General features: G+C 36.1%; 3 protein-coding genes and 1 long non-coding RNA gene across 5 annotated transcripts; 2 read left to right on the top strand and 2 right to left on the bottom strand.

Moving 5' to 3' along the window:
• The first annotated feature begins 9,301 nt into the window (after positions 1–9,301).
• On the top strand, positions 9,302–9,910 carry LOC114261460 (uncharacterized). Its single transcript, XM_028201735.2, has one exon. It carries the CDS (start codon positions 9,302–9,304, stop codon positions 9,908–9,910), a length of 609 nt encoding a protein of 202 aa, XP_028057536.2.
• Positions 9,911–22,543: 12,633 nt separating this feature from the next.
• LOC145802412 (uncharacterized) lies at positions 22,544–23,167 on the top strand. Its single transcript, XM_082895123.1, has 2 exons — positions 22,544–22,799; positions 22,893–23,167. The coding sequence occupies exons 1-2, from the start codon at positions 22,544–22,546 to the stop codon at positions 23,165–23,167; spliced, it is 531 nt and encodes a 176-aa protein (XP_082751249.1).
• A 5,344-nt stretch (positions 23,168–28,511) lies between these two features.
• LOC145802009 (GDSL esterase/lipase At1g71691-like) lies at positions 28,512–30,786 on the bottom strand. Its single transcript, XM_082894141.1, has 5 exons — positions 30,473–30,786; positions 30,212–30,342; positions 29,437–29,661; positions 29,017–29,266; positions 28,512–28,865 (listed from the first exon to the last, which is right to left on the bottom strand). The coding sequence occupies exons 1-5, from the start codon at positions 30,741–30,743 to the stop codon at positions 28,693–28,695; spliced, it is 1,050 nt and encodes a 349-aa protein (XP_082750267.1). The 5' UTR covers positions 30,744–30,786; the 3' UTR covers positions 28,512–28,692.
• A 4,049-nt stretch (positions 30,787–34,835) lies between these two features.
• LOC145802010 (uncharacterized) lies at positions 34,836–48,188 on the bottom strand. 2 transcript variants are annotated; one of them, XR_014344104.1, is made up of 5 exons: positions 47,642–48,188; positions 38,331–38,433; positions 37,131–37,268; positions 36,218–36,338; positions 34,836–36,133 (listed from the first exon to the last, which is right to left on the bottom strand). It is a non-coding gene; the product is annotated as an uncharacterized LOC145802010 (long non-coding RNA). The 2 variants fall into 2 exon arrangements; XR_014344103.1 differs by lacking the exon at positions 38,331–38,433.
• Positions 48,189–60,765: the final 12,577 nt, after the last annotated feature.

The following is a 60,765-nucleotide window of genomic DNA, read 5'->3' as shown; positions in this document are numbered from 1 at the left end:
AAAGCAGAATGCAGAATAAAAGCAAAAATAGCAGGGCAGTGTATGGTACAGTGTATTGTGGCAGAGTGTACAATGTGTGCAGTGTACAGTCGATGTAAAGCAGAGTATATGTGTGCCGTGTGTGCAGTATATAGTCAGCGTGAAGCAAACCACAGTATGTGCAGTGTACAGAGTATAGGAAATGCAAAGGCAGAAATGTAAAACAAAGAAAGAGATGTACCTCCCAAGCTCGCCAGTAACCTCTGAGCAACTGCCCACTGTAACGGGAGGCTAAGCTCATGTACCCGTAGAGTGTGGCCAAGGCTACCCCACCCCAGTCATAGCGTAGGATCTGGGTGACATCCATAAGAGCGCTGAGTAGACAGAGAGGCACGGTATTCGCCCGGTCGGCAAAAATAGTCATCCTTAGCAGAAACATGAGGAAGTCGCGTGCGTACTGCTCCTCCCCTACCCGAGTGGTCGGCGCCTGATCCCGGAAGTGGCTCTCGAACCACGAATATCGCACATATCCTGCGCGAGCGAGTGGCGACTGAGTGCTAAGCAAGTGTATCTGGGCAGCATCCCACTCATCCATGTCGGTGTCAAAGGGGATCGGATCACCCCCTACCCCGATGTCGGTGAGCATCGAGAAGTCGTAGGGAGTCATCGTCATGTCTCCCACGACAGAGAGGTGGAATGAGTTGGTGGTGTCCCACCGCCTCTCTGCTAGAGCAACAAGAAGAGGTCTGCTCGCAGTGAGGCGCGAGAGTCTTCTGCAGAAGGCGCCAAAGCCGGCCTGATCGACAATGCGATGGACTCCGTCCAGTAACTCCATGTACCAATCCCTGGCAGCAACATTCCCATACCCGCGGACGGTATGAGAATCTCCCCGTTCAAAAGTAAACAGTTGCGAAGCAATATAAAATGTACAGTTTTGAAGAGCATCCAGAATTGGTGGCAATACAGCGTGTGTGCACGTTTTCAAGTTCAAACAAACATCGGGTGCTGGTATGCTAGCAGGGAACTACAGCATATGATGTGTCAGTGCGTTTGAGTGGTTCGGTATAGACATAGCGTGTGTGCACGCGTTTAGATTCAAACAGATATCGAGTGCCGGTGTGCTCGCAGTGAACTACAACATGTGATGTGCCAGTGTGTTTGAGTGGTTCAGGGCAAATGCAGTGTGTGTGCACGTGTTTAGATTCAAACAGATATCAAGTGCAAGTGTATTCACAGTCAACTACAGCATACAGTGTATCGGTACATCCGGGCTAAGCAGTTAAAGAACAGGATCAACTTTGGCAGTTAAATGTTCTACATTGCGAAAAATGAAACGGGTAAGAATATACCTCAGAAGTGTTGTATGATAGATGTGACTCCGGCTCATGCAGGAGAAGCTCTGGAGGTACCGCCCTGTCAAAACTCCGGAACTGGCGAAGTTTGTCTGGAGGCAGTACGTGAATCATCGGCCGGTAGGTCGCCAGGTCGAACGGGCGGACGCTCAAGGGGAGAAGCTCGGCCTCTGGATCCATCTCATGCTCAGGGGGAGTCCCGCCCAGAGGAAGATCGTCTGCCATGCCAAGAGAGTGTGGAAATGGCCGGAAATGTGGAAACCGGGCAAGAATGCGAAAAGTCAACGGAAAGTCAACCCCAGAGGGCGAAAAATGGCCGGAAAAGCCGGAATATGGAAAAGGCACGAAGGTCGAGAAGAACTCGGGGGAAACAAACCCCAAGTGGTGAAAATCGCAAAAGAGACACCGAAACGAAGTTTCAATCGGTTCAAAACGTTCGAAACGCGAAGGTATACGCGAATCGAACAACGAAACGGGGCCGAAAACACAAGAAAATGGGAGAATGAAGGAAGAAAAATACTTTAGAGAGAGAGATGAAGAATTTTTGACCAAGGAAAAGTGGGAAATATAGGGCTAGAAGCCCTATGTTTAAAGACCCGAGGCCAAAAGACCAAACTGCCCCGAATCAGGCACTTTTGGTCGGTCGGCCACACTGTTGGCCGGTCGGTCAAATATTTGGCCGATGGAACCTTTTGATGGCCGGTGGGCAGCCGGTGACCTCTTCTGATGGCCGGTGAGCCTCCTACACCTTTGTTTGGGTCAGATATGTGGTTTGGGACCTTCATTGCTCAAGACAGTGCAAGACAGTGCATTTCCGATGCTCAACCGGTCTCCGTTTTGACCTCAGACTGTGTCTCCTGTACGCATCACTTGAATATGTGCAGGGTGTATCCTTTTGTCTCTCGCGAGATTCGAAAGTTGCCCCACATGAGTTGCTTTACAATGCTTTGCCGTGAACATGCGTTGGTCATACGTCATTTCATACGCATTGTTATGCACACATCTCGCATTGTTATGCACACGACTTGCATTGTTATGCACCTCCCACCGGTCTGGCCAGACCGTAAAATACGCACGGTCTAGGAGACCCTAAATCCTCTAAAGGTAAAAAACCTTTGGTTTTTGCATGCCTACATACGTCGTAACAAGCACAACTTACATTGATGTGCACTGCTCACAGGCATTATCATGTATCTCAAGCAACATGCGTTGTCGCGCATTCGAGTCCACACGCATTGTCATGCATTTCAAGCGACACGCGTCGTCGCATATTCAAGTTCACATGCATTTCAAAAGCCGCACGTTGTTGTGCATTCCAAGATCATTTGCATTGTCATGCATCTCAAAAGCCGTGCGTTGTCGCGCGTTTCAAAATCATGCATCATCATGCATTTGCATTTCAAAACAAAAGAAAAGAAGAAAACAACAAAAACAACATGCATCATTTTGCATTTCAAAAAAACAAAAACACAAAAAAAAACATGCATTGTCATGCATTTTTCCTTTCGTGCATTTTTCATGCATCTAAAAAAAAAAAAACAAAACAAAAATATTTAGTGCATATGCCATGCATTTCATTACAAATAGTACATATGTCATGCATCACTTTAAATATTGTATCCTACCCATCTAGTGCATATCTGTATATATTGCATTGTAGCTTGCATGCATTCATTGCATCACCATTCGTCTATGGCTTGCACCTCTCCATGTTGAGCTTGGTCTGGTATGTGCCCATACTTTTCACGTCGAAGCACAGTTCTGCATGTGTACGCGCCTATTCCATGCTGGTATGTTGGTTTGAGGGTCGCGGCACCGTTTCTGTGTTAGACGCGGCTTGTATGTATCCATGCCTTTCCTAGGCAAGATACGGTTTGGGCCGCAGGCCTTATCCATTGTAAATATTCCATTCCATTGCATATCTGTATATATCGCATTGTAGCTTGCATGCATTCATTGCATCACCTTCACCTATGGCTTGCGTCTTTCCTTGTCGAACTTGGTTTGGTATGTTCCCACACTCTTCGTATCGAAGTACAGTTCTGCATGTGTACGCGCCTATTCCACGCTGGTATGTTGGTTTGAGGGTTGCGGCACCTTTTCTGTGTTAGACACGGTTGGTTTGTGTCCATGCCTTTCCTAGGAAAAATACAGTTTGGCCATGGGCCTTATCCACTGCATCCATTACATTCTCCCCAGCAGATCGCATTGTACATAGCATTCATTGTATATAATGCATTGTACATACATACACTCCACTGCATATCATATATGTTGCATTGTAGGTTGCATGCATTCATTGCATCACCTTCCATCTATGACTCGCGCCTTTCCTTGTTGAGCTTGGTCTGGTATGTGCCCATACTTTTCACGTCGAAGCACAGCTCTGCATGTGTATGCGCCTATTCCACGCTGGTATGTTGGTTTGAGGGTTGCGGCACCTTTTCTGTGTTAGACATGGCTTATTTGTGTACATGCCTTTCCTAGGCAAGATACGGTTTGGCCCGTGTGCCATATCCATTGTGTGTATTACATTGTAGTGTAATTTTTTTTTGCATCCAGCATTAGGATCATGTTTTTTTAATTAGCGGGTCATTCCCCTACCTATGTCAATCCACCCAATTATTTGTTCTTTTGTTCGTCTACATCACTCATAGTTCTGCATGTGTACGCGCTTTGAGGGTTGCGGCACTTTTTCTATGGTAGATGGACTTTGCATCTCCATCATCTCTATGACATTTGTGTGGTTTTGAACTGTTCATGATTTGATCGTGTTTCAAATGCATTGCATATCATTTGCATTGTTTCGAATACATTGCATATCATTTGCATCGTTTATACATAGTTTTGTATATATTGCATATCATTTTGCATTCATCTTGCATTGTCATGCATGTTGCTAACAATATTGTACCTATTAAGTTGCTTTCTTTTACAGGCACGATATTGTATGTACGGTTCATTTGAAGCTGGTGCAACCAGACGAACCGCACAAGTATTGTATTCTCCGAGTGAGACGTATCGAGAATTGCATAATTCTTTTACATCATTTCTGCATTGTAATGTGGTTGGGTTTGCGTTTGCTAGCTTAAAACTATTGCATTGTATGTGCTTCGTTACAGCTTTCTTTGCATGATCATAAGTTATGTTCGGCTCCTTGCATTGTCAATTGCATTTTGCACCCACCTTCGGGCGCATATCTTTGTTTGTCTTGCATGTTTGTCTAAGTCTTCGGCCTTGTCAAAAATGGGTCGTCTCTGGTCTTTGACACTCACTCCCGTCATTCTTATGACTTTCGAGTTTTGTCAAAGAGAGGCAACTATAGACACCCCATTTTTGACCGTCCTCAAGACATGGACGTCATCATTTGAACACTCAGTGATCATCCTTGTTTGTGTTTGTCTTGAGTTCCCGGAGGTCTCGGCTACACGCGCCTTGTTTCAGGATCTCTCGACTCGACTGTTTTGTGTTTGGTTTTGCACCAAACACTTGTGTTTTTGCTTTGGAGGGCAGGGAATGGCTTGCTGGCCATCCCCACAATCCACCGGCCGGGGCTTGAGGCCACCGGCCGGGGCTTGAGGCCATCGGCTGTGTTTTGTTGCCATCGGCCAAATATTTGGCTGACTGGCACTCTTTGTAGTCGATCGGCCATTTTTTTGGTCAAATTGCATTTTTGGCCGGTCGACCACTGTTCATCTGCTTTTTCAGATATTTTTGTGCCAGCTGGCACCCACTTTGCTCCTCTCCATACACGTGTATGGAAGGATCTCCCTCTTGACTAGCTTACTTGAGAAGCTTTGCAAGAGTGATCTCTATAAGAGGGAGGCTCTTCTTCCTCCATTAGGGTTACAAAAAAAAAGCCAGAGGAGCTCTGATATTAGGGTTAGGTCATAGTGTCTCTATCCTATCTCTATATTTCTCTCTCTCTCTTGCCTTGTGTGTGTTTTGTCTTACTTTTGTGCACAAACACCTAGTTCTACACCTTCTCTTGGTTGCTGAGGGGCCAGAGGGTTGTTCTTGGTGTTCTTGACTGGTTTTGAGCTTTGAGGACCAGCTGGAGCAATGTTCTTGAAGAAGGTCAACAAGGGTAAGAACTTACCCCTTTTATTCCCCATTTTTGCATAGCTTTTTCACCTATCTTCCAACTATTTTTGAGCTTAGCATATAACATATAAAAGTTTTGTTTTTTAGTGCTTCAAATAGTTGGTTGAGGGTGTTTTAAGCTTTGGGGTTGTTTGACCCCTCTTAAGCCTTGTTAGGCTCTATTTTTGTGCCATTTTGGTGAGCTCCGGGACCACATTGTTTGGCCCTCCTCACCACTGAAATCTTGAGGGATTTCAGTGGTGAGGATGGTTCCTTGAGGTCCTAAGAAGGAGGGGGCCACCCCCTCTCCTTGTTGTCCTTGAAAAGGTCCATTTTTGCCTCATGTGTGAGCACCTAGTCTAGGTTCATGTTGACCATGCCTTAACTGTTATTTGGTAGTATTTTTCCATGTATTACCTCTGTTTCATGTTGGTTTGGACACACCTTGCATGCCTTGCATACATGTCTTGTAATGCCATCATTTAGCCTTAACATGTCTTATGCTTTGAGCCCTTGTTCTAGCATTTTTTTGGCCAAGCTTTGTGAAGCTTCCATGCTTGTTTTGGTATGCTTGAAGTTTGTTTTGGGTTGCTTTGGTCGACCATGGCATGCTTTGTATAGCTACCTTACATTTTGGCTTGTTAGCCTTGAGTTCCGGACCATGTTGCATGCTTAACCTCTTGAATTGATTGTGACAGAGGTTGAGCCCCATTGTTCGTTTATGTGCATTTAATTCCACATTGAAAATGCACAACTTAGTTTCTTGGGCCATCACGCATTGAAATGCGCGATTGATGGTCCGAGAATCGAGAACCATGTCCCTTTGAGTCATGAACATGATAAGGGATGTGTTGGTGCATACATTTGCTTGAAATGCATTGCCATGCCAAGTTTTGCCCTCTGCTGCTGTCAAAAACAGGTTCTGCAGGAAGTTTTGACCGGTCGACTAAATAAAGTGCTGACCGGCCATCCATTTTTGGCCGATGGATCAATTTGTGGTCGGTGATCATTTCCCTTGGCCGGTGGCGTTCCCCCTCAACCGGTGGTGTCCCACAGCACTCAAAGAAGCAACCCTGGGACTTTGGCAGTCTTCAGAGGAGCAGAGTAGGGAAAATAGAGGCAACTTGTGCATGGTGGTGGGTTTCCAAGCGGAACTGAACGCGCATGCATTGGGCCCTCTTCTCGAGGCTGCTTTTACTGTCTTATTAGATTAGTGAATTTCCTTAACTAGTTTAATTTGTCTGTAATAATCAATTAGCTTGTAGGTTAATTAATTGTATTATTCTTTCGGACCCTCCGAGCGAGGGCAATTGTGTAACAAGTGTGCGTAAGTGTGTGTATGTCTCCCAACCCCACGTCTTTCTTCTCTTTTATTTACTAGCTTTCGATGGTTAGTCTAGGGCATATTTAATTTAGCATCCTTATGCTATGCATGCGTGCACCATTCATCAGTATTGCATGCATCGGGCTCGGCACATCATACTAACTGCATAGTATTTCAAATCAAATTTGAATACATGCTATCTGTTGCATTTCACATGTCATCCTTAGATTAGCCGAGCCTATTCTAGTGACATTTTGTATGCGATGCATTAACCATTTTAACATGAACTAGGATCACGCATGATTACTAACTAGTTTATTGTTTTGACTTGGAGTACACTGTAAGTGTTTTATGTTTTAGCATCTCGCATGAGTGTGAATGTTGATATGACAGCATGCTTACCATGAGGCTAGCTGCTTATGTGATATAACTGCTTGAGTGCCTGTGGATGGAGGTTGAATTACCTAAATTGGAATAATGCACTAAAACTGTGAGTTTTAAGCCCACTAGATAGTGGCAAAACCATCTTTTCTAAAGCCCACTTGAGGGTGGCAAAACCTGTATTTTAGCCTACTTGCGAGTAGCAAACCATTTTCAAAACAAACATGCAATGTTTTGTTCCAATTTAGGCGATTTGGTCTATACTTGTTTGCTGTGCGCATAACGTAATAAATCTAGGCTAATAACCGGAATAAGAACGCATAATGTTTTTAAAATCAGATATCATGGTTAGTAGAGGCAGGTCTTCGGACCGGGCGAGAGGGGGTGCTCATAGCTGACCTTCCCCAATCGTACCCAAGTTCCCGAGCCGAGGCAACTTTGGTGATGACGGACACATGGCCTTTGGCATCGAGTCAGGGTTTCCTAAATTCCCCCATTAAAAAAATATTTAGGTGGTGACTCTGTATCTGGCAAAGCAGTCCATGTTTGGCACTTCTTTTCTAAAAATCTATTTTTCTCAAAACGATTTGCCAGATTTGGACACTTTGGTTCAGATTAAGAACCGTGACAAAAATCGAGTCTGAATTGTAGCACGAAGGCCTCACGCGGGCGCGTCTACAGGGTTCAAAGCCATCCCTCCATACACGTGTATGGAGGATGGCTTCAGTGCCTTCTAGCTGTGCCAGCTGGATGAAAATATCTCCAAAAAGTTGATGAAAAGCTGCCGACCACTTGAAGTGGTCAGCCAGCTACTTGAAGTGGTCGGCCGACCACCACAAGTGGTCTCCCAAGAACAAAACTAGTCGGCCATGGGCAGGAGAAGTCTACACACTGAAAACAAGGTGGTGGTGTGGTGGCCGACCAGAAAAGGTGGCCCAAAGACTAAGGAGACCAGTTGGACGACCAGAAAACTGGCTGGCGAGAAGAAAAGTGGTCTCCAAGGGGAAGAACTGGTCTCCCACTCCCACCCTTGTACCACCTTCCAAACAAGGAAAACAAGGTTTGTTCCAAAAAAAAATCAAAAGGGATGCAAGACGAAAGTTCGGGAGTCAAGGCGCGCAGCCGGGAGACTCGAAAACTAGTCTACGAGCATCAAAAGTGGTCTACGATTACAAAAGTGGTCTCCCAGACTACAGTGGCCCTCTAGGCCAAGGCAACAGGGTGTGGTTCGAAAACCAAGCCAAACGGAGAACGTTAAGCGGTCCCCAGACAAGGCGCGCGACCGAAGGCTCCGAAAATCGAAAACTAATCTCCAAGCAGGAAAAGTGGTCTACGACCACAAAGGATGGTCTACAAGACCTCTCCCTCCCTCTAGGGAAGAGAAAACAAGGTTCGGTTGACAAACCGAGCCAAAGCACAAAGAGTTCAGAGGCCCGGAGGCAAGGCTCTCAGCCAAAACTCTGGAAACTCGAAACGAGCACAACATGCACTATCACCGAGCGCTCAATCTATGACATCTGAGTCTTAAAGTCGGTCAAAAATGGGGTGTCTACAACATCATTCTTAACCTCTTTACACATTTGTTATTCACTATGCTATGGCTCACAGTTTATATATATATGTAGGTGACCAAGCACTGGACCAAAGCTAAAGGCACCGACCCAAGCTTTTGTTTTGTCAAGCCACTCCTTTTTGTTCTTTGCTAATGTAATGGACGTCTAAGACTATCAATTGTACAGTTTTCTTTTTGATGTTGGGAATATGTCCCTATTATGTATTTGCACTTTTCTTTTAAGTGATATATGATTATGGCCATGTGCATGAAAGTTTTTCCGTTCAGATCTTCACAGCTCATTGGACGATGTATATTACTATTGATTGGTTTTCGCTAGCCCTTTTGTATTGTATTATTGTTAAACAGGCCTTTGGTAATCACGGATTACTGGCCAGTTACGATGCTCAACCCATAGCGGCGAGTTTGGGTCGTGACAGAATGGTATCAGAGCACGAGTTATACTGCACACACGGGTCCAAATGAGCTACAGGGTGTCCTAGAAAAGTAATAGGGCATTTCATGAGCATACATAAGTATGTACAGACATGATGTGTGCATATGAATTGACATACATGAACATGAAACCATCTTTCCTATGTTTATTATTACCATGTTTTCTATAGTGAAATGGAGAATGCAAAAAATACAGATGAACCAGAATCGTCCGAAACAAGAATTGCTAGGTTGGAGAGAATGGTTGAATTATTGATTGAGACTTTAAGACAGCAACAAAACCAACAGCCCCCACCTCCTTCTCCACAACTGGTACAACCAGAATTAAATGCCAATGATGATGTGATTGCCTTGATACAAAAGTTTAACAAAATGAAGCCACTGACATTTCATGGAGGTCTTGAGCCACTGAAGGCCGACGCATGGGTCCTAGAAACTGAAAAACTGTTTGAAGTGTTTCCATGTGCAGAGGCACATAAAGTGTTATTGGCTACTTTTACCCTACAAGAAGAGGCTAGACGATGGTGGATGCTTATTCGTGATACAAATAATGCTATGACTTGGGCACAGTTTAAAGAAGCTTTCTACGAAAAGTATTTCTCCCAGTGTGTCCAAGACCGTATGGTGACTGAATTTGAACAACTACAGCAGGGCAGCATGTCAATAGCTGAATATGAGTCTAAGTTCACCGAGCTCACCTGGTACGCACCACACATGGTGGATACCGACTACAAAAACGCTAGGAAGTTTGAGGGTGGACTTAATATGGAAATCCTGGATTGAATTGATGTCTTGAAATTACTTAAGTATGTGGATGTCCTTGACCAAGCCATTATAGCCGAGGCAAATATGGCAGCATTGAAACAGTCTAAGACACCGGCGACCGAATGGCGGGGTAAGAGACAAAGTTTTAACTTTAAAAAGGGCCGGAACAGTTCATCGAACAAAAAGCAAAACACAGGGTCAACAACCAGTTCTAGCCAAGGCAATAACTCTATACCGCCTTGTTCAGAATGCGGCAAAAGACATAAAGGGGTTTGTTATAGAATCTCTGGGGCATGTTACAAATGTGGCAAGGTGGGCCATATAGTTAAAGACTGTACTCTCGCTTCTCAGAATTTCAGTAAACTCGTAGCAAGTGCTGCAGCATCAACTGTTACACCAAAACCCAATTCCAAAGCCACCGGGAAAGAACCTTTGAGGCAAGGCCGAGTGTTCGTACTTGTACCAGGAGATGTGCAAAATACCGAGACAGTTGTGTCAGGTATACTTTTAATTTGTGCTCAAAGTGCTTATATTCTGATTGATTCAGGGTCTACACATTCGTTTGTCTTGCATGCTTTTTCACGAAAATTAAATAGACCACTGGAACCCATGAACTATTGGTTAGTTGTATCTTCACCCGGGGGATCTATGACTTGTGCTTATGTGTATCCTGCATATGAGATTGTTATTGAGGATGTACTTTGATATGTTGATTTGCTACCTTTGAATCTTGATCATTTTGATGTAATTTTGAGAATGGATTGGTTAACAAAATATCATGCCTCCATTGGCTGTGTAACGAAGCAAGTTATTTTTCGTCCACCTGGATTGCCTGAATTTGTGTTTAACGGAGTTGGTGTTGTACCTCCCCTATACTTGATTTCATCTATGAAAGCATTTAAATTGATTAAAAAGGGGTGTAAAGGGTATTTATGTTGTATATTGATTGTGCCTGCTAATGTTAAAGCTAATGTGGACAGTATTCCAATAGTCAGAGAATTCCCAGATGCCTTTCCAGATGATTTTCTAGGGGATCTGATTAATAGGGAGATTGAGTTCGCCATTGAGGTGTTGTCGGGTACACAGCCAATTTCCAAAGCTCCGAGAATGGCACCTACTGAGTTGAAAGAATTGAAAATTCGGTTGCAGGAGCTATTGGACAAGAAGTTTATTAGGCCTAGTACATCACCGTGGGGCGCTCCAATTTTATTTGTGAAAAAGAAGGATGGTTCATTAAGGCTTTGTATTGACTACCGTGAACTAAACAAGGTGATAGTGAAAAACAAGTACCCGTTGCCTCCCATTGATGACTTATTTGATCAACTGCAAGGTGCTCAAGTCTTTTCCAAAATTGACCTTAGATCTGAATACCACCAATTGAAAGTCAAAGCTGAAGACATTGAAAAGACTGTTTTCTGAACGAGGTACGGACATTATGAATTTCTTGTTATGCCTTTTGGAGTTACTAATGCACCTGCTCCATTTATGGACCTTATGAACAGAATTTTCAAACCGTTCCTCGATGAATTTGTGGTTGTTTTTATTGATGATATCTTGATTTATTCCAAGAGTAAGGAGGAATATGAACATCATCTGAGAATTGCTTTACAGACCTTGAGAGAACATAAACTATATGCAAAACTAACAAAGTGTGAATTTTGGCTTGATAGTGTTATGTTTTTGGGGCATGTGATTAGTAAAGATGGCATTTCAGTTGATTCACAAAAGATTGAAGCAGTGGTAAATTGGCCTAGATCGACTAATGTTACTGAAGTTCGGAGTTTCTTGGGTTTACCCAGGTATTACAGAAGATTTGTGAAAAATTTCTCCAAAATTGCTTTGCCGTTGACTTAGCTAACACAGAAAGGGGTACCATTTGACTGGACGGACCACAGAGAATCAGCTTTTCAAGAATTGAAGACTCGACTTGTGACTGCACTTATTCTGTCACACCCCAAACCCGCCCCTAAAAGTTTGGGCATGACCTCTTTAGAGACGGACATGTAACCTGGTAATTTAACATACGGGGCCTTATCGGAAGCACAAAAATAAATAGATAAATAATAATGAACAATTAAACTCCATTGAGCTACTCCTACATGCCAGGATCTCATTCATCACATGCATTATACCGGATAAATAAAGTCTCAACTATATCCCAGAGTATGTACATACGCATTTACAGTTCCAGCCCTAAAGTCGGGCGTATACAAAAACAAACATGAAAGGTATATACAACCACTTTAGATGGACACTCATAAGCAAACCAACATCTTGACAACTTAAGAAATTAAATGACTTAAACAGTGCCTGGACATATGGGGGTTGACAAAAAGAAAGCAACGTCTTGGCTAGGACTGACCGCCTGATTGGTGACCTACAGAAACAGACATAACAGAGGGTGAGCCGGGCTCAGTGAATAGTATGATACATAAATGCACAATTTAAACATAGTACATAACAATGCATAAATAAATGCGAAGTTCATGTAGTTAATCTGTTCCTGTTTTCATTTCATATGGCCTTAGGCCCAATCCTGCAACATAAACACAATGGCTATAAAGCCTTTGAAACATGGTGGCACGAGGCCCTTGAAACGTGTGGCACGAGGCCCTTGTAACTTGTGGCACGAGGCCCTTGTAACTTGTTGGCATTGAAGCCCTTGAAAGTGGCATAAACCCTTGAAAATGGCATGAAGCCCTTGTAAACATATTGGCATTAAAGCCCTTGAAAATGGCATAAAGCCCTTGTAAACATATTGGCATTAAAGCCCTTGAAAATACCATAAAGCCCTTGTAAACATATTGGCATTAAAACCCTTGAAAATGGCATAAAGCCCTTGTAAACATATTGGCATTAAAACCCTTGAAAATGGCATAAAGCCCTTGTAAACATATTGGCATTTAAGCCCTTGTAACATATACTTGAAACATACCTGAAACACATACTTAAATTTATAACATACGTGAACTTGTAACATGCTTATACTTGTAATATACTTGAACTTGTAACATACATACACTTGTAACTTATTTATTTAAACCACGGTATTAGTACCCCTCGGGTAAGGGCCATGTACTAAGGATATCATGAATTAATTAATTCAAACGTAACATATCATAACTAGAGCATTTCTTGATTATTTAGACTTGTTGGCCTTTAACTCTTACATGTATTGGCATTAAACTTGTTGGCATTTAGCCCAACATTATCATAGCAAACTTATTTCAGAGTCTTACAGAATTCCAGAATCATAGGAGGGTTGTTTCATTCTTTCTCTTACTTATGTACCTTCCTTGAATCATTTACATAAACATATAACATTTATCTTCCTTGAACCATTTACATACATATAACATTTATCTTCCTTGAATCATTTACATACATATAACATTTATCTTCCTTGAATCATTTACATACATATAACATTTATCTTCCTTGAATCATTTATATACATATAACATTTATCTTCCTTGAATCGTTTACATACATAAGTAACAAAATTAATAGAATACTAATGGCAAGCATTAGCGGTGGTAAAGCGTACTACTACTCACAGTGTTTAGATGCTAGGTCCGTCCCTGCAGATAACCCTACACAATTCAATTCAACAACATTTAACACAATTCAACATAACCCCACATAATTATTACTAGCCAAGATAATCCACACTATTTAACATTATTTAACTCAATACTACCAATTATAATTCCATATAATTCAAATTAATTTGCTAAGACTCAATTCAATATTCCGTAGCCAAGTTTACATCATCCACATCGTCACCAAATCCTTCCCCCCCTAATCTCCTTTCTCATTAAGACATGATTCACCGTGCTCACAACAAAGTTCATTCGCAATTTTAAACATAATTTCCAAGTATCACCAAATTCCAATTAAATTTGTATATACATGATTCAATACCTCAATTTCATTATTCTACTTTCGATTTGGGTTAAATCTTTAGTTATCATCTTTAATCAACCTAGGGTTTCAAGAAAATATGGAGATTTCAAGAAATAATCAAACTTATTAACCCAACACTTTTTATTCCAACTTTTCCATTGATTATACACCTAGGACTCATAATTCACCATTTTAACCCATTAATTAACTCCCAACATCTTCAAATGAAGAGTATTCAAACCCTTACCTCAATAATCAAGCAAAGAAGTGAGATTGAGAAGAAGCCTTCACAAATCCAAGTTCTAATCGGGTAAAATCATCGATCCTCCCTTGTTCTCTATCCTTGATGCCAAAAACCATGGTGGATCGTGAGCAAAGTAAAGGGATTCAAGGATTTGGGGCTAGGGTTTCGGACTTAGGCAAAGAGGAAGGAAGAGGGAAGAAGAAAAATATGAGAAATGATTCAAAATCCCGTTTTTAAAGCTGCTGTCCCGAAAAACCTGCTATTCCCGCTCGAGCGTCCCAATTCCCGCTCGAGCGGGCCTGCTCCCAGCACAGATTTCAAAACTTCAAACAGGTATAAATCCCCCATCCGGACTCCGTTTTAGGTCGTTCTTGTGCCCAAATTGAAGCCCCGAAAATAAGCTTTCCAATGGTTCTAACCTCACATCCAAATTCCAAGTGTGGAACAAGAAAAGGGCAAAAGAGTGACGGTTGGTCGTAAACGAATTATTCAAATTAAAGTTTTTGATCCAATCTTACTTTACCATCATATTATCATCTCAATCAATACTCCAAAATAAGATAAGGATGTTCTAAATACACTAATAAAAATGTCCAAAAACAAACCTACGTGCCTCAGAAATTTAAACTTAACCAGGAGACCCGCTCGAGCGCCCAACCTTGCGCTCGAGCGCGCAGACCAACAAGGTAGTCCGCTCGAGCGTCTAATCCCTCGCTCGAGCGGGAAATCACAACTCGCAGAATCTCAGGCCGCCTGCAAAATTTGCTGGGAACCCCAAAATTACGCTTGAGCGCCAACTATTCTGCTCGAGCGGAGGGAAAATTCTCAGGTTATTTGGTAAAGGTCACCAATCTAGTTTCAAAGGCATAATCCAACGGATAATTCTTCAATTCCAATGGCAAGCACATTAACCCCTAATTAAATAAGGATAACTTTCTATAAACACTTTGGGGGCATTACAGATTCTCACCTTACCCTCAGGTACAGATGGATTTACTATTTTTAGTGATGCTTCTTATAAGGGTTTGGGATGTGTGTTAATGCAGAATGGTAAAGTTATTGCATATGCTTCCCAACAACTGAGGCCACATGAAAAGAATTATCCAACTCATGACTTGGAACTTGCCGCAGTAGTATTTGCACTGAAAATTTGGCGCCACTACTTATATGGGGCAACATGTGAGGTGTACACAGATCACAAGAGTTTAAAATATTTCTTTACACAGAAAGAGTTGAATATGAGACTGAGGAGATGGCTAGAATTAATAAAAGACTATGACTTACAAATCTTGTATCATCCGGGGAAAGCTAACACGGTTGCTGATGCACTCAGTAGGAAATCAATTGGGAATTTGGCATGCTTACTTACCGGGCAAAGAGAATTGCTACATGATCTTGAGAAATTTGAGGTTGAAATTGTTGTGCGAGAACAAGGTGAGACATTGGCTGCTATTTCTGCCCAGCCGGCACTTATTGAGGAAATTAAGAGAAACAACAACAAGATGACTTTTTGAAGAAGATTATTGATGAACGGGAATCTAAACCGAGGCCGGGATTTGTTTTTGAACATAATGTGCTGAAATTTCAGGGTAGATTGTGCGTACCAAATGATGTTAAGGTAAACAAGCGAGTTTTGCAAGAAGCTCACAGTTCAAAACTTTCTATTCATCCGAGGAATACAAAAATGTACCAAGATCTGAAGCTAAATTTCTGGTGGCCGAGAATGAAGAAGAAATTGCTGAATTTGTGTCAAAATGCTTACAATGCCAACAAGTCAAAGCCGAACATCAACGACCTGCGGGTTTGCTTCAACCCTTGCCAATACCGAAGTGGAAGTGGGAGCATATCACTATGGATTTGATTGTTGGATTGCCTTACTCCAGTAGAGGTATGGATTCAATTTGGGTTATTGTTGATCGATTGACTAAGTCTGCTCATTTCTTACCTGTCAAAACAATTTATAATGCGGATAAGTTGGCTACAATTTATATTAATGAGATTGTTAGATTACATGGAGTGCTTGTGTCCATTGTTTCTGATAGGGACTCAAAGTTCACATCAAGATTTTGGCAGAGTCTGCAAATGGCATTGGGTACCGAATTGAGATTGAGTAGTGCATACCATCCTCAGACAGATGGCCAATCAGAAAGAACAATCCAAACTCTGGAGGACTTACTACATATGTGTGTACTTGATTTCCAAGGGAATTGGGAAAGTCATTTGCCTTTAGCTGAATTTGCCAACAACAACAGTTTTCATTCGAGTATTGGTATGGCGCCTTTCGAGGCTTTATATGGCAGAAAATGTCAGTCTCCTATTTGTTGGGCAGAAGTTGGAGACGGGCCTTTACTTGGGCCTGAAATTGTGCATGAAACCACAGAAAAAGTGAAATTAATTCAACAAAGATTGAAAACTGCACAGAGTCAACAGAAAAGCTATGCAGATGTACGAAGACGAGACAAGGAATATGAAGTGGGCGATCATGTTTTTATTAAAGTAACACTAATGAAAGGACAGACTCGCTTTGGAACCAAAGGTAAGCTAGCACCGAGGTATGTTGGGCCGTCAGAAATTATTGAAAAGATCAATCCAGTGACGTGTCAAGTAGCACTCCCTCCCGAAATGGAACACATGCATGATGTTTTTCATGTCTCGATGTTGCGGGACTATCTACGGGATCCTTTTCATGTTATTGAACCTACCCATGTGGTGTTGAGTGATGACTACACTTATGAAGAACAACCTATTCAGATTGTAAATCAACGAATCAGGAAGGTAAGAAATAAAGAAATCTCGTTAGTGAAAATGGATTGGCAAAACCATGGTGGCGTTTACACGACTTGGGAAAGGGAAGACGACATGATGAAAAGATATCCTGAGATATTTCCTCTGAATCCGGTGTTCTTCCAAAATGAAGGTAATTTGAGTTTGGAGGACCAAACTCTTTTAAAAGAAGGAAGACCGTGACAACCCCGATTCATGGTTAACGCTAATTCATGATTAAGAATACTAAGTAAATGATTAAGATGAAATCCTAGATTAATTATGTGAGTGTGTTACTTTAAATGCATTCTTATCTGTTAGATATGGAAAGATCTGTTCATGTTTTGATTTTAATTTGCAAATTGAAAGCCTTATCAGCAACCAATTCAGAAATTGACTTGTATTATATGCTAATTAGGAATTACAGAAATTTGTGGTAGGTTTAATTGAAGTTCAATTTAGAGTAATTAAATTAGAAAATGCTAATTAATTTAGCTTAAGTTATTTACATGTTTGCCATTAAGTGGGTTTTTACAAGACCATTTCTTTTTTTCACCTTATACATGTTTGACACCATCCATTTTCCACCTTCTTGCACAAAAACGTGAGAGAGAGAGAGAGAGAGAGAGAGTAGGAAGGAAATTGAACTCAACTAGGCAATTGCTTGAAATTTAGAGGAAATTGAAGAGGACTTGGAAGATTAGGCTTCCACACTTGGGAATTCAAGACTTAAGGTAGGAATTTGCCCTTTTAATTGTGAATTAAAGTTTTTTAATGCATGGGTTCATGGAAATTAGAGGCTAAAATCAAGAAATAGCCTAAAGAGTAGATTTGAGAATCAATTCATGCATGCATGTCCATATCATGGAGTTTTGAAGTTGTGTTCATGAGATTTTCTCATGCATGTCCTAGATTGAGCTTAATTATAGGAGATCATCATGTTTTCTATCAATTTGCCAAGTTTGATTATGTTTCGAAGTAATGAAGTTCAAGAGAATTCTTGCATGTTATGTTCTTGCAATGTTCATAAAGTTTAAGTTGGGTTTTTGCACAATTGGCATACTTTAGGGCTTGGATTTTGATGATTTGATTTTTTAAACCATGATATTTATAACTTTCTAAGTGTTTTCCAGAATTTTGGCCCAAAAGGATGTGTTTGGAGGTGTTAAACCCATGGTTTGAACTTTGGGAGCAAATCTGGAAAACCCAGAATTTTGCTTCCACACTCGAGCGAAGCATTGCACGCTCGAGCGACCACCTTCATTTTCATACTTTCGCTCGAGCGACAAAAGGTTAGCTCGAGCATAAATTGCATGCTCTTAGGTGTTGGTGCGTCTAGAAGCACGCTTGAGCGATGGGAGTTGCGCTCGAGCGAAGAATTGTGTCTTACGCTTGAGCGAGCGTCGGGCGAAGATTTCATGCAACTAGAACTTTTCACATTTTTTGCAGACCGCTCGAGCGAAGGAGTCTACGCTCGAGTGACCACTCACATTCGGTATGCTTGCTTGAGCGAAGGAAGCTACGCTTGAGCGAGACCCCTGTTTCCAGCAAATTTTGAATAGCATTGGCAAGTGCATTTTTGCATCCTCATTTCATCCTAGGAATTCCTGGGCCATGTTTAAGACATCATAATGAGGTTAATGAATTAAAACCACACCAACACAAGTAGACAGAACAAGTTACCAATTCCCGATGTGTAATCTAGTATACGTTCGTTCTGTAACTGTGTAGGGTACGCGCCTCAAGGAAGCTGAATAGCCTGTTTACAGCCCCGTTATCTGTGAGTAATAATGTTGTAAAGATATGTTCAAAGTGTATTATCTTCTGAATGATAGATTATATTGTTTCTGAACGACTACTTTTATCGATCGAATGATGATCCTCTTTTGAATTGTATTCCTGGCATCCGCAGCATATTGTTATTGTTATTGTTATTGACATCGCTATTGTTATAGAGATCTCTGTCAGTTCCAAATCTTGGAACTATTGTTATTGTATGATGGCCATCAATTGATTGTTCGGTCTTTAAGACCTAGTGTATTGTTGCTATTGGATGTACCACGTATGACCTAAAAGAATATGATGGATCACATTGATTGAATCGAATGATTGGTTGACAAAAGATATTGATCGAAAACGTTCTAATACTAATTGATCGTTTTAAAGCTTGAAGGACATCATTCTTAACCGCTTTACACATTTGTTATTCACTGGGCTATGGCTCACAGTTTATATATCTATATAGGTGGCCAAGCACCGGACCAAAGCTAAAGGCGCCGGCCCAAGCTTTTGTTTTGTCAAGTCAGCCTTTGTGCCTCACATCGAGGTCCGAACCTGCACAAGTTAAGGCTGTTTTTGGGGTGATTCAAATTTATCCTTTTTGGTCTTTGCTAATGTAATGGACGTCTAAGACTATCAATTGTACAGTTTTCTTTTTGATGCTGGGAATATGTCCCTATTATATATTTGCACTTTTCTTTTAAGTGACATATGATTATGGCCATGTGCATGAAAGTTTTTCCGTTCAGATCTTCACAGCTCATTGGACGATGTATATTACTATTGATTGGCTTCCGCCAGCCCCTTTGTATTGTATTATTGTTAAACAGGCCTTTGGTAATCACGAATTACTTGCCGGTTACGATGCTAAACCCATAGGGGCGGGTTTGGGTCGTGACAAATATTTACTATGTGTATCATCACCGTTAGGGAGATCTATGCTATGTTCAACTGTTTACCCTGCGTGTGAAATCTTGCTTGAGAAGGCCACATTATATGTTGATTTGTTGCCCTTAGATATGACTCATTTTGACATTATCTTGGGTATGAACAGGTTATCTAAATATTATGCAACCATTGATTTTACATCTAAACATATGATATTCCGACTTTCAGGACAGAATGAAATTTATCTTAAGGGGAGAGGTGTAGTTCCCCCACCATACTTAGTTTCATAAAAGCACGTAAATTGATTAACAATGGTAGTCAAGGGTATTTTTGATATTCCAATTGTGAAAGACTTTTCTGATGTGTTTCTGGCAGAGTTGCCAGGACAATTAGTTGATAGATAAATTGAATTTGTGATTGATGTGATGCTTATTACTCAACCCATATCCAAAACTCGGTATCGAATGTCAACTATTGAAATGAAAGAACTAAAAGTGCAGTTGCAAGCATTACTTGATAAAGGGTTCATTTGACCAAGCATATCACCGTTGGTTGCACCTGTGTTGTTTGTGAAGAAGAAAGATGGGACACTTCATTTGTGTATTGATTATCGACAACTAAACAAGGTAATTATTAAATATAAATATCCTTTGCCTCGATTGATGATTTGCTTGATCAGTTACAGGGGGCTCAGGTATTTTCAAAGATTGACTTGAGATTGGGGATGCCACAAATTGAAAGTTAAGGCTAAAGACATAGAAAACTATCTTCCGAACCATATATGGACACTATGAATTTTCAGTTATGCCATTCGGAGTTACCAATGCACATGCAGCTTTTATGGATTTGATGAACCGAATCTTTAAACCATTTACGGATGAGTTTGCTGTAGTTTTTATTGATAACATTTTGATTTATTCAAAGAATGGGAAGAACATGAACAACACCTTAGAATAATTCTAACAAACCTTAGAATAATTCTTCAAACACTAAGGGTAAACAACTACTTGAGAAACAATTGCTTGAATTAGGTTACATTTTTGGGCATGTTATTAATAGAGAAGGGATATCTGTTGATCCACAAAAAATTGAGGCAATTGTTAACTGGCCTACTCCGACTAATGTAACAAAAATCGTAGTTTTATGGGTTTGGCAGGTTACTACCGGAGATTTGTTAGAGACTTCTCTAAAATTGATGTGCCATTGACACAATTGACCTAAAAGGGAGAACCATTTGTGTGGACTGATCAGAGGGAATCTGCATTTCAAGAACTGAAGACGAGGTTAACTACAGCTCCAATTCTTACCTTACCATTCGGTACTAAAGGGTTTGTAATTTTTAGTGATGCATCTCATAGAAATTTGTGTTGTGTTTTAATGTAGAATGGCAAAGTAATTGCTTATGCATCCCGACAACTAAAACCACATGAAAAGAACTATCCAACACATGATTTAGAACTTGCTGCCGTTATATTTGCATTGAAAATTTGCTACCACTATTTGTATGGGGCTAATGTGAAGTGTATATAGACCATAGAAGTTTGAAGTATTTCTTAACACAGAAAGAACTAAATATGCGACAAAGGTTTTGGCTTGAACTGATTAAAGATTTTGACCTGTAGATTCACTACCATCCGGGTAAAGATAATACCATAGTTGATGCATTGAGCAGAAAGAGTACGGGACCCTCGACTTGTCTGTTTACTGATTGAAAAGAGCTTTTGCAAGATCTAGAAAGACTTGAGATAGAAGTTGTGTATTATGGGCAGGACAGTATTTCGGCCACAGTGTTCACACAGCCAGCCGTTATTAAGGAAATTAAACAAAAACAAAGGAAAGATCAGTTCCTGAAGAAAGTGTGCGATGATTTTGAAACTAAGCCTAAACTGAGATTCTTCATCAAAGAACAACTATTGAAATTCCAAGGAAGACTTTGTATTCCTAATGATATAGAATTGAAAAGAATAATTTTAGAAGAGGCTCACCAGTCAATGTTTGCTATGCATCTGGAGAATACCAAATGTACCAAGAATTGAAACAAGTGTACTAGTGGCCAAACATGAAAAAAGAAATTGCCGACTATAATTCCCTCCAATGGCAACAAGTGAAAGCTGAACATTAGAAACCAACAGGTTTGTTTCAGTCTCTTCTTATTCCCGAATGGAAGTGGGAACCTATAACCATGAACTTAATTGTCGGTCCACCTCGAACACCTAGAGGTAAGAGTGTTATTTGCGTTATTGTTGATAGATTAACGAAATCTACTTAGAGATCTCTGGTGTTGACCTAGGTGATGCCTTCGCTTGACTTATATGGTCCCTTTATTAGACCTATATGGTCCATTTGTTATGCCTTCGAGCCCTTCGTCACACATTTGGATGTACCACATATAAATATGATTTGTGAACTTTGATACAACAAGTGCTCACTTATGTTTTGCTTTGAATTCTTGTGATATGATTTTGTACAATGATAGAAATCATTCATTTAACCTCTTTATACTAGTATTACTCAGTGGGCTTTAGCTCTCCCCCGTCCCTTGTATATATATATATATATATATGTTTGTGTAGGTCAGCAAATGGAGTGTCAAGTGTAAAGCAACCTCATGAGTCCACCATTCAGTCAAGCCATTTTGGAAGTGCCTCCGTGATGGGGCGATCTTGGACTCATTGGAGGCAAGTTATGTCAACCACGTGGATCAAGTTACTTCGTTTTGTTTTCTTTTATTTTTGGAACTTGTTGTGTATGGATAATTTTGTACAAGTGTGCTAAGATGTTTTGACGTTCTATGTGTCTATATCTATGAGAAGGTTGAAGTTTAAATTTAATACGGACTTTCATGTATGCACTGCTCGATGTACATGTTTATATTTGTATATTGCTTCTGCAACGTCCCAATATCATCATTATTATCAGTTTGTCTTTGAGGCCGAAAGTAATCTTGGATTACTATCCGGTCATGGCCTAAGCCTCTTGGGGTGGGTTCGAGTCGTGACAAGGGGAGTTAGGAAACCTGCTTACTGTTGGTAGCGTTTACTTACAACAACAATTTTCATTATAGCGTCGATATGGCACCGTATAAAGCCTTGTACGGTAGGAAATGTAGATCTCCAATCTGTTGGATAGAAGTTGGAGATAGAGTTTTGCTTGGTCCCGAGATTGTGCAAACGACCACCAAAAAGATTAAAGTCATTCAACAAAGGCTTAAAACTGCACAAAGTCAACAAAAGAGTTATGTAGATCATAGAAGAAGGGCTCTTGAGTATGAAGCCAGTGATCATATGTTCATTCGTGTGATTCCAATGAGTGGCTTGTCAAGATTCAGTAATAAGGGCAAGTTGTCACCCTGATATATTGGGCCATTTCAGATTTTGGAAAGGCTAGGTCCAGTTGCATTTGGAATTGCTCTACTGCTAGGGATGGGACTAGTGCATAATGTGTTCCACGTATCGATGTTGAGGGGTTACCTCCGAGATTCGTTCCATGTTATTGATTATCATCGGATAGCTCTCGACGATAATATGGAATATGAAGAAAGGCCAATACAAATCATCGATCGACAAGTGAAACAACTGAGAACTAAAGTGGTTTCCATGGTTAAGATAGAATGGAAGAAACATTATGGTACGGAAGCAACTTGGGAGAAAGAAGATGAAATGGGGCAAAAGTATCCGGAGTTATTTTTGACATAAGGTAACGCAAGTTTGGAGGACCAAACTTCTTGAAGGGGAAAGACTGTGACAACCCCGTTACATATTATGCTTTTAATCATTGATTTTGAATGTTATTCAAGTGCTTAGTGAGAATTTGAATGCTAATTATGTGCTTAATATAATTTTTGAATTTATATCTGTTAGCCGTAGGAAAATTTGTTATGATTTCTATTATAATCTGAAAAGGTCTTACTGGTGTCAAAAATCAAAATTGATTAGTTTAATATGAATGGCATAATTTTTAGAGTCTAATAAGAAGTTTAATTAAAATTTTGATTTGAATTAAATTAATTAGATTAAATCAATCTAATTAAGCCTCAGATTAATTAATCTAAGCTTTAATTACTTAGCTTAATCCTTAGTTAGTTAATTAAGTTAATCTAGTCTATAAATATGAAGGAAGTGTTGATTTAGCTCATTATTCACTCAACAATTCTAAAATTTCATCTTAGAGAGAGAAAGAGCAAGTTCGAGAGAGAGAAACAAGAAAACTTGGAACATTGGTTAGGAGATTGTGGAATTGTGAAGGAGAGCTCAAAAATTGGCTAGAGAAAGCTTGATTCAAGAGCTTAGGTGAGCTTTTGAACCTTAATTCATGAGTTTAAGTTAACAAATGTGTATTCAAGAATTTATAAGATTAATCACAAGAGAATGGTCTAAAAATGAAGAATTTGGGGCTAGATCATATATGCATGAATAATTTTGTTGACTTTAATCATTTTGAGCATAATATTGTTATCCATGTTTGAATTGAGGATCATATCATACATTCACTCAAGAATTAAGTTGTTTTGAAGCTAATCTCTATGTTTTGTAAGCTTTGGAAAGGAATTTGGAGTTAGATGTTACATGCATAATCATTTGAGTTTGAATTCATGAAGTTTGACCTTGAGTTTTGAGAGTTGGTTTTGTATCCATGTTTATAGAAGAGTTTTTAAGTGTTTGGGAGGTTGTGTATAAGCCATGCAAGCTTTTGATTTGAAAATACATGTTTTGAAGTTCAACTATGTTCTGGAAAACTCAGAATTCGACCGCATCGCTTGAGCGACTGGAAAACCCAAAATTCGATCAAATCACTTGAGTGAACAAACTATCGCTCGAGCGCACATCTTTTACATCTAGTATTTTTGCAGACATTTGTAGTTGGCTCGAACAACTAAGTTACCGCTCAAGTGATCGCCTTTTTATTTTGCACCTTGGCTTGATCGATCGTCAAGCCTAGATTCGGACAGTCCAGTACTTTTGCAAACCATGTGGTTCGCTTGAGCGACTAATCTTGCGCTCGAGCGAAGTGTTCTATTTTAGCATGTTTTGAAAAGACATATTTCTGATCACTTATGTATTCTCATTCCTTTCTGAACATTATTAAGCATGAATTGAGCATCCTAAATGAATTAAAGTGTTAGAATGAAGTCTATGAGAATTGAATAAGTTAGAGAATGATTCAAATGAACAATGTGATTCAATGTGTATATGTTTATGAATTGTGTAGGATCATCCACATGGACATGTCAGCAACCGAATCACTGTGAGTAATATCTTAAAAAAGATATTTTATTATTTACTCTATTTTCTAAATGTCCTAATATGGTTAGTTTTTCCGAATCTATGATTTTACAAGTATGAATGAGTTTCCATCTACCTGATTAACATGATATCTGCAAATGTGTTTGATGAAATACAAATGTATATGATGAACCTAAGGTTGTTTTGTATATCTGAAATGGATCCAAGGTTATTCTGTAAATTTGACAAGATGGACCCAAAGTTGTTCTGAATATCTAATAAGTTTGAATATTTGTTATGTGTTGACCCAATGGTGCTTATACAACTATAATTGATTTGACCTGAGGTCATTGTACCCGTGGTCATTCCAACAAGTATGATCTATTCTGCTCTGTATCTCTGTATATGTTAGATCCAATGTCGTTCTGTCATGTATTGGACCTGAGCTGGTTCCGTTGTGATATGAAATTAATATGATGGGAATGATTTTACTTTTACATTAGATCTCATTCATATAACCTCTTTACTCTGATGTTATTCACTGGGCTTTCGCTTACTCTGTATTTATATGTATATGGGTGAGTAGCGGGATGTCTAGTCCCAGTGAACCTGTGAAGTTTACTGAGTTTCGTGGAGTCAGCCAAGGATTGCCTTACGAATGAGGCTTTTGTCTTTTGATTTCTTGTTCTCTTTTGTTGGTCATGTTTGACCATGTCTCTATATAAGTTTTTGTTTTGAATGTTAATGACATATGTATGATTTTGGACATGTGAAATCTCTTATATATGTATGGGTGACTTATTAATATATAAAAAGTTATTGTTTATGCCATTTGTGCACAACCAAATTGGATAATTCTATTTCCGCCTCTGACTCCATATAATTGAATATGATTTAATTACTATCTGGGATCGTATATAATCTCATGATTACTGGCCGATTATGATCTAAATCTCTGAGGATAGATTCGGATCATAACAGAGTCCAAATTTAAATCCATAAAAATAAAAAGAATAAGAGATGAATATAAAGAGAAGCATCGAGAGAAGTTTATTCCTAACAAAAATGGCCCCATGGTTCATTGGGATGATATTCCCACTTGTAAGAGATCTGCAACTGTGTCAGTCCATTTATGAGTAATGTATACAAAAAGGATTTGTTCTCCCCATTATTGAACCTGTAAAACTTAGTATAACGGAAATGACGTCTATCATAACAATTATATCTTGCAAACGACATATAATGAATTTTTGAATTCTTTATATGTTTAAAAGTTTCCAATGCCAGTTTGGAATTGAGTTTATAAAACAATTTTTGAATTTTTGAGTTTTATTTTTATTTTTAAATGTATAATTTAAATATATTTAAAAAATAAAATCTTTATAATTTTTTTTTTAAAAATTCAATAAACATAAAAAAAATACAAAAATGTACAACAAAAATATGTATTTAGTGAAATTTTTTAAAAAATTTCACAAATTTTCTAGTTTTTCAGTGTATATTGAGATTAAGTGGACAAAAAAAAATGATTAATTTATTTAAAAACAATTCACTAAAAATCAAAAAATATGAATTAAAAACTCTTAAATTATTTTTGAAAACTGTAAAATCAAAATATTTAATGTTTTTCGAAATAATTGTTAAGGTACGATAATGAAATCGAATTTTTCTCTCTCATATATAAGAAAATAGTGTAATTTTTTTTTTTATTTTTAAGTATGTGTAGCATACTAGCATTATTGAATTATTTAGAGGTGAATTGAAGACTTAACTCCTTTACACCAACGACTCACATTCAAGTCCAGAAGATATCAACATCAAGACACGAGGTTAAGTCCAAAATTTTATTTTATTTTTTTGAAATTTTTTAATTTTTAATCATGTGGGATTGTTGAAGATGTTTCAAACTTAATTGTTCCTTGTGTTCCTTGTCATGCATTGATTTCTTATCAATTCCTTTGAGACTTTATATTCTAACATTTCCTTACAATTGTTACCAATTGATACACATACATATACCATGTGTCAAATTTGGCACAAGGTCTAGTTATAGTGAAATATGTCAGGTCAACAAAGTTGCCATGAAACATTGTACATCTCTCAACGAAATTTTCAAAAATAAAAAAAAATTAAGAAATACCACAATTAACTCTACAAAAAAAAAAAAAAGCACAAAAAAATATAAATTTTATGACTTCGAATGGACCATGAAAAAAAGAAAAAGAAAATATAGGAAACAAATTTTCTTTTCTTTGTTTTTTTGTTTTTGTTTGTTTGTTTGTTTTTTTTTTTTTTTTTTTTTTTTGTGTGTGTGGCAGTGTTGGAAGAGTAATGGTTGAAAAATAGTGGTTGAAAGAATGATAATTAATCTAAGCAAAACTAGTTGAGCCAAAGAATAGCAACCTGATCATTGGAAAAACATTGTTAAATTATTCCTCAAAAAAAAAAAAAAAAAAAAAGAAAAAAGAAAAAAATTGTTAAATTATAAATTTTTTACATGATTCATTGCTAAATATAACTTTAGCTATTGAATTTAGCTAGTGACCATTGGAGAAACTCTAACACTAAAACTGATCCATGATAGCTAAGTTGATATGAATGTAGTTTTCTCTTTTTGTTTCACCTTCTTTTTTTTTCTCTCTTTTAAAGACTACTTGTCGCCTAGAAACATCATCTACATAAAATATAAAATTGTTGCCAAAAACAAAACAAAAAAGAAAAAAAAAGGAAAAATATAGTTAGTGCTCGTTTGGCTAAGATTTTGGGACTAAAAAATCACAAAAAGATAAAATAAGTTATATAAACCAATAAGACAAAATACCACTTTTTACCCATAATCATTACTTTTTTTCTTTTACAAAAGTCAAAAAAACCCCAAAACAAAAATCAAACGAGGTTAAAAAAGTCTCAGGCTTAAAAAGTTGGCTATATTAGCCAATGTGCCATTGCCAACCCCAGCCTTTGGAAAATTACACTACTAGCTCTATATTCATAAGTATTTGTAAAATATATCATTGGATTGTCTCTTAGTTTTTTCAAAATCTTTCTATTAATTTTATATTTCATTAATGTTTCACAATGTATAATGAGATGATTTCTAACTAATTCGTATGCTGCTTAGCATCAATAAGATTTACTTAATTTTATTTATAGAATAGATGTATGTCATTTCTTTTTATTTTTATTTCAAAAATAAAAAGTACACTTACATTTTATTTACTAGATATTGTCAACCAACAAAATAGCTTTACTAATATTTCACAACTTTAGAAAAGAATTAAAAAGAAAAAAAAGAGAAGAAACTTATTAGATTTATTTGTTTGTTTTTTTTTCTCATAAAGTTATTTTTTCACAAACCTCATGTGAGAAATTACTCTCTATCAGTAATGTACCATTTCTTTTTTCCTTTTTCTTTTTTCACACAATCACATTGGTCTCCCTAGACATAATTTCTCTTCTAGGAAAATGTTTAAAACCTATAAAAAATTTCTCACAATGTGACCTACAATGATGTGACATGATACATATAAACTTTTAGTTTGTCATTCCACAATTGTGTAGAGTCTATATCTCTTGTTACATCATTGTGGATTGAATTAATAATTCAAATTGTAAGTCTCTAATACTAGTATTCTGTTTCCGCCCATGGATATAGTGTCCATTCCTTGATTCTATGCTTCTAAAACTCACCGCTGACATTTAAACTTTGAAAATTTTCTTAGATACTTGTAAGATATCACGTGACATTATTCCCCCACATCACGCAAACTTATAGAATCTAAATAAAAAACAAATAAATAAAATAATGGCAGGATGCTAAGAAAAATGAAGTGTAGATTAAGTGTCCAAGAATGAAGTTTAGATTAAGGGTAGATTATTTAATTGCATCATTTAAGTGTCCATAATAACTTCAGCAGAGACAAGAGCTTGTTTTCATGCCATACTCTTACTACCACACCACTCATAATTAAAATTAAACTAGCAAACTTGTTGAACCCTCAATCCTTAATAAGCATGTCTCGAACAAAGATACAATTTGCAAATTCACTGGTGTGGCTGTCATCAAAGAAGAGATATTGACATCTGTTGTCACATGGTGTAGAGTTTGGGATGCAAGCTAGTTTCCCATTTACATAGCCTCTGCAACACGGATCTTTTACATCTGTAAACCCTACACAACACAACACACATGCAAGAGACGAAAATAGCTACTTTACGGCGAAATGATGTTAAAAAAAAGAAAAAGAAAAAGAAAAAAAATAATAATGACCAGAAATCAATTATTTGTCAATTGAAAAAATAATGAAAAGAAAAACAGTTACCATATTTTTCAGTGTCTGCCAATACATCTTGAAGAAGATCATGGCTGTTGGCCAGAGTGAGGGTAGCATCAGGATGATCATCCTGGATATTTTTTAGTGTCTTAGGAAGTTGCGAGTTGTATGGCATGATGTTTCGATTCATCCGCTCATCGCACTGCCCATTTCCTGTCGTGTTTATCACCGACGGCAAGCATCCCAGAGGACCTATGTTGTTCACCACTAGATTTCTGGCTCCAATGTTATATAGTGTCTTGCAATAATGAAAACATTAAAGGATGGTTACGTTAGACTCTAATCCAATCCATAGCCATGGAAGCTATCATCTTTCACACTTAAATTACAGTTGATCATCGATTAATAGCAATAATATCGTGTTAAAAATCAACAATCTGATTTGAATGCAATTAGTTAAAAGTTTACCTGCAAATAGCATTGAAACTGGATTAAGAGAGAATTTGCAAAATATTCAGGGTCGCTGTGGTTGTTAAAGTTTAAGAGGTAGTCATTGGCCCCCATGGAGATGAAAAATATGGAATTTGCAAGATACTCAGCGAGCTCTTGTGGATCTTCAATCATACATGGCAGATCTTCCTGGACAGTCCTGTTAAATGCCTCAATCTGTGTTTGCAAACTCCAGCAATCTTTCTGAGAAACCAAGAGGAATTAAACTAGGGAGAGGCTTCTCTCCGGTCCACAGTGGACTGGAGCATGCTGTTGGACCCGTGGGACTCACTATGGATCCCGTTTCGATTATCCGAACCGTTGAATATGTAGAATTCGTCGAGTACTTCATGTGTGCAAAATATCATATCGATCGGATATCGGTAGTCCTTTGATCGGAATATATTTTTGTCAATGGTAATATGATTTTAAAAATAAAATTATTAACAAAAATGTATTCCGATCAAGAGGCTACCTATATCTGATTAATGTATTTTTTGTACGTATGAAGTACTCGAAAAACTCTATGTAATGAACAATTCAGATTATCGAAACGAAACCGGTGGTGAACCTCACGAATCCTACAACACACTCCAATCCACTATGTGGATTGCAGAAGAACCTCTCCCATAAAGTAACGTTAACAATGGTTGGGTAAATTGTAAATATATACATATATTAAAAACAAAAAGTCCGAAAAAAAATACAGATTTAGAGGATTCACAAGAAGCAAGAAAAGTTGAAAATATTTCACCTCGGTTGGTTTGGTGTTGGGGGAGATACCACATCCAGCAGAAGCATAATTGATGCCGCCCATGGTGGTCTTCCTTTGTGCTTCCATCAAGCTCAAATACGGAGGGGGTAGTGAAAGATTATATAATATCGCTTCACGAATCACATCACAACACAGAAAATTGAATTTAAAACATTTACTACTTATAATGAGAATAAAACATAACAAAACCAAACCAAACCAAAGGGAGAGTACAGTTTACGGTAGTTAGTAATATAATACCAATGAAATCGGCAATAGTTTTTCCGTTGGTAAAACGGCCAGTGGGGGTGTTGTTGAAATCAATGCCATAAGGCAAAAAATTAGCCCTTGCGGCATTGTCGATGTAATTGTTGTTGCCGGCATCAACGGTCGAGTCCCCAAACACGTAGAGAGCAGCAACCGAGTTGGAAATCGGAATGGCTGAAAAGCACGATGAATCCAACTTAGAACTTTCATCAGAATTGGCAGAGAGAAAGAGAAAAAAGAGAAACACAGGGGTAAGTGCAGCCATGCCAATCTATGGTGGGGAAAAAGAGAAGAGAATGTGAAGAAAATGGAACAAGATGGGTCTGGTATTTATAGACTGCCAGATAGTCTATAAACCCAAAAACAGATATGGGAAATTGAATTTTAGAATATTATAAGAAATTACACTTTTTGCCAACTAAAATTTTTGAATTTTTTAGTTTTACTTTTATTTTTAAATGTATAATTTAAATATACTTAAAAAATAAAATCTTTATAAATTTTTTTTAAAAAGAATTCAATAAATATTAAAAAAAATACGAAAATGCATTAGGAAAAAAAAATGTATTTAGTGAAAATTTTTAAAAAATTTCAAAAATTTTCTACTTTTTCAGTATATATTGAGATTAAGTGGATAAAAAAATGATTAATTTATTTAAAAACAATTCACCAAAACTCAAAAAAATATGAATTAAAAACTCTTAAATTATTTTTGAAAACTGTAAAATCAAAATACTTAATGTTTTTCGAAATAATTGTTAAGGTAGGATAATGAAATCCTATTTTTCTCTCCCATATATAAGAAAATATATATATATTTTTTCTCTTTAAATTATGTGTAGCATACTAGCATTATTGAATTATTTAGAGGTGAACTCAAGACTTACACCAACGACTCACATTCAAGTCCAGAAAACATCAATCAACATCAAGACACGTGGTTAAGTCCAAAATTTTATTTTATTTTTTTGAAATTTTTTAATTTTTAATCATGTGGGATTGTTGAAGATGTTTAAAACTTAATTGTTCCTTGTGTTCCTCTGCCATGCATTGATTTCTTATCAATTCCTTTGAGACTTCATATTCTAACATTTCCTTACAATTGTTACAGAAGAAGCACAAAAAAAATATAAATTTTATGACTTCGAATGGGCCACGAAAAAAAATTAATAGAAAATATAAGAAACAAATTTTCTTTTCTTTGTTTTTTTTTTTTTTTGGCAGCGTTGGAAGCGTAATGGTTGAAAAATAGTGGTTGAAAGAATAATAATTAATCTGAGCAAAGCTAGTTGAGCCAAAGAATAGCAACCTGATCATTGGAAAAACATTGTTAAATTATTCCTCAAAAAAAAAAAAAAAATTTGAATTGTAAATTTTTTACATGGTTCATTGCTAAAATATAACTTTAGCTATTGAATTTAGCTAACCATTGGAGAAACTCTTAACACTAAAACTGATTCATGATAGCTAAGTTAAAATGAATGTAGTTTTCTCTTTTTGTTTCACCTTCTTTTTTTCTCTTTTAAAGACTACTTGTCGCCCAGAAACATCATCTACATAAATATAAAATTGTTGCCAAAAACAAAAAACAAAAAAACAAAAAAAAAAGAAGAAAAATATAGTTAATTGCGGACCCACAGTGGGACTGGGGTGCCATCGCCAACCCCAGCCTTTGGAAAATTACACTACTAGCTCTATATTCATAAGTATTTGTAAAATGTATCATTGGATTGTCTCTTAATTTTTTCAAAATCTTTCTATTAATTTTATATTTCATTAATGTTTCGCAATGTATAATGAGATGATTTCTAACTAATTGGTATGCTACTTAGCATCAATAAGATTTACTTAATTTTATTTATAGAATAGGTCATTTCTTTCTATTTTTATTTCAAAAATAAAAAGTACGCTTACATTTTATTTCCTAGATATTGTCAACCAACAAAATAGCTTTACTAATATTTCACAAATTTAGAAAAGAATTAAAAAGAAAAAAGAAATTATTAGATTTATTTGTTTGTTTTTTTTCTCATAGAGCAATTTTTTCACAAACCTCATGTGAGAAATTACTCTCTATCGGTAATGTACCAATTATTTTTTCCTTTTTCTTTTTTCACACAATCACATTGGTCTCCCTAGACATAATTTCTCATTTAGGAAAATGTTTAAAACCCATAAAAAATCTCTCACAATGTGACCTACAATGATGTGGCATTATACATATAAACTTTTAGTTTGTCATTTCTCAGTTGTGTAGAGTCTATCTCTCTTGTCATATCATTGTAGATTGAATTAAGGATTCAAATTGTGGGTCTCTAATACTAGTCTTTTGTTTCCACCCATGAATATAGTGTCCATTCCTTGATTCTATTATTTGAGTGTCCATAATAACTTCAGCAGAGACAAGAGCTTGTTTTCATCCCATACTCTTACTACCATACCACTCATAATTAAAAATAAACTAGCAAACTTGTTGAACCCTCAATCTTTAATAAGCATGTCTCGAACAAAGAAGCAAGAAAAAAAACACAGGGGTAAGTGCACCCATGCCAATCTATGGTGGGGAAAAATAGAAGAGAATGTGAAGAAAATGGAACAAGATGGGTCTGGTATTTATGACTGCCAGATAGTCTATAAACCCAAAAACAGATCTGAGAAACTGAATTTTAGAATATAACAGGAAGTTACACTTTTTGCTGACTAAAATTTTTATTGCAAAAAAATTATTTTTAATCAACGTAAGCATTTTTGCGACAAAAAATTTTGGTCGATAACCACTACAATAAAATTGATTTTTCACGACTTGCAATGCATGCCGTAAAAACTCTTTCACGGCATGTATACAAATGCCATTATATGACATGCCGTGGAAAGTTGAGTTTTGTTTACGGCATACAGATAAAGTTATAAAAAGTAATAAATTAAACATTAATAACATACTTTGTATATCATACATAATTTTTTACAATATTTTTGTCGTGTCATAAATCATCATACTTTCCATGGCATAATGTTAAATGCTATAGAAGATTATTTTTAACATATTTATGGCATACTTTGTATGCCATATATAATATTTTACGGTATTTTCTTACATGCCATAAATCATCACGTTTCACAACATAATTTTGTAGGCCTTAAGTCATTTTTAATATATTTATGACGTACTTTGTATATCGTATATAATCTTTTACAGCATTTTCTTACATGTCATAAATCATTACACTGCTCATGACATAATTTTATATGCCTTAGAATGCTATTTTTAATATATAATATATATACAGAAATATAACATTGCCTAACATTATGCAAATAGTAGCTTATAAAATGCAATCTGTGAACAAACCAAGCAAAAAGCAACAACTATGAAGTAAACAAAAAAATCTAATATCCATACACCAAACAACCTTCATACTAACTTCCATCTTTAACTTTTATCATATCAAGCTAATAACAATCTCAAACATACAAACCAAGAAAAGTATCCAAATCATAAGATTTACTAATTTCTAAAATACGACTTTAAACATCCAAAAAGCATAACTACAAATCGTAAATCAATTATTCTAATATTTAGTCCAAAAAAATGAATTGACTAGGCCATGCAACTATACTTCCTATTACATCTTGAAGATCATCCATTGTCGTAGCAATTATAGCTTCACGCTCCTTCCTAATTCTTTTCTCGGCTTTTTTTGAATTCTGTGCAATACACAAGGAAAAATAAGAAATAATAGGGACAACAATTGGTTATAAATTCAATTTTATGTTAAATGAGAAATAAAATACCTCTCCACTCATCTTGCTAGTTGACAATTTCATGATTCAACTGTTAATAAGAAAATGGGCATTCACATTAACAATCAGATCAACAACAAGAACAATTAGATCAACAACAAAAGAGGTAAAACACACCAACTACATAAACTGTATCAACACTACAACAAAACAGGGTACTAGGAGTAGATTGAGAGTAATAAGCAAAGCTCTGGTATTTTTTGAATAAAATGAATAACATCAAATTTAACGCATGTTCTCATGCTTTAATAGCCCAAGTGTCTAAATGTAACATAGCCTAGATGAAAACACTATATCAAATTATAGCCAGAGAGAGTCTTACATCCATGCTCTTCACTACATCGGGCAGACATTCATGTCATAAATTCACTCTAATATTTTATTTGGAACTAGGTAAAAGGAATTTTTTTTCAAAACTCTCATCCCTTTAAAATAACATTTCCATATGTCCACCACTAATACACACACATAAACAGAACGAAACATAATATCACCTAGCATAGTTTAGTTAATTAATTTAGATATTTTATTGATGCAATTTCCACTTCCCAAAAAGTAACAGAAAAAAAATATCTTTTATTTTTTTAATTTATTTTATTTCCCCCTTTTCACTATGTGAGTTTTTTTTTTTTTTTTTTGACCAGCAAAAAAAGGAAAACTTTATTGATGAGGTGAGCAAATACAAGCAACAATAAACATCAATAAAGAAGGGAAGTGCAAAAAACATCATAACTAAACTCCACAATCCCAACTAGATTGGCATCAAGGAGGAAGCACAATTATATGGTAGCACTAAACCCACAGATTGACGAGAAACCAATCCAAAACAGAGAAACAAAAAGAAAAACAGTAAAAAACAGACCAACCACACCGCAAGGACAACCATCCAACTCTGCCAACTCCTTCCCTTGTAAAATCTTCCAGCAACTTCTAAACAATACACCATCAAACTCCTTGCCACAGGAAGAGGCACCAGTATTTAACACCCAAGGTAGCAACAAGCAGCACCAATAGACAGCAGCACCAACAGCACCCAAGGTAGCAAAACAACAGCTATAACAGCATGTCAACCCAGCAAACATCAGCAACAGCATTTCAACCCCGCAAACATTAGCAACTGCATGACAACCCAGCAAGCAAACAACACAGAAGCTATAACAGGACTGCTAACAAACTGATAAGTGCACCAAGTACACAGCTACAGCAGCACACTACTACTGCAAACTGTTACTACACATGACAGCAAACACCAGCAACAAGAGAACCAGCAACTATAGGACCAGCAGCAGCAGTTCATAACAGCAAAAACACCAGCAGAGGGCTTCCCATAACAAGACCACAGCAGTGGGACTACGCACCCAGCAACTGGACTACACACAGCAACAGCAGGACTTGACAGCAAAACCAGCACAAGGCGTCCCAGAACACTGCCACCACAGTGCCCCAGTAAACACCCTTCATCTCAAGCAATGTCTGACCTATGAACAAAATCATGCACTCCGTACTGCACACCTGGTAAATTGTTCTTAGCCCAAAATGCAATCCTGGTCTTCACAATGTCCTCCAAATCATCAAAATTAGGATGGCCACTGTTAGACAATATATCATTCCTTAACTACCAAATTGGCAAAATAAAACTAGCGGCACAATTTTCCACACCTTCACCTCTTTTTTCTTAACCAAAGCCCCTGCCCACCACTGAAACAAAGCCTCAATCGACCCAGGAATTACCCACCACATATCCCACCATCTTATATGTGAATGAGGAGTTGAGCCTGTAACATTACCTGATTTACACTAGTGGTGGCAAAGAACAATTACCAGTTCTTCAATTTCATAGATGTGACTTTAATTCTTCATTTACCAAAAAGAGAAGAACGATAATTCAGAATTTTAGATATAAAAGGTAAGTAAAAAAGAGAAAAGAAAACTACATACTTCACCGTTAATGAGGATGCTGTTTATGACTATCTGGGCAGGTCCCATTAAAGGCTTTGCGAACTTAGCAAGTAGCAGAATATTTATGTCAGTCCCAATTAAAACCCAAGCGCATGATTCACTGTCAAAATAAAGTTTGACAACCATGAGCTTTCTTCCATTTACAAAAACTTGAAAAAGATAAATAAAGGAGTAGCAGGCTTATGAAAAAAAACATAATGTATAATGGTCATAATAGTTAACCTCGAGGAACCACAAAAAAGTTAGGCAGCAGAACCACAAAAAAGCTCGGCAGCAGAATATTTTAGTAATTAGGTGGCATGGCCCAATGGTAAGACTTGCCAAATGAAAAGGTGTTAAGAGAAACTTTTAGCTTACTCATAAAAATAAAAATTTCAAAAGTCACGGGTTGGAGCTCACCAGTTTATCAAATAACTTCCTCATTTAGCAGCCAACTTAAATAAATAATAAATTTAAAAATAAAATAATAAATAAATAAATAAACAGCTCTAGCTCAGCTAGTGTCAAAGCAGGTCTAGAGTCTTACTGCACAGGAAGAAATTTCACCAATGGGGGTAACAAAGGTATAGTTGGACATGTCAGCATAGGAAACAAATAAGAGGATTAATTTCAAGCAGGTTGAAGTCAGTAATTTAGCACAATATAAACGCAAGGGCTTCAAAGCATTAAGCATTCTAAATTAGATATTTATTTTTTCTGATGAAATAGCATTCTTGTTTTCGTAATCTCTTCCCCAAGAATCTCATATTAGTTCATCGGGCAACCGTTTTAACCATGCATATAAGCCATATATTGCACCATCAAAATCCACTATTCTACCGCCCTCAAATAGTAAATAGCTCCATGTGACATTCATTAAACAAATACGGAAACCAAAATCCCAAATGTCTACCCTTTCCAGAACCTGAACAGTTTGAACATCGTTCAGTTTTAGGAGTTGCTAGGTGCTGATCTCCATCGTTAACAGTTGAAACTGGTTCAACTAGGACAAGCACTCCTGAGCTTGAACAGCGAGCACAAGTAAGATATCCTGCATAAACTAGATGATCAGCACATAAGCACAGCAAATATAGACTAGAACAAGCAAAAAGAATAGCTCCCTGGTTTGTAAGATAGATGGGACCAAGAAAACTAGCACGCAGCGGCTTAAACAAATGCAGAGAAAACTTCTTTTAGTGGTCAAGAAGATGGAAGTAGGATAAAAAAAAGACAAAAAAGATGAAGGATAATTGGAATTATTCAAGAGAATCTCTTGATTCTATAGTAAGATGCCAAATTAAGGAATGTAGACCATATATAAGCCTACAATAAATTGGGTCTTGAATGACGAATTTTTTGTGTCGCCAAAGAGCTAATTTCGTCACTATAGATATTTGTGAGGAAATATTTTCCTCACTGGTTTCGTCATTGAATGTTTGTCACTAAAAAGCATCGTGACGAAAAATAATTTCGTCACCAATGAAATTACTTCAGTAACGAAACTTTTTGTCACCAATAAAATAACATTTTGTCGCCAAAAATCCTCATTTTTGTCACCAAATAATTATTCAGTACCATATTATAACTTTAGTTGACAAATAAATTTCACATGTTGATCATTGATGAGAAAATAATTTCGTCACAGTAAAATGTAAATTTGACGAAATTTTTCGTTTCCAAACGTCATACATGGGTGACAAAATATATTTCGTGACAAAAATATATATCCGTGACGAAATTTTTAGTCACCAAACAACAAAATCAATGAAAACTTTCATATATAAGTTGCAATAAATTGTCACAAAAAATATTTATTAGTGACGAATAATCACTTTGTCATAATAACAAGTACAAATGACGAAAAAAATTCGTCACTAAACTTGTCCTGTATTTTATATTTTAATTTAGATTATTATTTCACAAATATCCTTGTTCATATCCCAAAAGGCTTTTAAATGTACTAAGAAATCCACTAGCTATTATACACCACTCCACAAAAAAATTCACTATACAATTTATATTATAAATCAAAATATATCCATCAAACAAATTTAATAATAATCCATTAAGTATAACAAAAAAACCATCAAAGCAAATCCCAAAATGAACTAACATGGAGTCCATAAAAAAAATCAACACTCGATCTTGATTTGTAGAAGTATCAATTTAGGGAAAAAAAAATTCAAGTATGCTTCCAAACGTCATCAAAAACCAATCTGCAAAAACAATAAACAAGAAAAACATCAACATATTATCAATTACATTGTATAGACCTCTCTATCCATGTCAATACAAATTGTGTACACAATCTGCACTCGGTAAACAAAATGTGATTAAATTCTAGAGAGGAACTTAATAATGCACTTAAGGAGCTGTGCATATAAGAAATGAACGATACCAATAGAATTGATAGCCACATGCGACAATTCCAATGAATGCCCTGAGACTAAAATTTAGTACTTATGGCCTATTACTGCAGTTCGTACTCTGTTTGATTTTCTCTTTACTCAACTATATACGAAGTCCAGAGAAGTTAAAGCAAGATATGCTAATTTAAGGGTGTAATATTCTAATTTTCATTAAATATATATCCCACTGCCAAAAAGAGTGTTTCCTCTCTTATCAAATGCAGTGATAATTATAATGTATTATTCAATAACATAAGTAGTAAATGGACAGATATAGGGTCCTGATCACCAATTCACCATAAACTCATTTCTAGGCACTAACTTTAAGTTCAGAATCAATTTTCCTATTACTTGTACAAATGAAGTCTTAAGTGCCAAATTCTGGCACTTAGTAAAACATTTAAATCTAAAGTTTGCAAGAATCCGCTGGTTCATAAAACTGCCCAAATTCAAGCAGCCAGTCAAAACTTTCCAACATAATAGATAACAAATTTATGGAGTAGGACTAGCATAATGAAGCCACATCAGCTAATAAACCTTTGCTAGAAATCTATTGACAATCCCCCCCCCTCTTTCTATCTACAACAAATAACCTATCTGTTTACTGTATTTGGCAGGAAAGAAACTCTTGAATTTTTCAATCTATTAGCTCTCCTGTTGAGGTGTTTCAGAGGAGAATTGTCAACCCTGTAAGGTTTAGAATTCTTTCTGTGAAAGAACTTTAATAAGAATGCCGCTAGTGATTGGTTTATGGACAGATGGAGGCTCCCTTCCTCTGTACTGAAACTGGGGTGCTTTCTTATGGCTATGGCACTAACGCTCTGATCTTATATGCTTGGACTTACTACTCTTGCAGGTCTCCTTAGGCTGTGGGTGCTTGTTGGTTGAAGCAGCTCCTTATTTCCTCTAATGAGCTTCTTTGCAGGTCCTGCTGGTACCTCTTGAGGGATGCTGAGGGTTGAGGTGATGTGATATTTAGGTTGAGGGTTGAGTGTTGTGAGCCCAAAATGCTTATCCATATTGCATTGTTCTCATATGTTTATCTAATTGTTTTCTCTGCAGTGTCTAGCTAGTACTGCTTGTAAGGAGAATGAGGGTTGAGATTGGTGAGGCCAGATATGTTAGGTTATTGTATTTCTTGGATATTTGAGTGATGTGAGTTCCTATATGTGGGCTGAGTGAAAGTGAGCACATATGTTTTTACTCATTGTTTTCTCTACAGGTTGTCGAGCTGGCCTTTGGGTGAGGGAATTCTTTGGTTGTGCGTTGAGTGAATTCAGGATATATCTTTGTTGAGTGCCTCTTCCTGTGTGGGTTGAGTGAAGTGAGCCCTATATGTGTTGTGGTGTGTTACCTGCAAATGAAATAGAGTATTGTTCCAAAAGTATTGAATAATTTCTCCTTCACTATCAATTTAGAGAAAAAAATTTGGGACCTATCTATCTCTCTCCCCTCCCTCATGAATCTACCTCTTTGTCGTCAATAAAGTGGCTCTCTCCTCTCTTTGGAGTGTACATCTTTGTTATTATTACATTGGGCAAGTTATAAAATAAAACAAAGAAATATACAAGATTACAAGAGGCATTCGTAAGGCAAACAACAAACCAACCCAAAACAAAGAGGCACAAGAAGCTAACCCTAGCGAAAAGAACCAGCCAAAAAAAATAACTAAGCAACCTACCCAAGGAAAACAACAAACAAAACAAAGCCTAACAAAAAGATGCAGAACTCAATGCCCCACAAAGAAGCACCAGCAAAGCACTACTAAACTAAATTTTAGGCCTATTATCTTTCCTCTTATCAAACACATCTTTGGGAATGGGCGTAATACTTTCCTTTGGCATGATAATTGGCACACTTTAGGTTCTTTGTGGTCTAAGTTTGGTGAGAGGATCATCTATGATTCTGCTATTCATAGTGATTCTAAGGTCAGTGCTGTTATTGAGAAAAACTCTTGGAAGTGGCCTGTGGTTAGCTCTTGGGAAATTAAGGAGTTAATTGATAACATTCCTCTATCCCTTACATCCCAGTCAGGATGATGATAAAGTTCTGTGGACTCCTGCCCCCAATGGTGAATTCTCTATCAAATCTACTTGGAATTCCTGGAGGAAATCTTTTGCCAAAGTTCCTTGGGCTCATGTTGTTTGGGGCTCACGTATTATCCCAAAGCTAGCTTTGTTACTTGGATGGCTATTCACTGAAGGCTTAATACAGGGGATAGGCTTTATCTACTTGGTTTATCCCAACATGTGAATTGTGTCTTTTGCCAGAACACTTATGAAGATCATAATCATCTATTTTTTCACTGTCCTATCTCTGATAGAGTGTGGAGTCAGCTGAAATCTATGATTAATGAATCTTGGCCTAGTCTTCTTTGGCCTGAGTTGGTGGAACATATCTCTAAAGCTGTTAAGGGGAATTCTATGGGCACTATTATTTCTAAGCTTGTTTTTACTTGCACAATTTACCAGCTGTGGCTTGCTAGGAATAATAGGATTTTTAATAATGAAATGTACCCTGAAGAAGTGGTTATCAAGAGAATTGTGGATATGATCAGATATAGAATGATTTCATTGTCTAACTTGAAAGTTCATTCCACTCATAACTGGTTTCTAAGCAAATAGAGGCTGCCTCACTCCATCTTGAAGGACAGTCATGGTGCTGGAAGCAGCAGAAATATGAGGGATGGGAGTTTAGTATATGTGGGTTGAGTGAAGGTGAGCAGATATTGTGTGTTATCTAACAATCTTCTAATTTTTGCAGGTTGTAAAAAGCTGGAGTGTGAACTATTATATACCATTGAGAGTTGAGTGATAGTGGGGACTATATTCATACCTTTACTTGAGTCCACAGTGAGAGAGTTGCCTAATGTTTTCTTTTATTGGTATCTCTAGTTTCTCTGTTTTTTGCAGGTACATGGAAAGGCTATACATTGAATGGTGTGAGTGTTATAATTGTGGGTTGAGTGGTGTGAGACTTGATATTATGTGTGGTCAATCAATTCCCGAGGGTTGTGAGATTAAAAATTGTGGGTTGAGTGAAATTAGCTCATATATTGTGTGTTGGTTACTTTGTTGTATTCTACACAGAGGCAGGCTTCCTGTTTGGTTGTACTTAATCCATTTTCTATATTGGGCAGGTCCTATTAATCTCCCAAGTCTGACGTTGGATGGTGCAATTGTAGAGAGTGCTGGCAGTGACATAGAGGATGGTTATATTGTGACTACTGTACAGGGTGTTATCTTGAAGTATGGCTGCTGGACACACATGCAGAATGACAAGGCTTTTCTATTAGTTTGTATATATTATTTTGTCACTTTTGCTCTGTTACAGAGCCTTTTTGGGTCTACCCTTGCGGGATGTGCAAGGAAAAATTCTGGTATTTGCGACAACCCTTTTGGTTTGTTTGACTTTGTTCTTAGCCCACATATGCATAGTATGAGGCCCCTGAACAGGTTTATGCTCACTGATTGCAACCAGATTTTATTTTCCTTAGGGTTTCTATTGTGGGTTTTTTTGTGGTACTTTGGTGATACTTTTTGAGGGCCCACGTATGCATAGTTTTAGTTGTTTATCTCTATGAGCCGTTGTTCTCTCTTTGGATTTAGTTTGCTGTTTCTAGGCAGGTTTTTATCCTCTGGTTATGTATAGTTCTTGCTAGGTCCTGGAGCATACCCCTTGTAGTTGTGTAAATTTTCTTGTCTTTATTTTATGACTTATTCACCCAAAAATAAAGCACTACTAAACTAAAATAAATCAACCTAGCAGAAAAAATAAAACCACAAAAAGGAGAAGCCAACCAAGGGAGCAAGCCTTCTCAGCAGGCCAAACCAGTCGCCAAAAGCAACACCACAGCAGGCCACACCAACCATAGCAGCAGCCAAGCAAACCCACCAAAGACAAGACATCCAAAAAAGTAGAAGGACCAACTGAAGACCCATTTTCCCACATCCAGCAGCTAGCACATACAAGAAATCAAGGCAAATGGGCAGCAGCAAACAAGCAACTTGGACTAGCAGTGCCATGGACATGGATTACCTAATGGAAGACGGGCTATGAACATGGCTAAGAGAAGCAGAGATTAACAAACTAAATCCATGTGCAGCTCACATGCATTCATGGGTTCTTAGATGGTTGGAACCTGGAGCACACAACAATAAAGGTTCAATTATCACTGATATATTGTATTTGTATCATCTAACCTCTTCTTTATTTGGAAAAATATGAGGCCAATGATTTGATTTCTTAATGACTTGTTATGGACTATTTTGATTGTGTAGGTCTCGGTTATTAATATCTGATCATTCCTTTGTCAAAATTTGCATTATTGGAAATGTTTCTTATAGGATCTACCTCTACCATTGTTGCTGTAAGTGCTGCTAAGCAAAGATAAAATATGGGAACAGATTGATGCATTGAGAACTATAGTGGGATATAAAGCTGCACCCCATGCAATGTGCGCAGAGGAACTAAAAGCTCTCTACATCTTCACTGGAGTAGAGCCACCCGAGCCTATCTCATATAAAAACCAACCATTTGATCTTATGGAAGTCAATGACAAGCTTCTATTTCCCATGTCCATAGTTGGAGTGAAGTAGGTAGAACTATTTCTCCGTATGTTATATGGTAAGGCTAAATGAAAAGAAAATAAATAAAAAGAAAACTCCACACAAGTGTAGAGACCACATAAACAAAGAGAGATGGGGTCTGTGAAATTGTTAACAGAAGGAGACCTCAAAACAGCCTGCAAGGAGGAACTACTCAAAGAGAAGATGCCCACAGCCAACTAAAACAAAGGCAAGAAATAATGGCAGTAGCAAAGCGTCAAGCATCTACAAGGATCCTCAAATAGCTAGGCATGGTATCCAAGAAGAATCAGGAGGCTAGTCCAGCTAGCAAGGATGATCATAGAAGCAAAGGAATCAATCCAACTCATAACCTAAGTAATCAATTTTATTTTTTTATGAATAACCTAAGTAGAAAAACCAATAAAATAAACAGATATTAAACAAACATTCAAATATAGAGAGGAGTTGAACCCTAATTTTATTAAAAATACTGATTAAATAGCTTATATGAATGACTCAGAAAAAGAAAACAAGGTCAACTTGTTTCCTAAACTTGATTGATTGCAAATTGCAATAGTGTTTTAGTCCAGCAAGCCAACAAGGATTTTGCTATATAACAAGCAACCATTATCTAATAGATAACAAACTTGTGTTGGGTCAATCTTAATTTACGGTTCATTATTAAAGTGCTAGTTGCATTTAAAAATTTTCCTACTGATATACAAACACACTTCAGAACCTCAATTAAGATCTGGGAAAAAATGACCAAATTACAAGAACTATAATAATGAATTTCAAGCAAACCAGATTCAGACCCAAAAAAGCATGAGCACTTGGAGAATTTGAAGTGGACTGCACTCAAAGCAAACATGTGCATATATAACGTGCTTGTGTCTATCTGTGTATATCAATGTCAATCTTTGCGGCAATATATACTTGCCTAATCATGTAATTTTGAGGCAGAATTGCTCTGGCTATAATATTTATCAGCAATATTACAAATTTTTCAAAAAAATACTTAGAAAACATTTAGATAAATATATATATAAATCACAGTCATTCTAGATAAGATTCACATCATACTAATTTTAAATGTATATCATATAATTCATATTCAGATAAAATTTCAGATACCTTTTTTTGTGTATATCATATATCATATATCAGCAATACTAATTTTATTCACAGATTTTTTCACAAAATAATTCTTTCACAAAATTTTATTCACAGATTCATTAAATCATCAACCATATAATTCTTTCACAAAATTTTTAGATAATGTCTCCAACAATTCTACTCAAAAGTTAAACCGGAAAAACAAACAAAGAATGGGATCCTAGTTTTTGTTAGATATGGAAAAAGTAATTGATGCATATATGTCAATCTATTAATAAGCAAAGCAATCTTTTCTTCGGAAGAATAGAGAGAAAAAACAAACTCAGATTTGAAAAAAAAAAAAAATGCAGCAAAAGAAGAAATGAAGGAATATGCATTACATGATTGAAAACTCATATTTGAATCTCTCTTAAAAACCCATCACAAAACTCAGATTTGAACAAGATTGAAAACCCATTACAAAACATGTGAACAATACAAGGGAATATATATATATATATATATATATATATATCTTCTCTTTCCAGCCCTAGAAAACACAGAAACACCAAATCAAGAAGCAAAAGGTCCAAATCTAGAGACCCATTTCGTGAAAAACACTACAAAGAAACCCAAAACAGAGAATAAGGCCTCGTTTGGGAATAGGCTAATTTAGTAACTTTTTGGTTATTTGGCTAAAATATGAGCTAAAAAAAACTAGTATATTTGGGATGACTTTTTGGTTTTTTACGAAAAGATGTGCAAAAAGTAGAGAGAAAAAAGAATTTTTTACTTTTTGGTATGGATTGTTGGCTTTTTGACTTTTTTAATAACTTTTTGACTTTTTGGCTAGCCGGCCTGTTGCCAAACGAGGCCTAAGAGAGAGAGAGAGCAGAAAAAGAGCAAGGAGAAATCACGTACTAAATCGGCGAGAAGAGAAGATGCGGCGGTTACCGGAAAGACTACTAGTGGCGGTGGCGACCGACAAGGCTAATAAAGCGACGACGATGGCAATCAACGTGGTGGAGGAGCAAGAGGTGAGACAAATAATATCCTATTTTGAGAGAGAGAGAGATGATAAACGGAAAAAGAGAGATGATAAGATGATAACAGGGTGAAAAAATTAATGCCCTATTTTTTTCATTGCAGCTTAATATATCAACATTTTCCCATCAAAATTGAGAACATTATTTCCTCATAAAAGATCTCAAAAATATTAAAAAAAATTTGTGCCGAAAATATATTCCTCACAAATAATTTTATAACTAGTGATAAATTTTTTTCTTACCAAAAGTCCCAAAATTTTGACACCATCCAAAAAAATTAGCGGGAAATTTTTTTGTAACCAAACTTAATTTTTTTCCACCTAAAAGAAAGTATTTATTGACAAAAATAAATTTCGTCATCTATCACTTTTATTTTTTTATTATGTGACAAAATTTATAAATTCCTCACTAATTATTTTTATTTAGTGACGAAATTTATTTTCTTCACTAGTTTTTGTCACCAGGAGGTGCTGATGGAAGAGAACACGAGGCACTAAAGGAAATGGGCAAGCGAGCTCAGAGATGCGACATCGGCAACAGCACTGAAGGAGGAGAACAGGCAACATCGGCGATGGCACGAGAGAAGAACACGTTGAAGGAGGACTAACCAGTGTTTTGTTTTGAGAGAGTGATATGAGAGGGAAAAAAAAAAAAAAAAAACGAAACAAAAAAACAAAAATAAAAAAGGGGGAGGGGGGGGGAAATTAGTAATCTATTTTTTTTCTGGCAATTTGTCAAAAATTTTCCTCTAAAATTAGTGAATTTGTATTTAGTGTAAAAATTTGTAGTGTAAAAAAAGGGGGGGAAATTTCGTAATTTTTTTTAATTTTTTGATATTTAGTGTATTTTTTAAAAAAAAATCACAAACATTATACTTTTAAAGTATATTTATGTTAGGCGTGTCTAAGAATCTAAAAAAAAAAAAAAAAAAAAAAAAACTTAAAATATTAAAAAAATTCATTGAAATTATTAAAATACGAAAAATAAAAAAGTAGAATTTTTTGAAACTATTTTCTGAAAACCAAAACCAAACAAGCTGATTACTGACTAAAATATATTTCTCATTAAATAATCTTAAAATATTTAAAATCAAGTTTTTCAAAAAAAAAAATGTAAAATTATTGATGACGAAAATATATTCCTCGCTAATAATTTTATTATTGGTGGCAAATTTTTTTCTCACCAAAAGGCTCAAAATTTTGGCACCATAAAAAAAAATTAGCGGGAAAACCTTTGATGACAAAACTTAATTTTTCTTCACCTAAAAATAAGTATTTATTGACAAAAATAAATTTCGTCACGAATTATTTTTATTTTTTTATTATATGTGACAAAATTTTATAATTCATCCCAAATTATTCTTATTTAGTGATGAAATTTATTTTCTTCACTATTTTTCATCACCATAGGTTATTTTGTTGTAAACACAACTTGATCTATATTAATGCTTGTAAACATAACCACAACAGATGTCTAGCAATCTCAAACTTACCAAAATACCCTTAACTCTCAAAACATAAGCCTCTAAAGACACAACAGAGTTTCAGAGTTCGATTGTGTAATGATTGTATTGTGTTAACATTATATACACCCTAAGCCTCTAAAATCTTCTACACAAACTGCTCCTTTGCTCCTGTCCATAGTAGTCCAATCAAAGTCTATATAGCTTTACACTGTAATGGCTTCTACAAAATCCTTGAAAGGGTATATTCAAATGTGTAAGTGGCATGTGTAAGCTAGAGCAATAAAACAAAAGAGCTGTATCAACAAACCAGAATCACTTACACACATACATGTTACATTTTAATAAAACAGTAAAATAGAAATCTGAGCTCATAAAGCACAAGATAAAAATTAAAATTAAAATTAAAGATTAAAAAAAAATGCCAATTACAATTCACGCAAGGACAGTACAATTCACTCAATCTAACAACAAAGTGAACAGCAACATTAGCTCGTATACCAAATTACATGCATAATACTACTCAATTCATCGAATCAATAATACTTGAGGCACTACTACCAAAATGCTGAGAGAGCAATAATAACCAAAGATCATAAGATATCCAATAAGCAATTACACAATCAACACAACAAAAAAATGCCTGATTTGACTCAGTTCTCTCTTAACTACTTGTTCACCAAAAATTGATACACAATTCTCTCTACATCTGACTCAGATGCACCTATTGAAATCAAAATAAAGACAAAAAATGCAGCTAGATCCAGAGATCTAATCAATTAACAAAAGCATCAAATTTCAACATCGATACAATATATCATTGATTCTGAAATCAATCAACTCACAATATTGTCGAGAGCAACGACATTGAGGAAAGTGGAAGGGCGGCGTGAGGACGATGAGTTTTTGTTGACATCTTCGTCAGCAAGCAAAGCAGATGCTTGGCGCATCGAATCAGCGAGCTGAGCCAATTCGTCGACCGCGTCCATTGACTCAATGAATTGGAGAACTCGATTGAAGAGAGAGAGAGAGAGAGATGATCAGATCAAAGGAGGAGGAAGGATCGCGATGTATGTAGAGAGAGAAAGAAACCCTAGGTTGATACAAAATGAAAATGATGATGGAGAGAGATCCACCGATGATATTTGTGTTGCTGAGTAAGTAGTAGATTTTGGAAGGATAGAAATTAAAAAAAAATTTGAAAATAAAATCATGCCCGGCAACAAAGTTGTTTTTTTATTCAAACTTACACTTCACAAATTGTTGAAGCCTTTCAAGCATCTATTCTTTTGAAATCTGTGAGTCCTAAATTTGTGAAATGGTGTTTGCCTCCCACAGCTCGAATCAAGTTGAACACGGACGGTTGTGCTTGAGGGGATTCGGACAATGGCCCTGTTTGGTAGAGCTGTGGGAAAGTGCTTATAGCTTATGCCTAAACAGCTTATAGCTTATAACTTTCAGCTTAAGCTGATTTCCAGCTTATTCTTAAAGCATCTCCTGCCCTACTCAAAGAATAAGCTGATTTCTGACTTCCACAAAGCTATAAACTAAACCAAACACATCAAAATAGCTTAAATTAAGCTGAAAGCTGAAATAAGCTGTAAATAATTTCTGCCAAACAGGCACAATGAAGGCTTTGGCGGACTGTTTAGGGATGACACAGAAATTCGGCTTTTATTAATTAAAAATAAGTTTTTTTAAAAAAATAAAATAAAATTAATGTTACAAAAAATAGTTCATATTTGTGTGTAGTTTTTTAGTAATTTTTTAGACAAGCTTTAAAGTTGTTTTTTTTTTTTAATAAAATTATAAATATATCCAAATAAGTCTAAAAAAATTATAGCAAAATGAGAGAAACAGAGAGAGAGAGAGAGAGAGAGAGAGGGGGTTTGAGGCAAAAACATGCATAGATAGAATGAGAGGAAGAGTGGTGAACGGGCCTTAAAATAATGTTTTTGAATTTTTTTGTTTTTGTTTTAGTTATTGTATGTTTTTAAATATTTTAAATAATTTTTTTTACATTTTAAATTGAAAAAATTTACATATACTTAGAAGAAAAATATTTTTTTAATTTTCTAAAAAAAATACTAAATTAAAAAAATATAAAATTCAATACATTTCATATGTATTATATTTTTTTTATAAATATTTTATTTTTTAGCTGTATCTAGATTAGGCACATCTAAAAAGTAAAATATAAATAAATTATTGAAAGAAGGGAAAATATCAAATCAAGGTAATTTAAAAAACAATAATTACAAATTAGTGAGAAGCAATATAAATATTAATAATTAAAATTATAAACTTTTTCATGAATATATAATTTTTTTTCTAAAATTTCACTAGGTGCAATTATCTCTTAAAAGAAGACACTAAATTATAAAATAATGTATAAATTATTTTTTACGTTGTCCTCAATTAGAAAAATTTAAGGTGGGAAGCTTGGTTAGAAATTGTTAGTTATTTTTTAATAAAAAAATAAATAAATAATTGGATTGAAATTTTTTTTAATAAAAGTTTTCACGACAAGTTAATGTATGCCGTGTAAAGTTATAATATTTTACGGCATGAAATGTATGTCGCTTTAAATGTAAAAATTTTGCAACATATTTTGTATGCTATAAAAATATGCATTTTTACGGCATGCTTTTGCATGCCATAAAAAAAAATCGTATTGAACTTTTTTTTTTTTTTTTTTTTTTTTTTGTAGAAGTTTTCACAACATGTTAATGCATGCCGTGTAAAGTTACAATATTTTACAACATGAAATGTGTATCTTCTTAAGTGTAAATATTTTACGACATATTTTTTAAGTCTCGAAAATATACATTTTTTGCGATATATTTTTGTATGCAACAAATATATGAATTAACAACTTACATGGTATGTATGTCGTTATTGAAAAACCATGAACAACTTCCAAAAAAAAAAAAATGTCATAGAGTATACTAATTACGACATGCATTTGATGTATGCCATAAAGTTGAAGCCGTAAATAGTTAGTTTTGTTGTAGTGAATACATGTGGTCGTGAAATGTAATTCATGACTAAAAAAAATCGTTAATCAAATTAATTGACAAAACAAGTATTTGATGACTAAACTTTTGGCCGTTTGAACAAATAACTACAGTGACTAAATGATTAAAAACAAATATTTGGTCTAAACTTTTGGTTGTTGAACATATAACTACCGTACTAAATCATTTGGTAGCTAAAAAGTTAGTCGCCAAAAGTAATGTTTTTCCGATCAAAAACGTTAGTGTGAGTAACAATATTTTGAAATCGGACTGGACAAGCTAGTTGAACCATCGACCAGACTAAAAGTTCAGTCCGGGTACGGTTCAACTAAATCGGTTGGGCTCCCATTTTGTTAAATGGCAAGCAAATTTGCGAAACTATGTTGCTTGGGAGAATTGAGCATAGAACCAGATGGAAGTAGCATGACAAACAACTACCATACCATATTCAACTTTTGTTTATATTTGATAAATATATATCTATATTACATTTTCTTTCAATCATTAATATAGTTGATGTATTTTATATATAATAATATATTTATGAAATTGTAAATTTATCTTTAATTTTTTTTAAAAAAATAAATCAATGTATCCTAATTCTTATGTTATTATTAAATAAATTTCAATATATTTATAAAATAATTATGGCGTTATGGTTTGTTTCCAATTTGGTTCAACAGTTGAACTAGTGATCTCCCCACCTAATCCCTTTTCTGGTTCTCTTACCAACCTGATTTTTAAAACATTAGAGAGTATTGAAACACTGACTAACATATAAAATTAATTTCAATCATTCAATGTATTTTCTAGCCTTTTTTTTTTTTTTGGTTTAACTGGACAATTGCTTGGCAACAATACTACAAATCCATAATTATCTACCCAAAATTTGTCCAGAAACAATAATTAATGGTTCAAATTCATTTCACCAGTAAACGCTACACTTCATCAATTTAATTTCCACTACACATACTCATTCTTAGTAAAATCTAGACCCTTAATTCTAGGATACCAAACTTTTCCATTGCTCAGCAGCCATTAACTGCACTAAAAGTGTATTAACCTACAAAATAACTTAGAATTTAAGAAAATATTTAAGATCCACAAACAAGTCTCACAAGTGTATCTATAATAATGTGATATTATGCATGCCAATTTTTAATTTGTTATACATCTAATAATATAGGCCCCTCCCTCTTACCACATCATTGTAAATAGATTTATAGATTAGAAGTGTAGGTATGTAACATTACTCTAGAATTTAAACCCTATATTTAAATTGATATTATTTGTCATGAAAAAATCTTCACATTTGATTATTGATTCTTGACAAATTTCGATTCTTTTTTTTTATTTATTTTCTCTTGGCTGTCGAACAAATATTATTTGGACCCAAGCCAGGGTAATGGTATCTACTAATACTGCCCATCACTGTGTAGGGTTTATTGGTCAGTGCTTGTGCTGGGCCTACCTTGCCTAAGTTCAACAATTAATGATTTCGTTTTCTCACACAACTTTTATCTATTTATTTATGTTATCTACATATATAAGAGGAAAAAAAAAAAAGAGAAAAGGAGTAATACATCTTCCATATAGTTTTTTGGGTAGGGATAAGATCTCTTTCATACCTTATCTCTCTATATCTCTCTGTACTTTTTCGTATAGGTTTCAATCCGAACCCGTATCAATGATCCGAACTGTCTGTCTCGTAGGCCCAATAATAAAGGTCATCCATGCAAAAAAATTAACTTTATTAGAAAATTATAAATACAAAAAAAAAAAATTACATTTTGTTTCATAAAATGAATGGCAAATATAATATAAAATTTAAATATCTATTTTACAAAACAAAATGTGATTTGTTTCCATATTTATAATTGTCCGATTTTCATGGATGACCTTCATTGTGGGGACTATGAGATAGACAGTTTGGATCATCAGTATAGGTCCAAATTAAAACCCATAAAAAGAGTGTGGAGAGGTATAGATAGATGAGTTATGAAGGGGAGCTTATCCTGGTAGAAGGAGAGGTCCAAGAAATAATTTCCATTTTTAGTTAAGATCTCTCAGTATTATTATTTTAGTAGTTTAACTTGTTTGTCCTATCTTTTATATTGTTTAAGTGATTTTTAAACTTTAAAATTTAATAATATAAAATTTATATTTTTAGAATTCTATTGATAAGATCTTTCAAACAAAATACATGAGTAATATGAAATTGTATAAATAAAAAAAAATTATATTCATAAAATTTCACTAAATTGGTCATTGAAATTTCACTGACCAATTGAAATTCACCAACCTAGGTTAGTGAAAGGTCAGTGAAATTTTACTGACTTGGTTATCGAACTTTTAAAATTTCACTTACTTAAATAAGTTTTCTCATCGAAGTTTCATTGACTTTGATTGACTTGGTCATCAAAATTTCACTAATCAACTAAAATTTCATTGAACTAGGCTAGGTCAGTGAAATTTCAATGACCTCACTGATTTGGTCATTAAAATTTCATTGATTAACCAAAATTTCACTAAATCAGACTTGGTCATCGAAATTCACTAACTAACTGAAATTTCACTGACTTGTCTTAGGTAAGTGAAATGGCATCATTTTTTTATTTTATTTTATTTTATAGAATTTTTTATTCATTATGAATATTGTTTTACAAATCTTGAGTAAATGATTTAAAAAATACAAATTTTAAAAATTAAAAAAAAACAAAGATTTAAGGGTATTTGGAATGATCTAAGAGGTGTTTTGAGAAGATGGTTAAAAGCTGTCTTTTTAGTTTTTTTTGGCTTTTTTATGTAAAATGTGACGTGACCCAAAATCGGTTAAAAGTTGGCTTTTGGCTTCTTTTTTTTTTTATATTTTCCCAAATGGCCCCTAAATAAGTATATTTTTTTTAATTTTTATGAAAAGATGTGCAAGCAAAGTAGAGAGGTGATGTGATCCAAAAAAAAATTAAAAAAAAAAGGTGCTAATATAGGGGATGCCACATAGTGTCTTAGATAAAAAAGTTATAGAGTTTTCAAAATTTTAAATGAGTTAAAAAAGTTATAGAATTTTGTCACCATGTGTTTTGGAGGACATAAATTAATACATAAATTATTATTGTCCTTATATTTCTAAAAAAAAATATATTATTAGGGTTCTTAAATTGAAGACCAAAAAAGAAAAAATTTCAAAAAATATGCAAAATTTGAAATGAGTGTTTTAGATTTCTTTATATTGTGATTTACACCATGTCAAATTTAAATATACACCATAAAATTTGAAAAATATGAATTAAAGTATGAGATTGGACTGTCTCCAGTCCATATTCGGATAGGATAGTCCAGTTCGGCCCAATAGGTTCTCTTTTGGGCCCTATTTCGATAATCTGAACTGTTTAAATTTTAGGATTTGTCAAGTATATTATTCTTGCAAAAAATAAGTCGATCGAATAACGGAAACCACGCATTTGAAACAATTTTGAATTAATGGTTTATTTTCTCACCGTCTATTTTATTTTTTTATACAAAACTGTTGGCTTTTTTGGCTTTTGATGGCTAGAAATGTAATTACAGTGTGCTAGCAACGATCAATAACTCTTACAAAAATAATAAATGTCAACCAATTAATCTGACAATTGCTTCAAAATTCTCTTAGCCCCAATGAAGAGGACTTTTATTAGTGGCTTGTTTTAGGAGAAAATTCAGAAGTACTAATCAAAAGTAAAAGAAGGAGAGAACAGTGTTAGAATCGAATTTCATTAAGTAAACAAATGTTTACAATAGTACCTTCACATTTCCACAGCTTCGAAGGAATTTATAGCCATGAACAGACTAACTTAGAATTACTCCTAAGAAACTGAAATGCAGTACGGAAAAGTAAAGAACTTGAAAGTAAAGTATTGGAAAAATATAAAGTAAGTAAACTGATTTTTGAATCTGGTTCTGGGTCCTCTACTATCAGCTTTCTTCTCTATTTATAGGCCTTGGTAGTAACCGTCGAAGTGCCTGATAACTGTCGAAGTAGATGATAATTGTCGAAGTAACTTCCATGATCATGGGACATGGCTCCAAGCATTTTGCCTTCACTACGCGATTTCTTGCAGTTGAGCTTCCCTCTTGAATTTGGATTTAAATCTTCAAGAAATGTTTAGCCACGACACCTTGCTCTTTTTGATTGTTCTAGTACTTCGTAGATCCATTGCCATTGATATGATTTGCCACATGTCCTCTAATGATTGGAGACCTTTACTAATTCCTCAAGTTACCCTTGATGGACCACGTGTCAAGCTGTGACTCATTGATACAAAATATATGGCCAACATTACCCCCCACACTAATATAACCAATACTTGGTAATATTAGTGGATTGATGCCCTACTACCTACGTTCTAGGGTGTGCATGGTAATTAATTGTTCTGGAAGTATAATCGCCTTCAAGCAATGTTTAAAACACTAAACTTCCCCTTGTGCTTGAACCTTACTTCCACTATCTATGCAAACGAAGAGACTGATTCATCCTTGATTGCTAATCAAACATGTTCATTCAGTGATCAAGCATGTGAAGAGGTTTTGCACAATGATGGTCGATCTCGAAAGAACTCTTATGCATTTATTAGCCATACCTATCATTCTCCATTTATACAAGGTATGGAGGTTTTTGCAGAATATACACCTTTAGAACAAAAAGTTGCTCATATAGATTTTGAAGGCTCTTCATCTGTCCCAAAGGTCTCTGCTTGGGATGAGGTTGCCTCCTCCTCTACCAAAACTACTAGTTGGAATGCCTGGCCGAAACCAACCCAACCTCAAACAAGCGAATTCACCATAGATTTGTTGAATTTGATGACCCTACTTTGGTTCTTCCTTCTTCTCGTAGCTTAGTGTTATAATCCTATGTACCATTTGACTGTCTTCGCTGCCTTGAAGACAATTTACTATCGCCAAGGTATACCTCCACCTTGCCAAGAAAAATAGTGCGGAAGACTCCCCACTTAATCGAAGCTCTAGGACTGAGACCCTCACACTTGGCCAAGAAGGCAAAACTCGGCTCTTTTGACTGGTTAGAGTGTGTGAATGAGCCCCAATTTCCTCCTTCCTTTGGAGTGGACCCAATTGCACCTCTCATTCCTTATAATCCTAACCGGATTGAGGAATTGAAGCTCACCCTCTTTGAGGATCGGCATTTTGCCCCCTATCAAGCCCCAGCTTTTCCCACTGCCTACCAGCAGTACAAAGCCCAAACTCTGCTTACTGCCTTCTCCCACCTATCCTTTGAAGTGCTTTGAGATGACACCCCTCATAGTAATATAGTCTCTCGAAGCCATACCCTCAATCTAGTGGCCCAAATATAACTTCATACCTTCCTGGACCAACTCCCTCTTCTTCTTAATTGCTATAAAAATGCATTGGCCATTGGTGAATCGTTGGAAGAAATCTTTACCACTCGTATTCAAACCCAATACGAAGCAGAGAATCTCTTTGAACAATATGAAGACTTCAAGAACCATGATTTAGCATACAGAGAGGATGCTGATATGGATGGGATGGATAGGATGGATGAGGTGGAGCAGGCACTGAAGCAAACATAATTTGAGATGAAGGCCCAGCAGCTTTTTCACCAAATAAGGGAACACCAGCTAGAGAAGCCCCAATTAGATAGGATAGAGGAAAGGTTAGAGAGAGAACATGTATTCATTGAGTTTTGCTGGACTAAGTTCCATGACCTCATAACCTTTTCCATTCCTTATTTTTACGAAATTGCAAATGTAACCAAATAGGCCCCTCAATGTAATCATTTATTTATTCAATAAATTATGGGTTTCTTGCTTCCAATTACATGGTTTGTATTTGTTAATATGTATGACCTCAAACTCGTTCTTATACTAGCAATTACTAGTTTTGAAGTAACCCATTTATCCTAAAGCATAGTCAAGTGTTTTGAAGCACAATCCCCTTCCCCAAAAGGTAGTAAAATATTCCCTCGAAGGAAATTTCCTTTTTAGAAAATCCAAAAATGTGTTTTCAAAACCTTTGAAATTAAAAAATGGGTTTATCTTTTCCAATTTCATGGTTTGTATTTGCTAATATGCAAGCCTTTGAAATTTTCTAATATGCAAGCCTTTTAAAAGGAAGTAAAATATTCTTTTGAAGGAAATTTTCTTAGTAGAAAGCCCAAAAATGTGCTTTCAAGGCCTTTAAAATTAAAATATGGGCCTTAACTCCACATGGGTCAAATGAAGCTTAAATAGCTTAGAACTACTTGACCCATTAGGTTAAATGGGCAAATTAGACAAGAAGGTATAAAGCCCTAATTCTTGTGCTCTTACATATTCACTTGTCAATTTCTAACTCTTACTCTCACTCTTACTTCCCTCTGTGCTTACTTTAGCTCTTGTTCTTCCTACCCTTCCTATTACTTCTTCAATCCTTTCTTCTACTCTCACCAATGACTACCTCTTCCTTTACAAACCTACTAGTTATCGAACATCTTTGTCCCTCGATGGCCTTAAGAAGTTGGATAAACAAAGAAATAGCCAAATATAATGAAGGCCACAGTGCAATCGATGGAAGGTACTTCATCCTGCGCTATCACGCAAAAGGTGAGTATATCCTTGGCCCTATCTTTACTGAGGCTCCTGCTGTAGTTTCCGCTTTGCACCCACATTTGGAGGATCACTACCTTCTTTACGAAGGAAAATTCAACTAGGGGTTGGAGGGCCACTCGACCTTATCACTGCTGGTCCATATTGAAGACGGAATGTGAGGAATGGTATGATTGAATCATCGAGGCTAGAGAACAAGATTTAGAGGACCTTTATATCCTTGATTCCCTTCAACTTTCCAGGTTCATAATTCCTAAGGATCCCTTCCTTATCCCAGCTGCTCTTTGTTTTTGGAATTCTTCTTTCAATTTCTTTCAATTTCGGTGTGGTATGATGGCCCCCACCATTTTTGATATGTGCCATCTTCTAAGACTCTCACCCATTGGTGACCCCTTTGGTCCTGATTACCCAGACCTTGCGGTTTCCTTCTCTACTCTTGCTTTGAATCCTTCTTACAGTGAGTTCATAGAAGTTGAGAATAATAAGGAAGGTCCAGTGACCAACTGAGAATTCTTTTCTTTTTATTCTTTATTGGCTTTGTAAATTTCTTTTGATACTTCATCCTAAAAATAATGTCTGAATTTATTCATCTTGTCAAGGCTCTGGCTTCAAAGAAGAGTATAGCCTTGGCTTCCTATGTTCTAGGCCATGTATATAGGGTTTGTTCCCAGTTTTGTGAAAGGTCTCTAGAACCCAATCAAGGAGGCCCTATTTGGGTTCTGCTTACTTTAGTGACTTCCATTCTCGCTGCTTAAAATTTTTGGTGTAAGAGCCCGCCACCTACAGAGAGAATTATGCCAGATTCTCTTTGTATCTTTCTAGTTTTGCTTTTTACTTTTCTTACTCTCATAACTTGCCAGCCTTTATTTGACCTTCATTTTTTTGCCCCTTCGATGCTGACGTAAGGCCGACATGGTTAAGGGCCTTTTTGGTTGATGTGACGTATTCCAGGCCTATTCATAAGGAAATGTGAACCTCTATCTTAATTCCTAAGGAGCTCTTCATTGTTACTATAAACCCTAGGGCCTATAAGTGCATCGCTGAGGCTTATTGCCCTGCCTAACTTGCAAGGCAGTTTGGGCTTACCCAGGGGATCCCAGTCCCTCTCAGCAGCCTTTCTAATTCTGAACTTGATGCCAGATTTTTGAAGGTGCCAAAAACCAGGCTAAATGAAGCAATGGTCAAGTTTGTAAAGGACTTTTCTAGCTTCGAATTCGTGTCCTTCACTAGCCATGGTGGGGTCATGCAAAGATTTCAAGACTGGTGAACAGCGAACATGGAGGTGTAGCTTACCACTCCCACCCTAGACTTACTAAAAGGGCTGGGTATGCCAATCCATGGTGGGCAAGCCAAAACTAAGGGGGTTGGCGTACCCATTGCTTCCACCCCTACTGTTTCAGCTATTTCACTCAGAATTACTAGGGCTGCCACCAAGAAAGGTACATGCTTTACCTCTTTTTTTGACTTTCTTACCTTCTTTTACACTTTTCTTAACCTTATTGCTCATTTTACTGCTATAGGGGCTTTGCAGAAGGTCTTACATCAGCGAGCACAGGCCCCTGTCACTCTGAAAGGAAAACAGCAGGAATTAAAGAAAAGAAAGGCCGCTCTCAAGCTTGATCCTATAGAAGTGTTACCTGGGGTTCCTTTAGAGGAAGATGAAGAAGAGAAAGAAGAGTCTCCTACAAAGGAGGAAGAAGCCCATCTCTCCTATTGTCGAACTTATTATGGATTTTACGCATGAAGGAGTAGCCAAGGCAGTAGAAAAGGAACAGGCCAAGGAGCTCATTGTGTTCTAGAGGTAAGAGAAAAAGAGGCAATAGAGAATCTCAAGCGAGGAGGCTACTACTGCTGAGGTAGTACAAAAAGTGGCTGTAAGGAAAAGTAGAACTGCTGAACATCACACTCTTTACAGTTCTCCAGCTACCACCACTAAAACTGCTAGTAATCCTCTTGAGCTCTTTATGATTCCCTTTGTGTTTCACATCCTTTATGCTAGCATTGCCCTTGCACTTCTTTCTTTTGAAATGCAGCAGCAACTAGCCTGTCCCTCTCCTATCCAATGCCAGCATCTTTTTCTCTAGAGGGGATTGAAAGACCACCTTTGAGCCCCACAAAATTGGTGACCTTAAAGGGAAAAGGAAAAGCAGACACTAGAGCACGAGTTATACATCACTCATTAGTCCATTGAACAATAAGGTGTCTTGAAAAGGCTTAAGAATTGCATTCATTTGCATTTGAATGTCAATATGAGATAACTTTTGAAAATGTGTATATGTGAAAGTGTGCATACAATGTATTTGTTATAATATAGGTTTTATATAGATAATGGTGAGAACAAGAGGGAATGAATTGGAGGAGTCTACCTCTAATCGTCCTGATCGGATGGAAAGAATGATGTATGATATGGCTGAGAGCCTGAGACAAAAAGAGCAATGGCAGCAACAGTAACCACCACCCCCATCTCCGATGCTTGTACCACCGAAACAAGATCATCAAACAGATGACCGAACCATTGCTCTCACTAAAGAATTCAAAAAGATAAAGTCGCCCTTGTCCTATGAGAGAATTGATCCGCTAAAGGCTAAGGCTTGGGTATTAGGAATCAAGAAACTATTTGAAGTGTTTCCATGCACAGAGACACAAAAGGTATTGCTAACCACCTTTACTATTGAAGATGAAGCAAGAAGGTGGTGGATGTTAGTGCGAGATACCAACAGGGGAATTAGCTGGGTTCAATTCTTAGAGATTTTCTACGCGAAGTACTTCTCGCAGTGTGTTTGAGATAGGAAAGTAATAGAGTTTGAACAATTGAAACAAGGAAATAAATCAGTGGCAGTGTATGAGGCCCAGCTTGCTGAACTAGCACGGTTTGCACTGCACATGGTCAACACAGACTATAAAAGGCCAAAAAATTTGAAGAAGGTCTTTGTGATGTAATTCTTGCCATAATTAATGTGTTGAAACTACCAAAATATGTTGATATTTTAGACAGAGCTCTCATAGAAGAGACAAATCTGGCTACCCGTGACAGAAATTTTGAGTGGAAAGCCAAAAGATAGAATTGGAATGTGAACAAAGGGACATCCTCAACAACAACTAAGAAAGCAAGGTTGTGAAATTTAGGCAGTTCAAGTTAGAGTGGTAATTCAGTACCTGTTTGTCCGGATTGTGGAAGAAAGCACGGGGGTTATGTGTTACTAGACTACTAGGACTTCTTTCCAGTGTAGGAAGACAGGACACATAGCAAGGGAATGTCCGCAATTCCGACTGCTACAAGGGATAATCAAAGACAGAAGGGTTTTTGCTCTTGTATCGGGGGGCACTCAAAATGCAGAAGTTGTAGTCTCAGTTACACTCTCTATTTGTGGACAGTATGCGTATGTTTTGATTGATTCAGGATCAACCCATTCTTTTGTTTCTATGCAATTTGTGCCTAGATTGAATAGACCGTTGGAAACTTTAAGATATTGTGACAACCCCGACTCATGGTTAACGCTAATTCATGATTAAGCATACTAAGAAAATGATTAAGATGAAATCCTAGATTAATTATGTGAGTGTGTTGCTTTAAATGCATTCTTATCTGTTTGATATGGAAAGATTTGTTCATGTTTTGATTTTAATTTGCAAATTGAAAGCCTTATCGGCAACCAATTCAGAAATTGACTTATATTATATGCTAATTAGGAATTATAGAAATTTGTGGTAGGTTTAATTGAAGTTCGATTTAGAGTAATTAAATTAGAATAAATAATGCTAATTAATCTAGCTTAAGTTATTTACATGTTTGCCATTAAGCAGGTTTTTACAAGACCATTTCTTTTTTTCACCTTATACATGTTTGACACCATCCATTTTCCACCTTCTTGCACAAAAATGTGAGAGAGAGAGAGAGAGAGAGAGAGAGAGAGAGTAGGAAGAAAATTGAACTCAACTAGGCAATTGCTTAAAATTTAGAGGAAATTGAAGAGGACTCGGAAGATTAGGCTACCACACTTGGGAATTCAAGAATTAAGGTAGGAATCTGCCCTTTTAATTATGAATTAAAGTTGTTTAATGCATGGGTACATGGAAATTAGAGGCTAAAATCAAGAAATAGCCTAAAGAGTAGATTTGAGAATCAATTCATGCATGCATGTCCATATCATGGAGTTTTGAAGTTGTGTTCATGAGATTTTCTCATGCGTGTCCTAGATTGAGCTTAATTATAGGAGATCATCATGTTTTCTATAAATTTGCCAAGTTTGATTACGTTTTGAAGTAATGAAGTTCAAGAGAATTCTTGCATGTTATGTTCTTGTAATGTTCATAAAGTTTAAGTTGGGTTTTTGCACAATTGGCATACTTTAGGGC

The sequence above is a fragment of the Camellia sinensis genome, chromosome 11 (genome assembly GCF_055761805.1).
Source record: "Camellia sinensis isolate YWXY chromosome 11, ASM5576180v1, whole genome shotgun sequence".
Lineage (NCBI taxonomy): Eukaryota > Viridiplantae > Streptophyta > Magnoliopsida > Ericales > Theaceae > Camellia > Camellia sinensis.
Note: the sequence above shows the minus strand (reverse complement) of the source record. Positions and strands in the feature narration are given on the sequence as shown.

Excerpts from the sequence above, each read along its gene's own strand:
- LOC145802412 (XM_082895123.1), top strand. The coding sequence starts at position 22,544 with ATGGCACCGTATAAAGCCTTGTACGGTAGGAAATGTAGATCTCCAATC. Across the intron at positions 22,800-22,892 it reads GAGTGGCTTGTCAAGATTCA|GGATGGGACTAGTGCATAAT; the intron begins GTAATAAGGGCA and ends CTCTACTGCTAG.
- LOC114261460 (XM_028201735.2), top strand. The coding sequence starts at position 9,302 with ATGGAGAATGCAAAAAATACAGATGAACCAGAATCGTCCGAAACAAGA.
- LOC145802009 (XM_082894141.1), bottom strand. The coding sequence starts at position 30,743 with ATGGCTGCACTTACCCCTGTGTTTCTCTTTTTTCTCTTTCTCTCTGCC. Across the intron at positions 30,343-30,472 it reads AACTATTGCCGATTTCATTG|CGATATTATATAATCTTTCA; the intron begins GTATTATATTAC and ends TGATTCGTGAAG. Across the intron at positions 29,267-29,436 it reads AGTTTCAATGCTATTTGCAG|ACACTATATAACATTGGAGC; the intron begins GTAAACTTTTAA and ends CATTATTGCAAG.